Source organism: Pinus tabuliformis, chromosome 2_2 (genome assembly GCF_031772625.1).
Source record: "Pinus tabuliformis cultivar Carrire ecotype Pingquan chromosome 2_2, CPIR1, whole genome shotgun sequence".
Classification (NCBI taxonomy): domain Eukaryota; kingdom Viridiplantae; phylum Streptophyta; class Pinopsida; order Pinales; family Pinaceae; genus Pinus; species Pinus tabuliformis.
This window is the reverse complement of record NC_142300.1, coordinates 1,237,815,200-1,237,887,288: the sequence shown is the minus strand read 5'-3', so window position 1 is coordinate 1,237,887,288 and position 72,089 is coordinate 1,237,815,200. Positions and strand designations below refer to the sequence as shown.

The window sequence follows — 72,089 nt, the reverse complement described above, 5'->3', positions numbered from 1 at the left end:
ATGTTGTAGTCTGTAAATATGAGGATTTGGGTATGACTGAACTCTGGAATGGTTGTTATGTTTAAATCATATTTTACAGATCTGTACACAGGTTCACTTTAGAAAAGGAGTGTATACATGCTAGTTATGCGTATCAAAACAACGTATAAATCGTAAATTTGATTTGCAAATATGTACATTGGTTCGCTTTGAGGAAAGCTTGTATGCACACAGGTTCGACACATGGAAGTAGCGTATACCTTATAAAATTTGTTTTAGTTGCTTCTATTTGCTATTACAGTGTTCTGGGTTATTGCTTGGGTTATGGTTACTGAATTCTGGTGACATCATTCTGAATGATCAGAATGATGGAGTGATTGATTCGGTTGTGGTTGTTTCAAAAGGAGATTGGTTGATGCAGATATATTTGATGATTGAATGATGTTGTTGATGGATCCAGTCTAAAAATTTATGAAACGTGGTCCTTAGAAGAAAAGAGAAGGTTGTAGCCTTCTGTAGGCTGGCGCCTATATACTAGTAAACATATCAGCTAGTACAAGAGCTAGGGGGTTGTAGCTCCCTTCCAGTAGAGGCTGGAGAACGAAAAAATGTTGTAGCCTTCTACAGGTAGAAGCTTGCGTACTGGTATAAGACTGTACCAGTACAAAATTGTAAATAGAATATTCTTATTATTAAAAGAAGATAGAGACGATTGCAACAAGTGGTTTCACCCACATTGGGTTTCCACCTTTTATCTTGGTGTTCATGTGTGTTTCTTATGTGTGATGATCTGTTCTATTTTTACTGCACCTTGTTACTCTTTATATGGTTAATGAGGTTCTAATGCACTGATTAAAAGATCCACATATGATGAATTAACTAAATCATAAGTTTGTTGGATATACACTAGTTTCATTAAACACAGTAGCATGTACATGTGAGTTCCCTTAAGTAAAGTAGCGTATATGAATCTGATTATGGAAATGAAAATTTATTGATTTGCTAATATTGATTCACTAACCCCACCCCCCCCCCCCCCCCCCCCCCCAAAGTATTATTTCCAACAGAATGTTCCTTCATTTTGACTTGGTTTTGCTTACATATGGAGCATCTCGATTTACCATCTCTCACACTTTTAGATCAGCTACCTAAAATGTGTGAGATTTAATTGCTTTTATAGATTAAAGTTCATTTTCTTTCTTAGTATTAGTTTTAGAATGACTATGTAATATTTGTTTTTATAAAAACATTTCAATAGGAAAGATTTATGTATTTTCCAATTGGATTAAGTTTTAGGCAATAGCTCATAGTTATTTAGTTTCCTTTCATGTTCTGTTATTTACTTTCTTAGATTAAACTATCAATTCATTGTATAATTGAATAAAGGATCAGGCCAAGGAGATGACTTCAAATTGGGTGATTGAATGTTCAACCTATGCAATCATTGAGCTTTACGTTTTCGTGCTTTTATATTTGTTTTTAAGATCTTCATTTAATTGCATTAACTAATATTCCTAAAGATCATTCTAAGAAATTTAATTAATCATATTTCAAGATTGAATGGTTGAATATTTAATACATGTAATTACTGAGTTATTTTCTGCACACTTTACTTTCTTTTCTAGGACATTAGAAGTTAAAGTGTAAATAGTTTCTTACACATCATCTCAAGAAGGAAACACTTCATAATTAAATGTTGGAGTAACTAAGTATACATTAGTTGTTTTTGATTTCACAGGTTAGTTGAATTTCATTTTCATTACTTGATTTCATAGATTAGATGAATTGATTTTCATTATTTTGTAGTTAGATTGATCTAAACTAAAAGACAATTTCTAGCACATACAATGCACACATGCTTCACAAGTTTACGAAACCCTCGGGTTGACAAATTAAATGACAGGCAATAACTTTGCCCCAACATTTTGGCGTCGTTGCCGGGGAAGTATGCATAGGAACTAACTTTCAGTTTAAAGTGTATTTTATTTGTTTTTGTTTTTACTAACCATTTATGGACAAAAGATTTAGAATGTAGCCCAAAGACTACATTGAGGAATGGTATCAAGAAACGGTTACGCCACAATATTTATCAATTCTTCAAGAGATCCTTGCAGCAAATCGAAAGGTCAAGTCGATTTCGTATATCCTTACAAACAATCAGGTACATTTTTCAAGTTGGGATATGAGCATTTCAAAAATTCTAATCCATAAATGGCTTCATTGGAAGCATGAATATACTTAAAAAAATTGAAAATTTAGATAGATAGGAAAAATAAAAATAATTTTTTATAGTTTTTAGGATAAATTTGATGTTTTGTGGTGCAGTAAGAACCATCCATCTACTAACTCTTGGTAGGAAAAATTTACAATAAAACAAATGGTTGAGAACAAGGAGTGCAAGCGAAGATCACGAACAATACTTTAAGGTATGAGATCAAGCCTTTTTCATTTTATTTTTGCAAAATTTATAGAGAAATCGATTGGTAAAATCTTGACTATGCTAACAAAATAAATCTCTCAAGTATGCTCTCCTTTTGCACTTCGTGTGATCTGGAGGATCAATTTTTTTTTGTGTTAGTATATCATAAAAACTATTTAGCTATTGCAAGACTTGCAAATCCATGTGTAAAAATCCTTACCTTTGTAATGCAAGAGTTTTCTATGGGATTACAAAAATGATGCAGTTAGATTTTTTCAAAATGATGTCCCATATTTTATCTCATTCTAGACTTCGAGTCCCCCAGAATTGTCTATAGGATGATTGATATAGTTAGATCTTCCCTTTTCCTTTGCTGAAAGACATCCACACAGCCACAAGCCCAACCTTTAAAACCTACAAATCAAAAAATCACTAGAACATTTCTAAAAAATGCAACAGCATAAACACACGATTTTAAAACGCAAATTTTGAGCAAACTTAGACAAAACTGAGACATGGGTTTTCTCTAGAAGGGGGCCAACTAGGTAACACGTGAGCGATTTTCCGGATTTTGCAACTGTTTAGGAGAAATATGAAATTGATTTTTGCAGAAAACGTAATTGCGAGAAAGCGTAACTATCTTGACACCCGATTTTAAAACAATTTTTCTGAGCAAACCAGGGTGAATCGGAAAAAGATGGGACATGGGTTTTTTCGGGAACAGGATGAATTTAAAAACTAGAAACCGTCTCCTCAGATTCCTAACCATTCGAGAGAAAATTTCGATTCTTCAGGACTATGTTTTGTGACTGCGTGAGGAAAACGAATTATTTTTTATGCGCGAGGTTTTGCTGGCAATAACACATTTAATTCACTAAGACTTCTAGTCAAACAATGACTCTTTCTCCTCCTCAAAATTTCAACAGATTTACCCTCCTCACATCCTTGAACACTTGAAAGAAATTGCTAACTTAATGTTGCACCTATGTGTATACTCGTTTCGTCAAGTGATTCTATTTTGAACGCTATGAAGCATGAATACACAATCAGTGAATTCAGATTTGTGGTTGATACATTAATACGACTTGTGCCAGACATGAAGATAGTGGTTGATGTGATATGTGTATTTCCAGGAAAAACAAAGGAAGATAATTTCGAGACCACTATTAATCTGATCAAAGAATACAAGTTTCTACATGTTCACATTTCACAGTTTTATCCAAGGCCAGGAACGCCAGCTACTAGAATGAGAAAGGTCCCTACTTCTGAAGTAATGAAACGAACAACAATAATTTTCAAAAATTGAATGAAAGAAATCATTTTATTTGTGAAAAAAATAAAATAAAATTGTGATGATTAATACATATGCGATCAATTTATTGAAGCAATTTATAAAGTGAAAAATACTTGCAAAATTTGATTGAAATAATTTTTTTTGTACAAGTACTTTTTCATATTTTTTCTGCTTCAAATATTTTTGACAGAATGTTATTTTTGTAGCACAAATGACAATTCAATAATGTCTTGCAAAACAATTGGAAAATTATTTAGATGATTTATGAACATTTGGCATTAATATTGTTGCTGTGTATTTTTCTATAAAGTTTTAACTTGCAGAGCACAAAAAATCTTTGTGATGCCAATTGTTTTAATGAGCATAGTGCATGAAGTCATCCAACAATAGGGAGTTAATTTAATTTTCATGGTTATTTCTTAAAAATGGATTGTTATCGATATCGTGAATTGGACTAAATATAACACTTTTTTATTTTCCTTAGTCTTTTTCATTTGACATTTTGTCTAAGAATCAAAAAAGACTTGATCATTTCTTTTTTAACACACTTATTTTATTTATGTCAAGTTCTTATGCAGGTTTGAGATGATGGAATGACCGTTGAAGAAAACTAATTGTGCGCACAATTGGTCTTCAAAGGACCGATTCCATGAGAAACATAAGAACAAGTCCATGTCCATATCCATCAAAACCATTACCTTTCCTCACTTTTGAATTATAAATCCAACCAAGCAATTCAAAGCAAGCCACAGTCATTTTTTCCAGCAAGAGTCAGTTGTTTATTTTCCTTTATTAACATACACTTTCCACTTGACCCACAAATAAAAGCAAGAAGCTCACTTACATGCTTATTGCCCATTGTCATTATTATTTTCCATTTTCATCTTCCAGTTTCATTTTTCCTTTCCTATTTTTTTTCATTTAGCAAATAAACCCTACTTCAATGCAAATTATTGAGTCCATAGTCCTTTGAGTCTAAAATCCTTGCAAAAACACCTTGAGGCTTGCATGCCTTAATGGCAAGTCCTCATGCCAATGAACAATGAGAATACATCAATGTCCCTTATTCATCGGATCTTCTAGGTACTCGACAACAACAAAATTATTGGTACTTAGAAAGATGTGTTTGGGCATCTTGACTCTCATTGTCATCAATGATGAGAGTTCTCGTGTTGACTTGTGGCATCCATTAATGTCTACTAAGTCAACAATTTCCTGTTATGTTCGACATCAGAATGTTTATTCACATAGCAGGAATTGTGCCAATGAGTTTTGAAGAATGAAGGCTATCATTTTTAGCATTATGGAGCAAATGTAGAAGATAGGCAACTACATAACCAGATGGTAGTTGTGGAATCAGAAAGCAACTGCAGAATCAAATAACACCTACGGAATCAAATGGTAGCAGCAGAATCAACACTATTCCACAGCAGATTCAACAAGTTTTAATAAAAGAAAATAAAAGGTCATCTTGACTCTTTTCTCCATGAATTTTCCAGCCACTTGAAGAAGATTATGATCAAAATTTTACGGCCACCACACATGGAGCTTATCCATTTCTAAAGGGTAAGTTAAGGTATGTAATTTTATAACTTTTTACCATAAAATTCCCTGAAAAGATAGAATGATAATTTTTGGAAAAAAACATTTCTCTTCCTCATCTCATAAAATTACCAATATCCTCAGTTGGGCGGGATACTTTCATATTCATAATTTTCCATATTCATATCACATTCAAAAGCCCACATACTTTGAAAAGATGTTAACTATTACATTATTGTTATGAGCATACAAAGGCTTGTCAAAAGTACTAAAAAGATAATCAGATACAAACACAATCATGGTTGTCACACAAAAACTAACTATGATGCAATCCAATAAAGATATACTTTGCAATAATAATCAAATTATCATTATGAAAAGTTCAAAGATAAAAAATGAATGCAACAACAAAATATGGTTGTAACAAAAGAACCAACCATGTTGCGATTCAACTAAAATATTTTTCAAAAGTATGAATTTATCAAATGATATCATTCAAAGTTAATCCAAAGCTCAAGGATAAAAAAAAAACTAATGTAATAGATTGCATGAGGACATGCAATAGCTTCAGTTGGGGGGTATGTTGGGCCTTGAAATTGTCATTCACTTCCATGACATTTTCATTTATATTTCCATATTGTCACCTTCACTCCACCTCTATTTCATTACATTTATCTTACCATTATCATTATTGGGTCACATTTATGCTTTTCTAAACTTTATTAATTCTTAGCATTTTTAAGTGAATTTATGGTTAAAAATTAGAAGATAATGTGCATATGTTTATACCTAACAAGTGGGATGAGATTGCTGACATGTGTTGGTCAAAAGAAAGCTTCTAAAAGACCCTTATGCAGTCTCCCAAAACAAAATTCGAATTTGAGTGGAGAAGATCATGGGATCATGAGGATACGTGTTTCATTTCCTATTTGTATTGAAACTCTAAGAAGACATGTGTCTTATCATTTCCTATTTTGATTGTGACTCTAAAGATATGGGGAGAGATTCATGGACTCTCATTAATGAGATAGCTTCTCATCTTTTTGTATAAATAAGGGAAGTTTTCTCTTATCATTTTCATGTGTAAAATTGGAGTTATGCTCAAGCTTTGAATACAGAATTAGATTGTGGCACCTTACTCATGAATGTTCCTTCATTTTGACTTGGTTTTGCTTACATATGGAGCATCTCAATTTACCATCTCTCACACTTTTAGATCAGCTACCTAAAATGTATGAGATTTAATTGCTTTTATAGATTAAAGTTCATTTTCTTTCTTAGTATTAGTTTTAGAATGACTTTGTAATCTTTGCTTTTCTAAAAAAATTTCAATAGGAAAGATTTATGTATTTTCCAATTAGATTAAGTTTGAGGCAAGAGCTCATAGTTATTTAGTTTCCTTTCATGTTCTGTTATTTACTTTCTTAGATCAAATTATCAATTCATTGTATAATTGAATAAAAGATCAAGCCAAGAAGGTGACTTTAAATTGGTTGATTGAATGTTCAACCTATGCAATCATTTAGCTTTACTTTTTTGTGCTTTTATATTTCCTTTTAAGATCCTCATTTAATTGCATTAACTGATATTCCTAACGATCATTATAAGAAATTGATTTAATCATATTTCAAGATTGAATGGTTGAATATTTAATACATGCAATTACTGAGTTATTTTATTCACACTTTACTTGCTTTTCTAGGACATTAGAAGTTAAAGTATAAATAGTTGTTTACACATCATCTCAAGAAGGTAACACTTCATAATTGAATGTTGGAGTAACTAAGTATACATAAATTTTTTTTTATTCATAGGTTAGTTGAATTTCATTTTCATTATTTGATTTCATAGATTAGATGAAATGTTTTCGTTATTTTGTAATTAGATTGATCTAAACTGAAAGACAATTTCTGGCACATACAATGCACGCATGCTTCACAAGTTTACGAAACCCCCTGGTTGACAAATTAAATGACAGACAATCACTTTGCCCCAACACCTGCCTGTAGGCTTACAGTCAAACCTATCTAATCTCACTCTAACTAACTAACTGACTCTCTACCTCTCTACCATGCCTTTTATGCTTACATTTATACAAAAGGTTTTGTTTAATCAATTCTGCTTTAGATCCTTAATCTGCTAAACTAAATCCTGAATATCCTCTAAGTCCACTTTTAACTCCAGTTATCCCTAAGAATCCTCTCTAGTTCTATGAATCATGACACCACTTTCTAGTCTAAGACTTATAATTGATTTCCAACTCTCTTTTCATCACTCATCATCATTCATGTTCTCCTATATTCGAGAGAATTTACAAATATCCTTACAATATCTAATTAATTCCTATTCTAATCACTCAAAACATTAATAATTACATACATAGGAATCCAACTTCCTTGAAAACACAAGACTCCCTAAGTTAACTAGAACATAATGAAATTTTTGAGTTGTATTCTCCTACATCATTCGGCCTTCTAAGCCTTCCCAAGAGCTAACACAGCTACCAAGATCCATTGAATGGGAGGGAGAAACTACCAAATTGGGAATTCCTATGGTGTGATTTGGTACATGAGGAATCAGGCAGAATACCAGATATAAGCATCGTCCAAGGGCGAGGATGAGGAGAATTGTGTCTTGGTTAGAAAGGAAAAGAAAGGGAAAAGGAAGAAATCCTAATCCAAAGCGGAAACTTGTCAAGGGGGCAAGAAGAAAGACTTGTACAGAATCAAGTGCTTTCACTATCATGAATTCGGGAACTATGCCACGAAGTGTCTACGTAAGAAGACAAGCAATAAGACCTCAGGAGTAGCGGCAGGTGAAGCTTTCACTTCATAGTTCGAGCTTGATTTTACTCTCAATACTTGAATGACCATCACCGTGATGGGAAGTGTGTGGTACCTGGACAACGGTGCCTCATTCCATATGATGGGGAAAAAATATTTTTTCAATGATTTGGAGGAGAAGGATCTCCATATACACCTTGAGATGCGACATGGTGGAAGATACAATGCAACCAAGATTGGTACAATCACCTATTAGAGGGAGTCAAACTCTACTCTTAGACTTAATGATGTGATGTTTGTTCCAAGCCTAAAGAAGAATATTGTCCCTTTTGTAGTTTTGGAAGATTGTGGTTACGATGTTATCTGCATCAAAGGAAAGGCATTCCTCACACACATAGCCATGAGACAGGTCAAGCATATGGGGGTCTGTGTGAAGAACCTCTAAAATCTAGATGTGGGGGATTGTGTTTCATTGATCACAATGGTGGAGAAGATGTAGAGTCGCGATGTTGGTGAAATTTGGCATAGAATATTTGGCTATTTGCATCATGGCACTTAGAAGATGATGCATCATATTACCGCAGGCCTCCCCAAGGGAGCACTAGAGTAGCATGATACATGCAAAGGGTGTATCTTGGGGAAGTACACAGAAACCACTTTTCATGATCGGGATAGCATAACACATGTAGTCCTTGAAAGAATCCACTCTGATGTCTGTGGACCTTTCTCGACAACCTCCACTCCTAGCCACAAATATTTTTTCATCTTTGTTGATGACTTCTTGCAGAAGTGTTGTATCTTCTTCATGCAGAAGAAGGATGATACTTTCTCCAAGTTCTTAGAGTTCAAGGCACTCATGGAGAAAGAAACCTGCAATAAAGTGAAGGCTCTCAAGAGCGATAATGGAGGTGAGTACATTTCAAATGAGCTTAAAAATTTATGTGCAAAAGAAGACATTCAATAAGAGTTGACAACACCCCAAAACCCACAATAGAATGGGGTTGCTAAGAGGAAGAACAATAGAATTGTTGGAGCAACACGAGCGATGTTGCATGACCAAATCCTACCTCTACACTTTTGGGTTGAAGCATGCAACACAACAGTCTATTTGTAGAACAGGAGTCCTTATCAGATTCTTGGCATGATCACACCGGAGGAGGATTTCTCAGCGAGGAAACGGGATGCTTCACACTTGAAGATTTTTTCCACCTTTGTTTACTGCCATGTCTCCAAACAATCAAGGAAGAAGTTAGAGCTGACAATAGAGTTTGGGGTATTTGTGGGTTACATAAAAAATCCCCACAACTACCATGTGTATTTTCTATGCCTTGGAATGATAGTTGTATGAAGGGATGTCAAATTTGATGAAGACAGAGCCATGTGATTCTCTCTTGAGAAGGAGCTTCAGATCCCATTAGAGGAGGATATTTTAACTCCAAAGTGTTGGGTCCCTATAATACTAGTGATTACCCCATTACTATTGTAGTTGCATCTCTTATTAATATTGTTGTGCCCCTATTATCCCCATATTGTTATTATTGTGCCCCATAGAATCCCTCTATTGTTATTTTTGTGGCTTTATATTATTATTGTTAGGTCGGCTGGGTTATATTGTGACTCCTTAGACTCCTATATATAGAAAGGAAGTTTTGTCATTTGAATCATCCAAGAATTGTTCATTTATGTAATGTAAAGGAGGTTTCCCCCTCGAAAAGGCTGAATTCTAAGGCATTTATCTATATTTTCTATCTTTTCTTGAGTTGGTTCCATAACATCTGGTATCAGAGCTTTGGATTCTAGGGTTTCGCTACTCCAAATAGGTCATCATGGAATTTTCGCTATAACGTTTTTTTTGCAACGTTTCAGAAGCTAAAAATAACCCATTTGAGAAGACATCACGCTGAACCTTGGGCTCAGATTTCAGAGCTTTGCGCACTATATTTGCAGAGATATGATCTGAGGAAGTTGGTCTTTTTGCAGACTCCTGAATTACATTCCAAACAGGTGACCTGGGGAAAATTGTCATAACTTTCTTTCTGAGAATTGGATTGAAATTTCGTAAGAAGTTACAAAAATAGGACGTACTGTAGTTTCTTGAAGATATTTTTCAGAGCCAAAGGTTGAAACAGTGACTCGTGGCACATCGTACAAGTTCGCTCTATTGAACTAGTCTATAATCAAGTCATTGTGGGAGATTTCGCATAACTCTTCCTTGGAGAATCCAATTTGGGTCAGACTGGTGGCATTGGAAAGAGGACGCAGAGGGATACTGCATATTGAAATTTCAAAACTGGATGATCAGAAAGTACAGAGATACAACAGAGGCAATATCGAGCTCCTACAAAGTGAAAAAAGGTGTGTAGATTTTTTTAAATTTTTACTTAAGCTTGGTTTGAAAATTTATTTTGAAGGAATTCAAAGGGCATAGTAGAGCATTATTATCGGTAACTGATGCCCCGAGGAAAGAAAATGCAAACACCTAGTAAGCAACCTGAAATCTCTAGCATGACTCATGAAGAAGAGGAAGAAATGCTACATGATATATCAAAATTACAAGAACAAGTGCAACAAATGTCACTCCCACAAAAGCTAATAGAAGCTAAGATAAATGGCGTGGAATCTAAGATAAAGGGCATGGAAGCTAAGATGGATGATTTGAAGATATATTTGAAGACAGATTTGAAGATAGACATGGAAGATTTGAAGACAGATTTGACAAATTTTCTACAAGATATACTTACTAATGGTGAAAAGGTAGTAAAGGAAACTCATGATGCAAACAAAAGAAATGTTAATCCCGATTTCTTAGACTCTAATGTGGGATCAAAGACCCACCATATTCCAAAAATCGATATGAGGAAGTTTGATGGCAAGGATCCCGCAACATGGTGTTGGAAATAATACTGAGAGGGGGGTGAATCAGTATTATCTAGCAATTTAATAAATCTTCCTTATTTGATCTTTGAATTCTTTTAACATGTCAGTACCATAAAATAATGAGCATGAAAAACAGACAGTCACACCAAAGAACACAAGATGTAAGGTGGAAACCCAATGTGGGTGAAAACCACCTGCTGCAATATGTCTCTATCTTCTTTCAATTTAGAAACTTCTTTTACAATGATTTTGTACTGGTGCAGTCCTTTACCAGTACGCAGGCTGCAACCTGCAGAGAGCTACAACTCTCTCTCTCTCTCTCGTTTTCCAGTCTACTCCTGGAAGGGAGCTACAACCCCCTACTTCCTTTCATAAGCATCAGATAATCAACAAGTACATAACAGATATAGATCACTACAGATATCAGATCAGCAACAACAGAACTAACCCAGAACACCTTATCAATAGAGAAATTCAATCAACAGAACATCTTAAAACAGAGACGCAGTTTTTCTTTCTGTGGTCTGCGACCAGACGCCGTTAACCTTCTGCTACTCTGCGTCCACACGCAGATATTCTTCTGCTCCGCTGCGTGCCCACGCACTGTTCCTTTGACTGCTCTGCGTTCTGTTGCTTCAGGGACGCACCCAAAGATACTATCGCGCCGCGTCTTTCGCTACAGAGACGCACCTGAAAACACTATCACGCCGCGTCCTTCTGCTTCAAAGACGCAACTGAACCTTGATCGCCCTGCGTCCCCACGCAGGTCTCTCTCTACTGTGCTGCGTCTCGGCGCACTTGCCCTTTACAGTACCTGCGTCCCGGCGCACTTTTCTTCCACTGAACCTGCGTCCCTTCAGATATAAATGATATGAAGACTTCAAGACTAACCCAAACAGTCAGATCTACAGATCTGATCATGCGCCATAGAGATCACAGTCCATTAGAAGATTCGCCCTCTTAGATCTGGACTAGATCTTACCAAATAAGATATTCAACCAAAGACAATGCTCAATCCAAATGAACTCCTTTGCTTTATATAGGCAAGCTCCTCCCCAAAACATGGAACAATACCACGAGCCGACACCATAGAAACACAAAACCGTCGGCTAGATACCACACAAGAAACCCCCACATGCTTTTTCTCTGCCTTGAAATGTGTGCACTGGGTGGACACACCCCCTGAACGGCTGGCCAGCGTCGCTGGACGCGGACCCTGCATGGTGTACCTGCGGGTACGCACCTCCTGAACTGGTTTCCTGTGTCCTTCTTAATTTTCAACAAACTGAGAGCCTTGCCACTGGAGTTGCCATCAAGTACAACATCTGTAATATACAGTCATACCAGAAAACATAATGCCAACAATCTCCCCCTTTGGACTTGATGGCAACCTTACAAACTTCAGCTTCATTCTCCCCCTTTGACATCAAGGGCAAAGGGTATGCTCCCCCTAAGCTCATGCTCCTCCAGATCTGCAACAAATAACCAGAGATCCACCATGAAAGAGATAGAGACATATTGCAGCTATTTCCAAGATCTCCTTTTCCATAATGCCAACAATGCATTATGTGCTCCCCCTGAGCCTGTACCACCAATAAGAAGATGTTCAACAATAAGATGATGCATCAACAACCCCCAGCTTTTGCCTGAGGTATTCATACGTGTCCCTGGGCAATGGTTTGGTGAGAATATCAGCAACTTGTTCCTTGGAAGGAACATACTCCAACTTGACTTTCTGTTCAAGCACTTGTTCCCGGAGAAAATGGTACTTGATTGGTATGTGCTTGGTTTTTGAATGCATAACAGGGTTCTTTGAGATGCTGATTGCACTTGTATTATCACATAAGATGGGGATTGGTGGTGTACAAGTGATTTGAAAATCCTGCAAAGTCTGCATCATCCAAAGAAGTTGGGTGCAACAAGATGCAGCAGCAACATATTCCGCTTCAGCTGTAGACAAGGCGATCGAACTCTGTTTCTTGCTGAACCAAGATACCAGTCTGGAACCCATAAAGAACGCACCACCACTTGTGCTTTTCCTGTCATCCACGCTTCCGGCCCAATCTGCATCTGTATAAGCATGAAGAGAAAGATCTGTATCTCTAGGATACCATAAGCCATAATTTTGAGTCCCTTGAAGATATTTGAAGATTCTTTTTACTGCCTGAAGATGAGTCTCCTTCGGATTTGCCTGAAATCTTCCAACTATTCCAACTGCATGCATGATGTCCGGTCGGGTACCTGTCAAATATAGTAAACTTCCAATCATAGATCTGTAGGTTGGTTGATGTACTGCTGCAGATTCATCATTTGCACTGAGACTACATCCTGTGACCATGGGTGTACATACTGGTTTTGCATCTTCCATGCCATATTTCTTCAAAATCTGTTTGAGATACTTGGTTTGAGATAAAAAGATTCCTCCTTCCTTTTGTTGGATTTGCAAACCAAGGAAATATGTCAGTTCTCCTAGCAAGGACATTTCAAATTCTTTCTGCATGACCGAGGCAAAACTTTGACTCATAGCTTCTTCATTGCTGCCAAAAATAATGTCATCTACATACACAACAAGTATTAGCAATTTGTCATTTTCAACTTTTATATACAGATTGCTATCTGCTGAACCTTTTGAAAAACCTTGTTGATGAAGATATTTGTCCAACCGGTAGTACCAAGCCCTTGGAGCTTGTTTGAGACCATAGAGAGCCTTTTTCAATCGGCATACAAGATTTGGATCATTTCCAAGAATGAACCCATCTGGCTGTTCAACGTACACTTCTTCTTCCAAGTCTCCATTCAGAAAGGCTGATTTCACGTCCATTTGAAATACTTTGAAGTTTTGAAAACTTGAGAGAGCAAGGAACATTCGGATGGCCTCAAGTCTTGCAACAGGAGCAAAAGTTTCTTCAAAGTCTATTCCTTCTTGCTGCGCATACCCTTTACAAACAAGTCTGGCTTTGTTTCTAATTACTTCTCCACTTTCATTCAATTTATTTTTGAAGACCCATTTTGTTCCGATAACATTCTTATCCTTTGGTCTAGGAACCAGCTCCCAAGTGTTGTTCTTTTCGATTTGCTCAAGTTCTTCATCCATTGCTTTTACCCAACATTCATCTTTGCATGCTTCTTTCACATTTTGTGGTTCAGTAGAGGATAGTAATGCCAAATAGCTTGAGGCTTCTGCAACTGTTCTTCTTGTTTGTACACCTGCTTCTTTCTGTCCCACAATCTGAGATTCTGGATGATTCTTCTGAACATATCTGGATGGAGTTTTCTCTTCTATTCTTGTCTGCTCCTCTGGTTCTTCTTGAGGTTCTTCTTCTTCATCATTCTGTCTTTGAGGATAGCCTTCATCTTCTTCGATATCTTCCCGATGTACTTGCCTAGGAATGTATCCCTTCTCATCAACCACCACATCAATGTTGTCAACAATTCTGCCAAGTCTTTTATTGTAGCACTTGTATGCTTTGCTATGTGGAGAGTAACCAAGAAGAATGCCTTCATCTGCTCTAGGTTCAAGTTTGCCAAGCTGCTCATCAGTATTCTTGATATAGCATTTGCTCCCAAAGATTTTGAAGTGCTTTACCGAAGGAGTTTTACCACTCCAGAGCTCATGAGGAGTTTGAGTGCTGTTTACCCGGACATTTGTCTTGTTGAGAATAATAACCGCAGCATGTGCAGCTTCACCCCAGAAAGTTGCGGGAGTTCCTGATTCATCAAGCATAGCACGAGCCATTTGTTGGATTGTTCTGTTCATTCTTTCAACAACTCCATTTTGCTGAGGAGTTCTAGCTGTAGAGAATTCTCTCCTTATGCCATGTTCATCACAGAAATCGAAAAATTCATTTGAAGTAAATTCCCCACCTCTGTCGGATCTGAGGCACTTAATTTTGTGACCTGATTCATTTTCAACCAAGGCTTTGAAGGATTTGAATTTTTCGAAAGCTTCATCTTTGTGCTTCATAAGTCCTAACCAGACAAACCTGGAGAAATCGTCAATAAATAATATCAAGTATTCCTCTCCTCTAGGTGTTCTTTTCCTGAATGGACCACATGTATCTGTATGTACTAGCTCAAGAGGCATGCTAGCTGATCCTTCCTTCTCTGGAAATTTAGTCCTGGTTTGTTTTCCAAACTGACATGATCTGCATATGGTGTTGTCAGGAATTTTGATATCTGGAAGATCGCGAACTGCCTGATATTTGCATGCTTTCCTTATTTGTGAGAAGCTTAGATGTCCCAACCTTCGATGCCATAACCAGTGCTCTTCATCCTTGCTCAGATAGCATTGTTGTTGTCCTTCTTCAAATATGTACAGATTATTTGGAGTTCTTTTGCCTTTGAGTACTGTTTTACCTGTATCAAGATCACGAACAAGACATCCATTCGATCTGAAAATAACCTCGGTCCTTTGATCACACATCTGGCTGACACTTAGAAGATTATGCTTCAATCCATCAACATACAAAACATTTCCAGCCTTGACCTTTCCTTTTAACTGAGCAATGCCTTTTCCTTTTATAATTGCAGGAGTATCGTTTCCAAAAGAGACTTTCTTTCCTTTTTCTAGAACAGAATAAGATTCAAGTTTTTCTTTATCACCTGTCATATGCTTCGAACATCCACTGTCAATGTACCATAGATTTTCCTGTCCCTCTGCATAAAATGCTATTCCACATCTTTCTGTTTGAAGTTCCTTTATTCTCCATGTTTTGGTGCTTGAGGCTTGCTCCTTTTTCTGCTGAAACCTGCTCCTGCACTCAGATTCTTCATGACCAAAGTTATTGCAAATAGAACATTCGACTTCATTTTCAAGAACCGAAAAGTTGTTATAGGTCCTTTTTGTTATCCCTGTCATACTTCTTTGTTTTTGAGCTTCCCTAGTCATGATTGTTTTATATGCAACACATTGAGCTGCTTTGTGACCAAAATTATGGCAAGAAAAGCATTGTCCATTGAAGAAGCTTCTGCGGTTATTGAATCTACCTGCCAACTGATTGTAATTTCTATTTTCATTTATTCTTGAACCAAACTGAGAAGATTTTACCTGTGGCTGGTTGTAGCTTTTGTTCACCCTTAAGATGGATTGCCCCTGATAGTTTCTGTTTGTATTTTGTCCCTGCTTTACCTGATTATCTTCATTGTTCTTCTGCTCATTTCTTCTTGCCGCATCAAGATAACTTTTTGAGGTGGATGCTTGAGAGGTTTCTCCATTGTAACCCAAACCTGTCTTGTTTAGAGGAGACCGCTGCACATTGATAATCTCATCCAAAGTTTCAGATCCTTTGACAAACTTAAGATTAATAGCTTTTGTTTTCTCAATTTCTTTTCTGAGACCAACAATTTCACCTTCTAGTTTTTCAAGATGTTTTTCTTTTTCATCAATTTGAAATTGTAGAGTATCAATGATCACATTCTTTTCTTCTATACATCTCTTGAGTCTAGTAATTTCATCATAGAGGTTATTCACATCTACAGCATCCTCATAATCATCATCTTCAAATGCCATTAACAGTTTATATTTATTACCTTGTTCATCTTCATCACTGTTTGATAAACCATCACTATCTTCATGGGTGTAGTAGCTTTTCTTATTTGCACTTTGTTTCTTGTTCCATCTAGCAGGTTCCTTTCCTTTATCCTTATAAGGACATTTTGCAGCATAATGACCTACTCTTCCACAAGCAAAGCATTTGAAAGGTAGCTTACCTCTGAACCTTCCAGAACCCCTTTGAAGATTTCTGACAAAATTTGATTCTTCTTCCTCTTCTTCTGGAACATGGCTTGCTTCATAGTAATCTTCTTTGCCTGATGCCTTAAAAGCAGCTTCCCTTCTATCTGATGGACCTCCCTTTCTCATTTCATAAGCAGTTAGAATTCCATGTAGCTGAGACATAGTGAGAACACGGAGATTTTCCTTTTCTTCTATTGCAGATACTTTAGATTCAAACTTGGGGGATAATGATCTTAGAATCTTTTGAACTACTATAGCCTCTTTTATTTCTTCACCCAAATTTTTCATACAATTAACAATCTCATCTACCCGAAGAAAATAATTAGCAACACTTTCATCATTATACATCTTGAGAGTCTCATATTGAATCCTGAGAGTTTGAAGTTTAGCTTGTTTTACCTGTTCATCTCCTTCATAGCTCGTGACCATTTTGTCCCATATCTCTTTTGCTGATTTGAAGTGCATTACCTTCATGAATTCTGTTTGGGATATACTTCCTAATAGAGTACTGACTGCTTTTGCATTTGTTTCATACTTCTTTTTCTCAGCTGGATCTGTAGGAGTAGCTGAAGGAAAAGCATAGCCTGTTTCTACAATGTCCCAAACTTCTGTACCAAGAGATTGAAGATATGCAGTAACTCTTACCTTCCAATAATTGAAGTTTGTCCCATCAAAAATCGGTGGCCTGATTGATGCTTCTCTCTCGTAGTTGCTCATGATGAACGATCTACCTTCAAGCGATCAAGCTTCTCTGAAGGACCTGCTCTGATACCAATTGTTGGAAATAATACTGAGAGGGGGGGTGAATCAGTATTATCTAGCAATTTAATAAATCTTCCTTATTTGATCTTTGAATTCTTTTAGCATGTCAGTACCATAAAATAATGAGCATGAAAAACAGACAGTCACACCAAAGAACACAAGATGTAAGGTGGAAACCCAATGTGGGTGAAAACCACCTGCTGCAATATGTCTCTATCTTCTTTCAATTTAGAAACTTCTTTTACAATGATTTTGTACTGGTGCAGTCCTTTACCAGTACGCAGGATGCAACCTGCAGAGAGCTACAACTCTCTCTCTCTCTCTCGTTTTCCAGTCTACTCCTGGAAGGGAGCTACAACCCCCTACTTCCTTTCATAAGCATCAGATAATCAACAAGTACATAACAGATATAGATCACTACAGATATCAAATCAGCAACAACAGAACTAACCCAGAACACCTTATCAATAGAGAAATTCAATCAACAGAACATCTTAAAACAGAGACGCAGTTTTTCTTTCTGTGGTCTGCGACCAGACGTCGTTAACCTTCTGCTACTCTGCGTCCACACGCAGATATCCTTCTGCTCCGCTGCGTGCCCACGCACTGTTCCTTTGACTGCTCTGCGTTCTATTGCTTCAGGGACGCACCCAAAGATACTATCGCGCCGCGTCTTTCGCTACAGAGACGCACCTGAAAACACTATCACGCCGCGTCCTTCTGCTTCAGAGACGCAACTGAACCTTGATCGCCCTGCGTCCCCACGCAGGTCTCTCTCTACTGTGCTGCGTCTCGGCGCACTTGCCCTTTACAGTACCTGTGTCCCGGCGCACTTTTCTTCCACTGAACCTGCGTCCCTTCAGATATAAATGATATGAAGACTTCAAGACTAACCCAAACAGTCAGATCTACAGATCTGATCATGCGCCATAGAGATCACATTCCATTAGAAGATTCGCCCTCTTAGATCTGGACTAGATCTTACCAAATAAGATATTCAACCAAAGACAATGCTCAATCCAAATGAACTCCTTTGCTTTATATAGGCAAGCTCCTCCCCAAAACATGGAACAATACCACGAGCCGACACCATAGAAACACAAAACCGTCGGCTAGATACCACACAAGAAACCCCCACATGCTTTTTCTCTGCCTTGAAATGTGTGCACTGGGTGGACGCACCCCCTGAACGGCTGGCCAGCGTCGCTGGACGCGGACCCTGCATGGTGTACCTGCGGGTACGCACCTCCTGAACTGGTTTCCTGCGTCCTTCTTAATTTTCAACAAACTGAGAGCCTTGCCACTGGAGTTGCCATCAAGTACAACATCTGTAATATACAGTCATACCAGAAAACATAATGCCAACACATGGATATTACAGATGGATAAATTTTTCGATCTCAATAATGTGCAAAGCACACAAAAGGTACGTATTGCAACTTTATATTTGGAACCAAATCAGTTTGTATGGTATCAATGGCTTTTCTCTCGTAAACAAATTATCACTTGGGCAATTTTTACGGAAGATTTGACAGCACATTATGAGGATACAAAAAGAAACACCTTTTTTAGCCAACTGATAAATCTCAAACAAAAGGGTTCAATAATGGAGCACATTGAGGAGTTCCAAAAATTGAACATAAGGGTAAAAAATATTCTAGAGGAGCATAGGATTGATGTGTTCATAGGGTCTTTAAAGGATAATATCCAACATGATGTTCGCCTTTGGGAACCTGATTCATTAGAGAAGGCATTCAGGTTAGCAAGAAAAATGGAAAGAAAAATTATGGCAACCAGGAAGCATACCACTCACAACTATAAAGATGGAAGTGTTGTTGCCCCTAGTCTTCCACAACCTATAGGGTTGACACCACAACAATTGGAAGAAAAAAGAGCAAAAGGTCTTTGTTACAGTTGTGATAGAAAATACACTAAAGGTCATAAGTGTGCTCAGAAGAAATTATTCTACATAGATTGCGAAGAGGAAGAAGAAAAGGAGCAAGAAAGGTCAAAAGAAGAGGATATACTCCAGGAACAAAGCCTAGATAAAGAAGAAATGAATCCTACCATATCTTGTAATGCATTGGCAGGAATTAGCACTCCTCAAACCATCAAGATAGAAGGACAAATCAAGAAGAAAAAGGTAATAGTGTTGATTGATTCAGGAAGTACCCACAATTTTATTCATTGTAAGGTAGCAAAAGAATTGAATTGCTTCTTATATCCAATACCAGAGTGTCAAGTGATGGTTGCAAATGGAGGAACAATAAATTTCTCTGGAAAGTGCCATAATATCAAGCTATTGATGGGAGAATATGTATTGACTAGCCCAATGCTTTGCATTCCAATGGGAGGTGCTGATGTTGTACTAGGAGTCCAATGGCTACAATCCTTGGGTACAATAGCTTTTAATTTTCAAGAACTTTTCATGAAATTTTCTATGGAAGGAAAGGAAGTTGAATTAAGGGGTCTTGAAGGGAAACCGAGAAAGATAATCAGCTCTAACAGTATGACAAAGCTTCTAAAAAAGGAACAAAGGGGTGTAATTGCCAATTATGTTCGCTAGATGTTTCCACATTGCAATCATATATTTCTCTAGATCTCCAAAAAGTCTTGGACAATCATTCCAAGGTATTTGAGACTCCCAAAGGTCTCCCACCTATTCGTGATCATGATCATGCTATTCATCTGATTCCAGGAACTATTCCTCCAAACATCCGGCCGTACAGATATCCCTGTGCCCAAAGGAGTGAAATTGAATATATGGGTGCAGAAATGCTAGAGGTTGGTATAATTCAACCAAGTCAAAGTTCTTTCTCTGCTCTAGTAGTATTAGTGCACAAGAAGGATGGATCATGGCACATGTGTCCTGATTATAGGGAGCTCAACAAGCTCACTGTTAAAGATAAGTTTCCCATTCGAGTCATTGATGAATTACTAGATGAATTGCTTGGATCAATTTACTTCACCAAGTTGGATCTTCGTTCAGGATATCATCAAATCAGAATGAAGACTGAAGACATTCCGAAAACAGCATTTAGAAATCATGAGGGTCATTATGAATTTTTGGTCATGCCTTTTGGCCTTACCAATGCACCTTCAACATTTCAAGGTTTGATGAATTCCATTTTCAAACCATTCCTTAGAAAAGTTGTGTTATTATTTTTTGATGATATACTAATCTACAGCAAGTCTTGGAAGGATCATGTTGAACATGTTGACAGGGTGCTACAACTATTGGAGGAGAAACAATTATATGCAAAAAGATCCAAATGTTTCTTTGGAGTACAAGACGTGGAATCTCTGGGTCATATTGTATCTCATGAAGGAGTTAAGGTAGACCCTAGCAAAATTAAAGCCATTAAGGAATGGAAAATCCCCACATCCATAAAGCATCTGCGAGGATTTCTCGGGTTGATAGGATATTATCACAAGTTTGTTAAGAATTATGGGAGAATAGCAGTACCTCTAACAACATTATTGAAGAAAGATGATTTTCATGGACTCCAAAAGCAACAAAGGCCTTCGAACATCTTAAAGAGGAAATGTGCCAAGCACTGGTCTTAGCTACACCGGACTTCACAAAAGAATTTATTGTGGAATGTGATGCTTCAGGAAATGGAATTCGTGTTGTTTTAATGCAAGATGAAAGACCCATTGCTTTTGAAAGTCGTCCAATCAAGGGAAAGTTTTTACACAAAGCTATTTATGAGAAGGAAATGTTGGCAATACTCCATGCACTTAAGAAATGGCGACCCTACCTAATGGGAAGACACTTCAAGGTAAAAACGGATCATGATAGCCTTAAATGCTTTTCAGAACAAAGATTATCCTTTGAAGAGCAACAAAAGTGGGTCACAAAGATGTTGGGTTATGACTTTGAAATCATCTACAAAAAAGGGAAGCAAAATGTGGTGGCAGATGCACTCTCAAGAAAGGATGAGGATGTGGAACCATTGTTGTGCGCCATTTCTATTACCCAACTAGATTGGATAAAGAAAGCAAGGGAGGAATGGAAGAATGACCAAGAAGTGTGGGCACTTATTCAAAAGGTACAACAAGATTCCAATACGTCTGATACATTTAGCTAGAAAAATGATTCTTTATGATACAAACATTGCTTATACCTCTGTAAGAATTCCCAACTAAAACAAAAGATTCTTATGGAATTACACACTTCTCCTTTAGGAGGGCACTCAGGATTTTTAAAAACTTACAACAGGGTTAAGAAGGAATTTTTTTGGGATGGCCTTAAATCGGATATTCAAAAATTTGTGGCGGAATGTTTGGTTTGCCAACAAAATAAAGTTCAAACAATTAAGACACCGGGTCTATTACAACCTTTATCCATTCCAAGCCAACGTTGGGAGGAGGTTTCAATGGATTTCATCATAGGTTTACCCAAGTCTGAGGGAAAGAGTGTCATCATGGTGGTAGTTGACAGACTTACCAAGTATGCACACTTTTGTGCATTATCACATCCATTTAAAGCCAGTACAGTTTCTACTGCATTTATGGAAACAGTTCAAAAGCTACATGGAAACCCAAAGATTATTGTAAGTTACAGAGATCCCATTTTCACTGGAAATTTTTGGACAGAATTATTTTCTTGTCTTGGTACTTAGTTAGCTCATAGCTCATCTTATCATCCTCAATCTAATGGGAAAACTGAGATAGTAAACAAATGTTTGGAAGGATATCTTCGTTGCTTTGTATCTGATAAACAGACACAATGGGTCAAATGGTTGCCTCTGGCTGAATGGTGGTATAACACTTCCTTCCATACAACAACAAAAATGACCCCATTTATGGCACTTTATGGATATCAGCCACGATCCATCACATCATATTTAAGAGAAAATTCTAAGGTTCAAGCAGTGGAACATCACATCGAACATCAACAACAAGTCCTCCAACTCTTAAAGGATAACCTCGTGTTGGCACAAAATAGAATGAAACAACAGGCAGATCAACATCGTAGCAAAAGAAGTTTTGATGTAGGTGATTGGGTATTCCTATGGCTACAACCATATAAGAAAATGTCCCTCAAGCAAGCTAAGAAGGATAATAAATTACCACCAAAGTATTATGGTCCGTACAAGGTGTTGCAAAAGATTGGTACTATGGCATACAAATTGGAGCTTCCCGCAGCTTCTCGATTGCACCCAGTTTTCCATGTTTCATGTTTAAAGAAGGTTATAGGCGACAAGCTCCCAGTTCAAACAATATTGCCAAAACTTGACGAGGAAGGAAAAAATTATATTGGAAACGGAAGCAGTCACAGAAACAAGAACTCGACAGCTACAAAATCAATCAATTTCAGAGTATCTTATCAAGTGGAAGAACTTATCCGCTGAAGATTCCACATGGGAGGATGAGAATTTTATACAGAAGCATCTAGAACTACTCAAGTGTTGAGGACAACACTTTTTTGAAGGAGAGGGGCATGTTGGGTCCCTATAATACTAGTGATTACCCCATTACTATTGTAGTTGCATCCCTTATTAATATTGTTGTGCCCCTATTATCCCCATATTGTTATTATTGTGCCCCATAGAATCCCTCTATTGTTATTTTTGTGGCTTTATATTATTATCGTTAGGTCGGCTGGGTTATATTGTGACTCCTTAAACTCCTATATATAGAAAGGAGGTTTTGTCATTTGAATCATCCAAGAATTGTTCATTTATGTAATGTAAAGGAGGTTTCCCCCTCGAAGAGGTTGAATTCTAAGGCGTTGATCTATCTTTTCTATCTTTTCTTGAGCTGGTTCCATAACACAAAGAAGGAGCCTCAAGATGTTTTGGAGTAGCCACAAGTTGCAAAGAAGAGAGTGGAGACAACCACTCAAGCATAATCATCTAAAGAGAATAGGAATAGAAGCATTGAAGCTACGAGACTTATGTATGATGTGAGGGAGAATGTGGGTGCTCCTTCAAATTAGCATAGGTAGAGAAGGTCACCAAATCGGTACAGTGGCTACATGGCTTTAATGACTGAGCTAGTAGAGATTAAGCCATCCTCTTTCGAGGAAGCAGTAGAAATCCATTGTGAAGAATAGTGTTTGGGAAGTGGTCTCAATACCATTAGACAAATTAGTTATGGGTTCGGGATGGATCTTCAAAGTGAAGCATGTAGCAGATGGAAGCATAGAAAAGTAAAAAGCCTGATTTGTGGCCAATGGGTACTCTAAGGTTGAGGGAATTGACTGCGAGGATACCTTTGCTCCTGTAGCAAGGTACTCATCAATCATACAATCCTTGCTTTGGCTGCAAAGATGGGGTGGAAGATCCACCAGATGGATGTGACAATAACATTCCTCAATGGAGTTATGGAGGAGGAGGTGTATATCGAGCAACTAGAAGGCTTCAATAATTTTGATCAAGATTCTCATATGTGCAGACTCAAGTGACTATTGTATGGTCTCAAGAAGGCACCTCGTGCTTCATACATAAGGATCGATAGCTATCTCACTGATTTGGGCTTCACCAAAAGTGAAGCAGATGCAAATCTATTTCATATTTTGGTAGAAGGTAAATTTTTTATTATTATTTTATATGTTGATGAATTGATCTTGACTAGTGATGAGTAGCTGATCAAATCTTACAAGGAGGACCTTGCAAGAGAGTTTGAGATGAAGGACATGGGAATCACACACTACTTCCTTTGGTTGGAATTATGGCAAGACAATGGGGAATTGTTTGTCTCTTAGGGCAAGTATGCCAGCGAGATACTTTAGGGGTTCCGCATGGATAGGTGCAAACCCATGAAGACTCTGATGTAGGACCATTCAACCCAAGAGAAAATCATTGTATTTTAGTAGACATAGGGGGTCATATGTTTTAAGGAAGTTGAATTCCTAAGTGATGAATTAATTTCATATTTAGGCTTTTGAGTGCGTAGAATAGGAATTAATAAGATAATGTGAGATGTTTTGTAAATTCTCTCGAATAAATGAGAACATGAGTGGTTAATAAAGACAAAAGAGTTAAAAGTTAATTAGGACTCTTAAAGTAGTTTCATGATTCGAGGAATGAGAAAGAGCTCTTAGGAATTAATTGGAGATTAGAAGCGAACATAGAGGATAGAGGACATTTAGGGGTCAGTTCAATAAATCTAGGATTTGAACAAGAATTAGTTCAAAAGAACTTTCTGGTATAAATGTAAGCCCACGGGAAGAGTGAAAATGGGAGGCCAATGATATCGAAGATTAGGCCTATGTGAGACATAGAGTCTCGAATGTAATCATTTTTTATACATACATACATATATATATATATATATATATATATATATATATATATATATATATATATATATATATATATATATATATATATATATATATATATATATAGAGAGAGAGAGAGAGAGAGAGAGAGGTTTATTCCTGATTGTGTCAGTGTGTGAAACAAGTATTTCATGAATGAATTACATGTGAATTCGTAGGTTCTGTAATAGGGTTGCAGGCAGAATTCTAAAGGACACGCACAGGAGCAGAATGATTTAGAGGAATCATAAAGGGATCTTTGAATCTAGTAGAAGATCATAGTGAAACTCTGGAGAAGTTGCAAAGCAAGAATTCGTAGAGGAGTTAAGCTCAGAGGAAGTTGAGTAGTGGAGGCAGAAGGCAGAGTTCTAAAGAACTACTCAGATGAGAGGAATGATTCAGAGGAATCATAATGGATCATTGAATCCACCTGAAGGATAAAGAAATGCTCTGAAGTGACATCGATCAAAGGAGCATGTAAGGTTAAGTCAGGAGGAAGAGTGCGTAGTAAAATAACAGAAGACCCAAAACCTTTTGAAGAACCGAAACCACAAAAAAACATTGAAAATGGTAGAAAAAACATAAGTAAAGAGACGAGCGAGAAGTGAAGTGTGGTTGCACAGTATCTGTTGGATATTTAAGATCAACGACCAAGATTAAGTCACATCGGTGAAATCCTTTTGGAGACATCGGAGCGGGCCTTCGAATCGGAGCGATCGCGATCACGCGATTAAGTGTGGACCATCAGATAGAGATTTAGATAGACGGTCCAGATCTAATCACTAATCACATATCGAAGCATTCAAGGGATAGTGAGATGGTGGAATATGGAACACTGATATGCGATGGCTGAAATACTGAAGAAGAGATGCGTCGATAGCCAATAAGCAGAGATTGGAGGTGTCGACGGCCAGAGATAAAAGGTATCGGCGATCAGAGATCAGAGTAGTGCAACAGAAGGCTTGGAAGGAGCAGACCCAACGATATTTTTGAACGCGGGCTTATAAATTTTGAAATCTAGCCCAAGGGTTCGAGGCGGGTTTTCCTTTGTTTTCTGGTGTTTTCCTATGTATTTCAGAAAGTGATATAATCACATATCAGGGAAGCAAAAGGAGTGTGTAATGTGACTCATGGAGGAGTGTGTAATGTGACCCATGGAGGAGCGATACCCCAATTGCAATAAAGGTAACCTCAGGAAGTGTACAGAGGCTGTACCAAGGCGGAAAAAGGTATGTTTTGCGGGGTTTCCCTTTGTAAATGGTTTATAAAGGAAAAGAGTGTCGATAGAAGGTTTATGCGTTAAATATATGTAACCAAGGTTTAAAGAGGGACAGGTTATATATATTTGGTTAAGGGGTAACGAAGGTTATGAAGGGGTTTTAAAGTCCTGATAAGAAGGATTTGAATGAAAAGTCGGAAATAAAGGTTAATGAGTGTTTAAGCAGGTGATTAATTTCCAATAGAAAGGAAAAGTTGGGTTAATGTTTAGGCTTTGTTAAGTCTATGAATCATTTCGCATGAGTCTAAAAGAGGCCTTAAACATTTATGGTAGAAGATTTGACTCATTTCAGATTTAAATACCTGGGACAAATGTGTGGATGCATTTTACATGCATACTATGGGTATAAGCAGGGGTAACCCTGAGTCATTAGTGGTATCAGAGCCAGGTTGTAATTAGAGTGGGGAAGATTTCCTATGAAAAGGAGGTTGCACAAAGAATAAAGTAATGTGCATTAGTTAATGGATGAATGATAGAGACTACAACAGAAAACTGTAAGGGGAACTTTTGAAGTGCCTGGGAGATTGTAGCAGTTCCAGCAAAGGTTTGGAGTAGACAGGAATAGAGGATTCCTTGAAGGAAAGTGAGAGAAAGATTGCTTAGTGCAAGTTCTAAAGGAAAGAGGACTTGGAGACAAAACAGAGGACGATCCATTCAAAGTGCAGAAGAATGGGAGAACAAGATCATACATAGATCTTGGAGGTAAGATAGTATGTCTTGTTTCAAATTGAAATTGAAGATTGTGGTTGCAGATGAAGTATCTCAGCAAAGGACAGCAAGAGAAGCTGTGAGAGGAGAACTAGATGTGTTCTTAAAGGCAGAGTAAGGAAAACACTCTGAAGGAGAAGTGGCAGTGAACCTGAAGAATCCAACAATAGATTGGACAGAGAGGAGAGCGGAAGTGTTCTCAAGAGAAAGTGAGAGATTGCAGAAGCCTAGAAGGAGAAAAAGTGTTGCTCAAGAGGAGGTTCCAAACAAAGGACCTGTGCTTACCAAAACACTAAGTGAGGAGAGCTTAGTGAGGTAAGATTGCAGCGAGGAGGACTAGCTATTGCAGAAGGTTGTTGCATATGAGTGAGGAGCTCATGAAGAAAGAGGAGAAGAAGATGACTACTGATAGTCATAGCATAGGTTCAGAGAGAAACCACAACAAAATATATAAGAAGAATGCGAAAGCAAATGGAAAGAGGATGAGTCAAGACGAAATTGATAAAGAGATTGCAGAGTTAAAGAACAACTTGATGTATTAAGGAGAATACTTGATGAAAGCCAGAGACTAGGTTGGGTCTTGAGGAAGAAGCTAGTGGAGTGGCATGAGATGCATAGAAGGTTACAACAAAAGCAAGCAAAGTGGCTAATGTAAGAACTCAAAGAAGTTGAGTTGGAAATGGAAGAGTCCATTTATGAACCAGAACAGGGAGAAATTCTAGGAGAAAGTGAAGACTACACTGAAGCTAAAGAATGGACATCAAGTGAAGATCTCATGGATTATTGGGATAGTTCAAAACAACATGAGCAGATGCTGACTGAAGATGAAGTTCTAAATGAAGATGAAGACTTGAAGCCTGAAACTTCAAGTGAGGCCAAAGGGTCACATGGTTTTAAATCTGACAATTTGTGTATGTTTGCAAGTGAAACATGTAATAAAGGACAATCTGCTGATGTTGTCATAAAGGAGGAAGAAGACAAGCAGAATCTAAATTATGTTCTAGAAGAATATGAGATAGATAGGTCTCACATACAGTTGGGGAAAGATATCAAGCAACCAAGTGAAGGGCTTGAGGAGATTAAAGAGGAGACCATTGAAGGATTTCTGAGTAATAAAGAGAACTTGGAAGAGCAAGGAGATATGATGGCTGGAACATCAAGTGAGACCATAGGGTCTTATGTTTTTAAGACTGATAGTTTGTCTGTGGATGCAGAACAAATGTAGGAGAATGTTAATGCAGATGGTGAGACAAGGATAACTCTTGGAGAAGGTAAACAACAAGAGAATAAAGGCAAACTTGAAGAAGAAACTGTGTTAGCTAGAAACATAGTAAAGGATCATCAATTCACCATGATGATAGACACAGTGGAAATAGCCAAGGAATCTATTGAGATAGAAGGGCATCTACTGAAAGATGTTAAGAAGGAAGAAACCTATGCAAAGGATTTAACCTTGGGAGAAAGAACACTAACAAAAGAGTGTTTTGTAGAGGATGAGCAATCTTTAGAAGCTTTCAGAAGTATGGAAAGATATATTTTAGAAGATGACTACTCTGGAGTAAAAGACAAGGGAGAATGTCTCTTAAATAAGAGAGGCAGTGATTTATTACAGCAGAAATAACTCAGTAATGAAACTATTACAACACAGGGACAATTTCGCGTGAAAGAAGGAGATGAAATTCAGTCTAAAGAGCTAATATGTGAAGCAACAGTTGAGACTATTGAACCTTGTGATTTTAAAACTAATAATTTTTGTATAAATGCAGGAATTGTGAGTGATGATGAAATACTTGCAAAGTGTCACAGAGAAATTGCATTGATGGAATATTTGCTAGAAAATTCAAAGTATGACATTGTGATTGTAGAAAAAGGAGCTCACTACAGAGGACAAGAGCAAGAAGACATCATTAGAGCAGATGATGTGGAAGAGAGACTAGTTGATAGTCTCATGAGTTCTTTTGAGAATTCAAAACAGCAGACTAATGTGAAGACAGAGGAGAAAGAAATATAGCAACAAACTAAATTGTTTCCAAAGGAAGATAAGGCACAAAAGCCTTATGATTTTGATTTTAACAAGTGTTTTGTGAGTGCAAGTTTAGTTGCAGATGCTGGAGGAAATTTGGCACAGATGAATAGCCAAATAAATATGAAAGAAGAAGATTATATGGAATAATTTAATCCATGGAACATAGATACTCAATTGCTGGAGAAAATGCTGAAAATTCATGATTTAATGCAAAAAGAGATAATCATGAAAGAGGGTAAGGATGAAAGGGAGGCAATTAGAATAGGCAAAGAACAGCAGATTGGAGAGTTGTTGGAAAACAACAACAACAACCTGAAACAAAGAGAAAGAGGTAGAAGTAAGTCACAAAGTATAGACTAGTCCAAGGATGTACTGAAGATAGAGATTGAAGAATTGTGGTAGTTAATTATGAAATAGGCTATAGGGAGGAAAATGATAGCAGCAGGAAGGATGATCAATCAGAACTTGGACCTGATTGAAAAGGAGAGGAGGATGAAACAAAATACAATAGACATACAGCAGTAGCAAAGGTACAAGGCATTTGGGCAATTACAAAACAAAGTATGGGTTCCAGGAAGACAAAGATTAGAAGACACATGATCAGGAGATCATGAATATTTTCTACTTTGGGAGTCTGATGCAAGAGCATTAAACCCAAGAGAAAATCATTTTATTTTAGTAGACATAGGGGGTCATATGTTTTAAGAAAGTTCAATTCCTAAGTGATGAATTAATGTAATATTTAGGCTTTTGAGTGCATAGAATAGGAATTGATAAGATAATGTGAGATGTTTTGTAAATTCTCTTGAATAAATGAGAACATGAGTGGTTAATAAAGACAAAAGAGTTAAAGGTCAATCAGGAATCTTAAAGATGTTTCATGATTCGAGGAATGAGAGAGAGCTCTTAGGAATTAAATGGAGATTAGAAGTGGACATAAAGGATAGAGGACATTTAGGGGTCAGTTCAGTAAATCTAGGGTTTGATCTAGAATTAGTTCAAAAGACATTTCTGGTATAAATGTAGGCCCATGGGCAGAGTGAAAAGGGGAGGCCATTGATATCGAAGATCAGGCTTGTGCGAGACATAGAGTCTCGAATGTAATCATTTGTTATATATATATATATATATATATATATATATATCTATAGATATATGTATGTATGTATGTATACATACATACATACATACATACATACATACATACATACATACATATATATATATATATATATATATATATATATATATATATATATATATATCTAGGTTTATTCCTTACTGTGTCAGGGTGTGAAACAAGTATTTCATGAATGAATTGCTTGTGAATTCATAGGTTCCGTAACAGGGTTGCAGACAGAATTCTAAAGGACACGGAGAGAAGTAGAATGATTCAGAGGAATCATAAAGGGATCTTTGAATCTAGTAGAAGATTAGAGTGAAACTATGGAGAAATTGCGAAGTGAGAATTCGCAGAGGAGTTAAGCTCAGAGGAAGTTGAGAAGCAGAGGTAGAAGGCAAAGTTCTGAAGAACTGCATAGAGGAGAGGAACGATTCAGAGGAATTGTAATGGATTATTGAATCCCCTTGAAGGATCAAGAAATGCTCTAAAGTGTCAGCGGTCAAAAGACCATGCAAGGTTAATTCAGGAGGAAGAGTCCGCAGCGAAATAACAGAAGACCTAGAACCTTTTGAAGAACTGAAACCACATAAAAACATTGAAAATGGTGGAAAAAACATAAGTAAAGAGATGGGAGAGAAGTGAAGTGTGGTTGCATAGCAGCCATTGGATCTTTAAGATAAACGGCCAGGATTAAGTCGCATCGGCGAAATCATTTTGGAGACATCAGAATAGCCCTTCGAATCAGAGTGATTGTGATCATGTGATTAAGTGTGGACCATCGGATCGAGATTCAAATCGACAGTCCAGATCTAATCACTAATTGCATATCAGAGTAGTCAATGGATATCGCGATGGCGGATTATGGAATGTCGATATGCAATGGCTGAAATACAGATGAAGGGATGCCTCGATAGCCGATAAGTAGAGATCAGAGGTGTCGGCGATCAGAGATAAAAGGTATCGGCGATCAGAGAAGGTGGAGATCGTAGATCAGAGTAGCACAGCAGAAGGCTCGGAACGAGAGGGCCCGACAATATTTGTGAACGCGGGCTTATAAATTTTGAAGTCTGGCCCAAGGGTTTGAGGCGGGTTTTCCTTTGTTTTCAGGTGTTTTCCTATGTATTCTGAAAAGTGATATAATTGCATATTAGGGAAGCATAAGGAGTGTGTAATGTGACCCGTGGAGGAGCGATACCCCGATTGCGATAAAGGTAACCTCGTGAAGTGTGTAGAGGCCGTACCAACGTAGAAAAAGGTATGTTTTGTAGGGTTTCCCTTTGTAAATGGTTTATAAAGGAAAAGAACACCGATAGAAGGTCGATGCATTAAATATATGTAACCAAGGTTTAAAGAGGGAAAGGTTATATATATGTGGTTAAGGGTTAATGAAGATTATGAAGGGGTTTTAAGTCCCGATAAGAAGGATTTGAATGAAAAGTGGGAAATAAAGGTTAATGAGGGTTTAAGTGGGGTGATTAATTTCCAATAGAAAGGAAAAGTTGGGTTAATGTTTAGACTTTATTAAGTCTACAAATCATTCTGCATGAGACTAAAAGAGGCCTTAACCATTTATTGTAGAAGATTTGACTCCTTTGAGAGTTAAATACGTGAGACAAATGTGTGGATGCATTTTACATGCATACTGTGGGTATAAGTGGGGGTAACCCTGTGTCAGACTCCTCTAGCGACAAAACAGAATAAAGAGGACGCCACTTCATGTGAGGAAGTGGATGTGATTGTTTACCAATAATTGGTGGGTTGACTCATGTATCTTGTGAAAACATGACCAGGCATGTGCTTTGCACTCAACCAGTTGAGCCAAGCTATGGTTAGGTCAACCAAATTGTTTTGGAGAGAAGCTAATCATGTTCTACGATACCTCAGACACACTACCTAGTTTGGACTATGGTACAGACGGACATAGCAAGTGAAGTTGTGTGGATTCACATATGCATATTAAGCGGGAAGTCCATCAGACCAGAAGAGTACATCAGGTGGAATTTTAAGTGTTGGATTCGTAGCAGTCTATTGGTACACCAGGAAGCAGAGATCAGTGGAACTCAGCTCAATAGAAGCAGAATACATGGCTGCAAGTCAAGCATCATGTGAGGTGGTCTAGATGAGAAAGATACTTGTTGGGTTTTTTTGGTCAGATGATGGAACCTACTGTGATTTACTGTGATAATCAGAGTTGTATCAAACTCTTTGAAAATCTTATTTTTCATGATGGATCCACATATATTGATATCTGGTATCACCATCTACAGGTTTGTGTGCAGAGGTGGATTATGTTGTTGTAGTACATTCCAACAAAGGAACAAGATGTTGATATTTTGACAAATCCCTTTTCAAGAGGGAAGTTCAAGTTCCACAGGTGTAGGATAGGGGTGGTTGTTAGTCCATTTCTTGCTGAGAGGGAGTGTTGAAAATGCAACAAGAAAATCTATGTTTGACTTTGCCTTGGTCAAACTAGAGAAATTTGAATTTCTATTTCAACAAAAATCTTGGAGGTAGTTAACTAAGGTGACGTGGCACTTGTCACTCAATTAACTTAGTTAATTAGAGTTGGGGAAGCTTTATTTTAATTTAGTATGTTTGATTTCTAATTTGTAGCAATCTGTTTTAGTTAATTTGTGTTATTTTAATTTTAACTAGTTCTAACTATTAAAAGAACTAGCAGAGGTCAAGTTTTGGAAGTGCAACTTCAACCACACTTAGTGATCAATTGCTTAACTGATCAATCTACCCAAAATAGTTATTGCATGTAGAGAATTCAATTTACCCATTTGAGATGGAGATTCCAAGGTAGTGTACTCTCATTTGTAGCATATTCCAATGTGTACAGGTGGTGCATGTGGTCAGAGTAAGGACCCTAGGGAATTGCGTAATTCAACAGTGGAAAATTCCTAAATAATAGGGGCCAATTTCCCAATGAAACAACACAAGGAAATAGGACCTTGGAGGGCTTGAAAATTGGCTCAGTGTTGGCTAGAGTTAGTGAGTCAAGCAGAAGGATAAACTATAAACTTGCATGGTGTTCTCAAGCTTGAGCAAGCATATGAATTTTATCTCTATTATCTGATTAATGCAATATAGATAGTAAGGGGTTTTGAGTAGTTGATTTTCCCTAGATAAATTTGTGTGCATGTGTGATGGTTACTTTTGTATGTCTATGATTTGTGGTCTAGATGGTGATTTAACTTTTGTATATCTGTAGAGTAACTTCAAGTCTTGTGATTTAGTAAATTTCATGAGCAGTATTGAATCTACACATTAATTTCTACAACTTGCCCCTATTAAAGAACTTCTCCATCTTTGAAAATAAACAAAAGTGAAGAATTTATACATCCTCCTCATATTGAAATGTAAATAGTGTTTGGCTTCATCATGACAATATTATATATGTGTGTGTGTGTGTGTATCAATTGGGGTTATCTAGGATGGTTGGGCGTAATCGATCTTCCCCACCGAGATTCAAATCCCCTAATGACATGATGAGTTATATTTCCTTGATAATTATTGTTGTAATGGCTTCGAGCCTATGAATATTGTTGTATTAGATTTGATCCTTGTGAGATTTTAAGTGAGTATATATGTACCCATATTCAAATCCCCCTAGTGACATGATGAGCTATAATGGATTGATAATGAATATTGTTATATTAGTTTTTATCCTTGTGAACACATGAGTATATATGTGGGGTTTCATGCTACCAAAAACCCCACTATATTGTTGCATTGACTTTGAACCTTATGAACTAGCACATGTGTGGGTTGGGGTGGTACCAAAAACCTCACTCTCTTGTGTTGGCTTTGAACCTTGTGAACCCAATACTTCCCATTCCAATTAAATTGTATATTGTTAATATAAACAATTTTAATTTTTGGTAACGACATTTAACAATACAATATTTTATTTGTTGTTTTATTTTTGCCATGAAATTTTAATGTCTTTATTTTTTTGTTTTTGTAAATGAGTGCAATATTTTATATTAATAATAACAAAGTTTTATGTATGTAAATCTTTGTCCTTATGTATTTTTATTTTTTTTGTAAGCTGCTGCAGGATCTTATCTATTATATACAACCAAAAAAGAATATGTACAGTCATTGGTGACCTCGACCCACCCCGAGGGGAAACCGGGTCTGAAGGTCACCATAAGTCTGAGAGTGTCAACTTATAGCATATGCAAATACATAACCAGGTTTAAACCTTAAACTTAACCCTACCAACATACTATTGCTATATTCCTATCAGCTATTACAGTTCCATAACATGTCCACAAAACTGATTCTCATAGACCTAACAGAAAGTTCATTTGAAAACATAGCAAAACACATCAATCTACCATGAAATCCGGCTTGATCTCCTCCTTGCACTGCACGGTAGTTGTCTTTTTCAGCAGAATTTGAATTTCCTCTAGCCTGTTGTCCTGCATCAGGAGCGTGAGTTGGAGGTTTTTCATCTCCCTTTTTAAGTTCGGGATTCCTTGAGCTATTTCCGTCATCTCCTCGGTGACCTGTTCCATGGCTTTTGCTAAAAGACACTTCACAACCCAATAGATATGCAGAGCCTATTTATACAGAGATAGACGCCCCCTTGTGTTCCCTGGGTCCGGAAGAAGAATGCCCCATTCCTCCATTTCTGGATCCGATGCCTCCTGCAGAACATTATTCTCCATCTCTTCGATAATTCTTCTTATCTCCGCATTGGTCCCTTCATTGTACGCTCTTTCTGCTTCCTGAGCTATCTGCTTCGTAGTGCGTCGACCTCTGTTTTGACGATTTGGGGGTGGCGTCTCAGCTTCATAGCAGTCTGCTTGCCAAATTCTCCCACGACCCCCGCGCCTTCTGCCCTTACCTCTTCTGGAGGGTCTTCCCCTGATGTTACCCCGACTACCTTGACCAACCTCGAAAGTCCCCTTCACCATGCACTCTTCCTTGCCGTTCTCCATTTCTCCTTCCCCGCGAATTCCTTCTTCTTCCGTCTGCTCCTTCTCCGTCCTGTTATGCCTTACCTCTCTTTCTTTGGATATCTGGTGTTTTTTGGTCTCCTGCAGGCTTTCTTTCTCCTCTGCCCTTTGCTTAACATTCTTTCTTACGTTCCGGGCTTCCTGCTGATCCTTTTCCTGGCCCATCATCTGCCTTCCTCTTCAGTGTTTTCTCCTGCCTTCTTTCCTCTCTCCGCCATTGCCCCTTGCCCTCTTCGGAGATGGTTACTAGGGTTTCTTTGCCAGATAGCCTCTACCTTCACCACCTTTCTAATCCTCAGTTTATCTACTGTAATACCTTCCCCTGCTCCTGGTAATTTATCGCCACCTATCCTGCACTCCACTGACTGAACGTCGTTGTCCTTCTCCCCTGCCTTCTCCATTATTCTTTCACTTCCTTGTCTCGGGTTTCGGCCGCACCTGCATACCATCTCTGCATTCCTTGATATGATTGTCTTAAGATGTGGCTTGTACTGCCACGCCCTGACCCCCATCATTTCTTCATACAAGTCCCTTTTCTCCACCCCGATCGGGGTGTCCTTATGTATTTATTATTTAGTTTAATTAAACTATATTTAAGCTAAACTGTGAGTACTAACTACTATGTAACCCTTGTTTATAATTAACATTAAAATATGAATCTATTTATCAATATTTTCTTAAATATAACATGTCAACTCCATATGAAATACATAAAATTATATATAAAAATGTCCATCACTCTTATATTTAATATAAAAAACACTTAATATCTAATTGAGGAGTAATTTTTTTCTTCACTTTCTATTATTACATATAAAGTAAATATTAAAATATTTATTTCTTTTAATTAATATTGAATTTTTATTGATTATTTTAAATATTATATATCAAATCTACGTGAAAATAAAAGGAGTGGTATATATTCTTTATAGTAGGATATAAAAAGTGTTTAAACCTAATAATTTATTTTTTGAATTTTTATTTTAAATTTTATTTTTTAAATTAAATCATATAGTTTATTTATTTAATTGTTATTAAGGACATTTTTATATACAATTATTGATTTGTAACAAGTGACACAAACTTGTAGGTTATTTGTTAATTTTTTTTGGAGGGATTTTTTTGGAGATTTTGATAGTGTTTAGGCTTTTTTTTGAGGTTAAATCTTTATTTTTGTTTAAATTAGGTTTTGACTATATATTCGAATCCAATATAGTGAAAAACTCTCGGGCATTTAAATTGTGGAGACTTCCCAACTCAAACATGTGATTTTAGAAAATCTTTGTTAGATTGCCCAAAATAACTCATAATATTCATGGACATAGAATCACAAATTTGAATTATGAACTTTCCACAATTGGGATTCCCCGGATTTTTTCAAATATTAAATTTATATATAAAATCAAAAACTTAACTTAAACAACAGGAATAAAAATTTAACCACAAAAATTCCACCAAATTTCAATCAAATTCTCCTTAAAACAAAATCTAGTTGAAAAAAACCTTTTTTTTATTTTAAAAAAAAATAAATAAATATCATATGCTCCTTAATTGTCCAACTTTAATATTCAATCCTATTCTCTTTCAACTTTGACTTCGTTCCGTTTTTATTTTTAGATCTACCTCTCTGCTTTTGGATGGTATTATAAAGCTAAATGAAGATATATCTGTAAGCTATCTGGACAGTCTTATTTTTTGTGGATTCCCGATTAATTTGCAGTATTAGACCTATCTGTTTTTGTTCCAGGATGGGATGGCCATGTTATGTATCAGAACTTCATATTCTCTTAATATAATCCATGATGATTTTCTATCTGTTTTTGTTCCAGCATGAGATAGCCATGTTATGTATCAGAACTTTATATTCTCTTAATATAATCCATGATGATTTTCTCTCTGAAAAAATAGTTATATAAATAAACCCCTAAAAACTTAGACTTCAATTTTTTTTACATGATTATAAGAATAAAGAATTCCAAATTAAATAACAATATATTTTAATTTTATAAAATTATTATAACATATATGAACAAATTTACAATTCGACTGTGGTAAAGATAAGACTGAAAACAATGATAAGTCATAGGAACTTGACCTCCGTAATCATATTGGCGTTGATATTAGAGAGATACCAGATGTCTTTTTATTAAAGAAATTTATTTGTGAATATTTTATATGAAATTTAACATGATATATTTTAGTTTAGATAAATATTGAGCACTATTTTTATGTCTTTCTTATTGCATTTTCATTTTTATTTATTGGGTAGGAATGATGTAGTATTTAACGGAAAAAATAAACCGACAATCAATTATATTATTAATTTAGTTTAATATATGATATTTTATATTTGTTATTTCATTTAGATTTAAACTATATGAGATGGATGTATATTATTGTAGAATTTTAGAATATGTTAGAAATCTAACTGTTATGAAAAGTGAAATAATTGATATTTTCTTAATCTTAATTTGCAATCTACATAAGTTCATCCTATAACATAATAAACAAAATAACCAGCTTTTAGAAATAATTACCTTGGCCACAGAATTTGACCTTCAATAAATAGGCAGAGGAATAGAGTAACAGAACTGACAGTATTGCATATCTATTGGTTTTAATCCATTCTCCAATTTCACCAAAATTTTGAAATCGAAGATAAATAATAGTGAGGTTGTGTACAAATGGGACGAAAGTCAAAATTGTTACTGTGCCCATAGTGGCAGTCAAGAAAGTTTCTTCGGATCTACAACACCAACCGACTATTAATAAAAAAATCACAGTAGACCAAAAGGACCGACAGTCACTTCCTAAAAAGTTCAAAAAGCCAACAGTCGTTTCCTACATAACGTGTAATCTCGACTTTCGTACAGTGGAGGTTTGTGCATAATCTATTCAGAATTTTTCCCAAAGAACTTGGCCCGGTAATTTGGGGTTTTTAACTATTTTAAATTCTAGAGAGAATTTTTAATTATTCGATGTGGTGAAACCATTTTTAATTATATATATATTATTTAAATGCAAGACCATTATTTATGGCCAATTACCATCAACATCAGTTCAGTGCTCATCCGGTTGGAGAAGTGAATGAGTTGGTAATATGACTGGCATTATGAGTTGTACATTGACTTCTACGAATGTGTATCCACCCAGGATGTTTTTTTTAATAAATATTATTTATAAAATTATTTTGTGGAATTTGGTTGGTAGTAAAAATTAAATTACATTAATATATATATATAAATAATGATTTTTTTTGTTCAAAAATAAAAAATTGTTTTCATTAATATAAAAAAATATATATTTGTTGGTTCCTACACAGACATAGTTTAAAACATTTACAAAACGTACTTTAGTAGTTCACGAGAGTATACAATATAAAATATTTAACACTATATACATAATGTCTAAATAGGTATACATATACATTTTTGGATAAACATCAAAAACCAACAATCCAAAAAAATACTTAAAAACACTTATTGCAACAAATATAGAGCAACATACATCACAAAAATCTAAAGGAATCCACAATGTTTAATCGTGTCAAAACTGAAGAGATTGAGGTCGTTGACCCGTAGGGAGTTGAATTCTCCACCTTCTCACTAGTGAGCCATTTTGATTTTTAAAGGAAAATGTATCCTTCCTCTACCCGCAAGTTGTTCTTTGAGAGGGTGTTTGCCTTACACTTCATTTTCCTATGTATATGCAGAATAGATAACAGTTGAAAGTGCTCCCTTAATACTTGGATTTTGTCCAACCAACACTGAGGGAGAAGTACCTGCAAGTTTCTCTTTCTATTCAACCAATCTACAACACACCCTAGATTTGCCCAAAATCTACAGGGAAGTTATGTCCATAGATACAACGACATATATAAGAGTCCAAGATGCAATGATCTTTGCTTTTGTGTTGGAACCACTTCCCGCATTCAACCAAAGAAGAAAAATGATATCAACAAGAGGGATGATATGAACAACACATGCACAAATGCCCCACTATTATGCCTTATCAAAGAAACCAACATAATCCATCGTAGGAGCCATCAGAAAAGGGATATAGTGAACCTTTCTGGATGGCAAGGTCAAAGATAGTCATAAAAAAAACCTAGTATTTGAGGAAGAATCGAGGAGATGTCGAAATGTGGGCCTTCAAAGATCTTGTTGCGGACTTTCCATATGCTCCATGCAATATAGATTGGCACATATTTATAGTGCCCCAAATTACAAACCTGTCATCCAATCAAAGATTCCAAAAAGATTGGACCACATTCCCGAAGATTAAGTGTGAACAATGATTCATACCACAAGGCTCTAGAGAAATTAGAGTTAAAGAAAAGGTGATCCACATATTCTAATCCCTACATACAAAGGATACAAATGTTTGTACCTTTGAATCCATGTTGAATCAAGTTATCGTAGGTCAAAATCCTGTTGTCCAATGCCAATGAGTTAAAACACTTAAGTTTTGGAGGGATTGACCATTTCCAAATGATATGCTTCCACCAATTTACACAAGACGAGTCAAATTTTTTAGTGATGACATCATAAGCGAATCTGGCCATGACCTATCCAGTGAATGTGTTCCCAAGCCAAAGAGTGGTATCCTCCCTGTTGTTGAGTAACAACCCACTACATGACAAATTAGATATTAAGTCATCCCACTCGAAGGTTGGAGATCCCTGAAGGCCGAGATCATGAAAGTTAATCCATCTACCATTTTGTTGTTCCTATGCACTAGGCATGTAGGCATGACCAAGCTTATAGATCCCACGGAAATTTAGTATAGTAATAAGATGTGGAGATAGATTGTAAAAGGTCAAACCCCCAGTAAAAGGGTCTGTTTCTAGACAAATTTTGTCTCCATGCCCAACATTCCATGCCATCCACATTATGATCCATGAGATTGCATCGAGCATATTCCTTCATATTTTTTAACTCCCAACATAATTCAAATTATTGTTAGGCCAAAGCTAATCAATGACAGGTAGATTCTTCAAATATTTCTCTACAAAGATATTGCTCCAAATGTCACAACCAGTTTTCACCCTTTAAAAATATTTCATAGCCAATGTTGAACAAAACCAGTGGAGGTTATTAAAGTCCCAACCCCCACTGTCTTTTGGATGTGAGAGAGTCTCCCATTTGACTATATGAAAGCCACAACTTTGATTTTATCCATCCCATAAAAACTTAGACATAATATATCTGATCCTCCCCAGAATTGTTTTAGCAATCTTTGAAAGCAAAATCCATAATGCGAGTATGCTTTCAAAGACCTATTTCAGCAATATCATCCTCTCACCAATGGATAACCATCTGTTACACCAAATACTAATACGATGGTCAATGCGCCTCTCTAGACACATCCAGTCCTCCACTAGATAGCAATTTGGCTTAAGGTGAAAGCCAATATAGGTAATACCATGCTCCAATTGTGTCATCTTGTAAGGAAGGAAGGCAATAATGGATCACAAATTTCAGCAGGGATATTGTGTTGGAAAATGAGGATATAACCAAGATGACCAATGTTCCACTTGCAACACAAAAGGAATAGAAAATAACATTATATACTTTCCATTTCGAGACAATCCCATCAACAAAAATCAAAACATTGTCAAAAAAATAAATTGCATTCTTTGATAACTTAACACCTATAATGTTACCATCATCTTTGACCTATTTGACCATTAAGCTTAAACCCTTAATAACCATCATAAATAATATAGGGGACATAGAACATCTATGATGCCAACCACAAGAAGATGGAAATAAATCTAATGGGATGCCATTTATGAGCACTACAAAATTTGCAAGGGTGATGCAATCCATTATCCATTTCATCGCCTACCAATCCATCCAAGGTTCACAAGTGTGCTTCAATGTTTTAGTTTAGAAATTTGATGAGAAATTATCCATGTCAATGGCAAGGGCTTCATTGTTAATCATATTGGCATGTATTGTTTTACAATTTTTAATAAAACAAAATGGTTTCATTCTTTTTCAAATCATTTGTATGTGTAAAGCTTTTGATTGCATGTTGGTAGCTTCACACCTTCTCTCTCCCATATCTCTCTTTTTGTAATTACATTAAAAAAAAAAATCATACATAAAAATATATTTAGTACTAATAAAATCAAGCATTTTTAAAAATTATCTAATAATATGGTAATTTATTTAATTTTATTTTTCACCTGCTAAATTAATTGATAAGCATAAAAACATCCTAATCATAAAGATTTCCATAACTATTACTAAATAGTAAAATTAAAATGAAAATTTGAGTTTGTGTAATAACTCATGAGTTCAATTAGAGAAATCATTAATATTGTCTTTAAGTGAGTGTCTCAAATTATTGTCTTAAGAAATTGTTTTTATAAAGACAATATATAATATATGTATTATTGTCTCTTAAGGGACAATTCATTTTTTTTTTTCTCTGAAGAGACAATAGCTAAGATTAAAGACATATTGTCTCTATAGAGACAATATGTCTTTAATCCCAGTTATTGTCTCTCTAGAGACAATAAAAAATTGTCTTTAGAAGAAAAAATATAAAATATGAATCTCTTTGCTTCTTTAATGACTAATTCATGTTGGGGCATGATGAAATTGAACGACCAACCTCCTACTTGCAAGGCAAGTGATCTTCCATTGAGCTAGCACCCTTTAAAGAAATATGTCATCTCGATAAGAAAAGATAAAATCAAACAAAAAGAATGTCATAATGTCTTATCTCGGTAATGTAGCTCAAATAGAAAAGTACCTCCAGTAAATATGGCAATGAAATCCAAGTATTTGCTTTTCCTCTCTCCAAATCCATGAGCTTTCAAAGCACCAATCTTCAATGCACCCCAGAGCTTGTTGACAACAACAGTAACTAAGCTTCTTGTTCAATGTCCTCCACAATGATCAAAATGGGATACCTCCCACAGATGGCATCTTCTAATATTGTGATCATGTGTCTTGCATTTGTGATCTTCTTATCAACCAAAAAAGGTTTCAATTTACAATAAATAAAGATTCAATTCGAGTCCTTGATAAGTAGAATGAAAAAGAAAGCACAAACAAATAGATATTTAGCAACCCTATGCTTAGCAATGCTCATCTTTCTTTTTTATCATTAAATCAACACTCCCAATTTAATAAAAAAAAAATACCTTGAGGCACAAAATATACAATTTCATACAAACCAATAAAATGCAAAATCAACCTCGAGGGTGTAAGATATGCATACTAGTAAGATGGAAGTGACTAGGAAATCATTTCACAATTTTATTGAGAGCAAGGGTTAAGAACCAGATAGAATTTCTTGGAACCTTGATATAACCAGGTTTCTACCTAGCTGGAACCTTGCAAAACATCAAAGTTCCACCTATATTTATGCCAAGTGTGTATAGCGAGGAAATATTGAGCGTTTTATTTAAAAAGGAGTGTGATTTTCAATTATTTTCTCTCAGATTAGAAGGAAAACAAATGAATAACAACAGAAAATAGAAACAAGAAGAAACTTATTTTTCATCAATTACCTTGCAATTATCATACTCCATGAACATCTTCTCACTATCTGTCACAAAGTGTGGATAAATATAACCACGATCAAATTGCATTCCCTCCACAACATACATATTATTTTATGCATGTTTTCCCTCTTCAAGTGTCACAACAACTTTCCTTCCAACTTTATTCATAGCCCCTGTTATCATTATTCCTATTTCATAGTTATTCATAGCACTCACAGAAGAAACATCTACTAATTCATTGTCTTCAACCTGGAAAATAATACAGATTTCAAATATTTAACATGTGCAACCATTTACACATAACAAAATTTCCAAAAGTACAAATGTGTCACAAGAAACTCTTCAACATGCTACCCTGGAGTAAGGATTAAATGATAATGCTACATAAAATATTTCCATAATAAAAGTTCACCTTAACCATAAGATTAAACCCTAATGACCATCATAAATAATAGAGGGGACATAGAACATCTATGACGCCAACCATGAGAAGATGGAAATAAATCTAATGGGATGCCATTTATGAGCACTACAAAATTTGCAAAGGTGATGCAACCCATTATCCATTTCATCACCTACCAATCCATCCAAGGTTCACAAGTGTGCTTCAATGTTTTAGTTTAGCAATTTGATGAGAAATTGTCCATATCAATGGCAAGGGCTTCATTGTTATTCATATCAGCATGTATTGTTTTACAATTATTAATAAAACAAAATGGTTGCATTCTTTTTCAAAACATTTGTATGTGTCAAGCTTTTGATTGCATGATGGTAGCTTCACACATTCTTTCTCCCATATCTATCTTTTTTTAATTACAAAAAAAAAAAATCATACATAAAAATATATTTAGTACTAAAAAAATCAAGCATTTTTAAAAACTATCTAATAATATGGCAATTTATTTAATTTGATTTTTTACCTACTAAATTAATTGATATGCATAAAAACATCCTAATCATAAATATTTCCATAAATATTACTAAATATTAAAATTAAAATGAAAATTTGAGTTTTTGTAATAACTCATGAGTTCAATTAGAGAAATCATTAATAAATGCTCTTGCATCATGGACATTATTTTTGTTTTGGTCTGTACACAATTAAAAAAGTGGAAGTTTTATGACAATATTTAAGACATTTTTTGAGTAAATTGTATTTTTTTTCCTGGAAAGAAAAATCGTAATTTTCATTATCAAGAAAATAACATGTTGTAAATGCCTTTGGCATATGCAGTAAAGTGACCATGGTCATCTGTGAAATGTTTGCAGAAACTAAAATAAACTTACAAAAATCCCTTATTCGGGTATACTGATTGAATTTCATATACATAAATATTTACATATCCATAAAAATTGTTCATAAATATTAACAAAAAAGTGATGTAACTAGGGCCAGTCTGCCCTCTACAAAACTTGGTCTATATATGGTCTGTGGTAGTACTGATAGACCTGTGCTTGGGTGTGCTCTCTGATCAACCATTCTCCTCAAGAATGATTCGTTGCCTCTTTCGATAACAAGTCCATGGCTACATTACGTTCCCTGTAAATATGAGTGCAAGGAACAAAATCAAATCGTGATTTTATAAATAAAACATCATCCAATATTGTTCTGAGCGAAAATGCATGGCATGTAGTAGTGAAATCGAACTAGTTTATGACCATCTTAGAGTCCAAAACTATTTGTAGCTGTTTGCAGTTTTTGGAAGTAGCAAAATGTAACAGATGGCGGAGGGTCATGAGTTCCGCAAAATTGTTAGTGCCATTTCCCAGGCCCAGAATGATATGGAAGTAATGTGATTCGAATGTGTGAAGGATGATGCCTCCACCACAACCCTATTCCTTGGCTGCATTATCCAAATAGGCCTAGGTTTTCCCTATATCAATGACTTCGGGAGTAATGTGCCTTATCCAGGTGGCCTGTGTAACCTCTGGGATTTTGAGGAAGCTCGTACATATCTTTGGAATAATCTGAGCCCACATAATTTGTTTCCCCTGAAAAATAATGTTGTTCCTGCAGATCCAAATGTGTCAAGACAGTAATAGAGGCAAGTTTCGAGTTTTCTGGGGCATTGCAATGTTCCACCAGTTGTTCGAGACCATATTTGTATCATCCCCAGACAATGTATGTGTTATCTTAAGGAACTATAGGACTTGTGCCTATACATGCTGAGTTGTTGGACAAGTAAGGAAGAGCTGATTAGTAGTTTCATCCTCGTTTTTGTACAGAACACACCATGTAGGTCCCGTGAATTCCCATTTCCTTAGATTGGTTCCAGTTGGAATTTTGTCCTCAATGATGTTCCACATTAGTAATCAGGAACGTGGAAGACCCTGCAGCTTCCAGATATTCCGCCACCAACTTTTTAGTACTTCAGGTTTATGTCTAGCATGAATTTTTATGTAATAATCCCTCCTTTGGGGAATAGGTCTCATTCTATGCTAGTCCTTAGAGTAGCTCATCAGGCTCATCCCTTAATCTAACATGAGATTATGATAAGGCTCTCAAATAGGTTCCCCACTCCAAGTGCCATCTATCAGGGATGTCTAGAGTTTTCCCTGTTAACCAAGCTTGCTGATATATAGAATTGTTTTGGGGGTCCCCTATATGAGTTATAAAGTAGATATCCTTTTGATTCAGATTAACAATAAGGTCTGGTGGTAGTAGATGTGAGTTCCCACATCCAATCCATGGATCTATTCCAATACGAGCAAACTCTATGTTGCCTATCCTCCATGTAAGTCCCTTTGTAATAGTAGGGAGGGTATTCAACACTACCCTCCAGATGACCGAAATGCCATTTCTGTTCCAAGCTGGTATTCTTAGCCAATCCTGCAGTGGTGTCGGCCAAATGTATTTATAGAAGATCACTTATGTCCAAAGGCTCCTTTTCTTCAAGAGTAACTAGACCAGCTTTGCTGCAAGATCCTGGGCGAATGCAGATAAGTTTTTCAAGATCCTCCCAGCCCAGTTTTTGGGGATAGCAATGCTACTCCATTTGACACAAGCATATAGTTTCCCCTCTTTATTCCGTTTCCATAAGAAATTGCAGCATATTCTCTGTATCCTTTGTATAATTCCTTGTGGGATCCAGGCCAGTGACATCCAGTAAACTGAAGTGGCTTAGAGGATAGACTTAATAAGTACCAATCTTCCAGCCCTGAATAGTAGTTTGTGGCTCCATAGATTTAATCCTCTTTCTATCTTTGTGATCAACCAAGTCCAATCTGCTATTTTGTACCCATCTGATTTTATCCTAAATCCCATGTACTTCAAACCATCCTTCAGGGTCTTTACTTGAAAAGGGAAATTTTGAAGATCAAGATTGTATTCCTGTTGTGTACATCTTGACAGGGAGATGGTGGATTTAACCTTGTTAATCTCTTACATATTGTCTTAAATATTGTCTTTAAGTGAGTGTCTCAAATTATTGTATTAAGAAATTTTCTTTATAAAGACAATATAGAATATATGTATTATTGTCTCTTAAGAGACAATTCTTTTTTTTCTCTGAAGAGACAATGGCTACGATTAAAGACATATTGTCTCTATTGAGACAGTATGACTTTAATCCCATATAGAGACAATATGTCTTTAATCCCAGTTATTGTCTCTCTAGAGACAATAAAAAATTGTCTTTAGAAAAAAAATATAAAATGTGAATCTCTTTTCTTCTTTAATGACTAATTCATGTTAGGGCATGATGAAATTGAACTACCAACATCCTAATTGCAAGGAAAGTGCTCTTCCATTGAGCTAGCACCCTTTAAAGAAATATGTTATCTCGATAAGAAAAGATAAAAATCAAACAAAAGGAATGTCATAATGTCTTATCTCGGTAATGTAGCTCAAATAGAAAAGTACCTCTGGTCAATATGGCAATGAAATCCAAGTATTGGCTTTTCCTCTCTCCAAATCCATGAGCTTTCAAAGCACCAACCTTCAATGCACCCGAGAGCTTGTTGACAACAACAATAACTAAGCTTCTTGTTCAATGTCCTCCACAATGATCAAAATGGGATAGCTCCCATGGATGGCATCTTCTAATATTGTGATGATGTCTCTTGCATTTGTGATCTTCTTATCAACCAAAAATAGTTGCAATTTACAATAGATAAAGATTCAATTCTAGTCCTTGATAAGTAGAATGAAAAAGAAAACACAAACAAATAGATATTTAGCAACCCTATGGTTAGCAATGCTCATCTTTCTTTTTTATCATTAAATTAACACTCCCAATTTAATAAACAAACAAAAAAATACCTTGAAGCACAAAATATACAATTTCATACAAACCAATAAAACCCAAAATCAACCTTGAGGGTGTATGATATGCATACTAGTAAGATGGAAGTGACTAGGAAATCATTTCACAATTTCATTAAGAGCAAGGGTTCAGAACCAGATAGAATTTCTTGGAACCTTGATATAACTGGGTTTCTACCTAGTTGGAAGCTTGCAAAACATCAAAGTTCCACCTATATTTATGCCAAGTGTGTGGCAATGAAATATTGAGGGTTTTATTTTCAAAAGAGTGTGATTTTCAATTATTTTGTCTCACATTAGAAGGAAAACAAATGAATAACAACACAAAAAAGAAACAAGAAGAAACTTATTTTGCATCAATTACCTTTCAATTATCATACTCCACGAACATCTTCTCACTATCTGTCACAAAGTGTGGATAAATATAACCATGATCAAAGTGCATTCCCTCCACAACATACATATTATTTTATGCACGTTTTCCCTCTTCAAGTGTCACAACACCTTTCCTTCCAACTTTATTCATAGCCCCTGTTATTATTTTTCCTATTTCATAGTTATTCATAGCACTCACTAAAGGAACATCTACTAATTAATTGTCTTCAACCTGGAAAATAATACAGATTTCAAAGAGTTAAGATGTGCAACCATTTACAAATAAAAAAATTTCCAAAAATACAAATGTTTCACAAGAAAATCTTCAACATGCTACAACGGAGTAAGGATTGAATGATAATGCTACATAAAATATTTCCATAATAAAAGTTCACCTCAACCATAAGATTGAACAACTACAACTATTAAATGTCTAACAAGAGCACACAACCAAATGTATTCCTCAAGACAAATATTGTATGAAAAATGAAAAAAAATTGAAACCAAAAATACCTTAGGTAACTAATTCATTCAATTAGATGCAACACCAAACCATCAAAAAAATAGAAAACCGACCTACTCAAAATATGAGGATTTCCCTCCTTTAACAAACATTTGTGTTTTGAAAGAATGTCCTTTTTTTTTCATGTCAATGCGGCTAGTAATTTGAATGAGTTTTTCACGTGCTGCAACAAATTAAACGAAAAGGTTTCATTTCAAATTATGATTTAGAAATTTAGTAAACAATCTTTGTATGTTGGGTCCTTCCTAGCAAGCTCATAACAGTTGACAAAAGGGTTAAAAATTTCAAATACCCGATGACAATTTTTTCATTCAAATACCATCTTAAACTCATTAAATCCCAAACCAAAACTAAAAAAATAAACACCATAAAACCCTAAAAAAATGAATAGATGGTAAACCAATACAAGTGGAAAAGAATTACCTTTATATCTTCAATTATTAAACCATGTGCAAGCACAACAGATGTGGTGGTTCCATTCCCAACTACCTAAAAAAATATTCAATTATGCAATACCCTAGAGATCTATTGAAAAGCATTCTCAGTTTATATTCCATATAATTATTCATGGATATTTGTCTTATAACTTAGTCAAGCTTTTATAAAATATGTTTCATAAGAAATAAAAAATATATTTGTTCAGTATTCTGAGGTGTGGAGTGCAAAGAAAGGAACAAAAGCTTTCTTCTGCAATGTTCCAATGCTCTAGATCATTTTTTTGTCTAAAAAATTCTTCTGCACGTTTACATTTGTGATCTTACAATTGTAATGCTCTAGATGTAGAGATGTAGAAGTGCGAAGAAAGCACAATTAAAACATGTAACATATTCATATTCCATATAAATTTAAACAATTGAAACATATAACAATTTTTCAAACTTTCTAGTAAATAGAACAACAAAATTTTTAGTTACATGTATATCGAGTGCACACATTGTTGGGTGCCCACATATGCCAAGTGCGGAAGTGCAAATAAACTAAAAAAGCATAATGAAAATTTTTTTCCGCACTCTGCATAACTTTAAACAATTATAACACATAACATAAAATGCATTATTCCAATTACAACTCCATAAATATGGATGGAATTATTGTTTATTGTACGATTTGAGAGGAAAACTACCATCATACATGAAAATGATAGGACTAGAATTTATTGTGTTCTTAAAAGCATGGAACTAGAAAAAATATTACTTGATTTGAGAAAACTTTCCTATCAACAAATCACGCAGAAAAATAAACTATTATTGATTTGTTGTCGAGTTTTGAGATATGGCACATTTACGATAAACCACCAAAAGGAAAATTGTTATCATGCATGAAAATGACGAGATTACAATATATTTTGTTTTAAGAGGTATGGAAATGAAGAAAGTATTACATGATGTGTGAAAAACAACCATTAAAATGGGAAAAGGAAGAAAAGTAACCATAAAAATGGGTAGGAAGATTTCATTGCACCAATGTGATGCACAATGTGGATAAGCTTTCATTGTGTTGAAGAAGCTCAATAAACCCTTCATTGTATTGACAACACATATGTGAAGGTGGCTTTTATTGTGAAAATGAAATTTTTATTATGCATAGTACAAAGTTTTCATTGTGAGGAATGAAGAGATGTGGAAGAAACTGATATCAACCTGCACACTCCGCACAAAGAAGATTGTGCAGATAAATATTTCATCATGCGCATGAAATTTTCCGGTCTTAGTATTCCTTAGTATATGCTCAATGTGAATTTCCAAGCTCTGGGATATTATTGATTTGCCATCTAGTTCAAAGATCCATGGCATGTTTATAATCAATAGTAAACCATTAAAATGGGCAAAAGTCAACCTTGGAATATTCATTTTCCTATTAACTAATATTTAATTATGCAAGATTCTTGGATATGTAAAAAAATGTTGATAGAGATACAAACTATACCAATACAGATAAAGTCTCAATGCAAAGGAGGGTTTCACTATGCAGAATGTGGAGAAGTGAAAGAAATTGATATATAATGTTGCTCAATGTTTGTTTAATATGAACCTCGAGACTTCGCATAAGGAAGATTGTCCAAAGAAATATTCCATTATGCGCACAATTTTTTTTTTACAGTATTCCATAGTATATGCGCAATATGAATTTCAGGGCTTCGATCAATATATGAACCCACACCTCGATGCACATTCTCCTCTAAACAAGTAGACTGATATATAATATTACTAAGTATTTTCTCTATATGAGTTTCCCATATCCATACAATGTATGAATCTGCAGCTTGACATTTCACATAATTTATCAAAAAATCTAAATATTTCGTTATGATCATAAGAGACATTGTTGGGTGGCTGCGTGTGTGGGGTGTGGAAGTGTGGAGATACTAAAGAAACATAATGAAATATTTTCCCTGCACTCTGCATAACTTTAAATGATTAGAACATATAACATAAAATGCACTAGCCCAATTACAACTCCATAAATATTTATGAAACTGTCATTTACCATACAATTGCCAACAGATAACCAAACTATTTCCAAATAGTGACAAAATGTATATCTCACATTTTGTGCATAGTATGTAGGTGCAAATAATGACAAAATGAGTACCCCACATTTCCTTAAGCAATTATTTAGTGGTAGAGGTAGGGACTATCATGTGTTGCAACTATTGATCTAGTTAACAAGAATGCTCCCATCACCTTGTTTCTTCTTTTAGTTGATAGCAATGACCACTAGGTATTGGAGCTTCACCAAAATAAATAACAAAGGATTTCTCCACAAAACCATGAGGGTAGCGCTAGAACCCTACCCTGGAACCATGCTAAATGAGATCTGGTGTCTAGTAAGGTGAGCTTGGTTTATGGGAGCTTTGTGAGACATAGCAAAGAAATGCTTGTCAAGCAATGAAGGCCAATACAAAACCTTGTATTGGAACCCTAATATCGTTGGATGTAGATAAGAAAGAAAAAACTTGACAATGATATCTCTGTCAGTTGGGCATGTTGATTGATAGAATTAGTCCAAGACTTGGAAAATCAATATTTTTACTTTCTTTGACCTTTTGATAAAATATCAACACATTGAGATGCTTTAATTATAGAATATTGTTTCTAATAAGCTTGAAGCTAAAGATTATAACTTCTACCTAAAACTTTGACTCGTCAGAAATCTTTTAAGAAGTGAGATGATCCAAACGTTTAACAATATAAAAGCAATCCATTACATATACACTATTTGGTTGAGCAACTAAGAAATACAAAGGAAAAATGATCAACTTTACACTGTTTAGTTGAGCAACTAGGAAATACAAAAGAAAAACTATGAACTTTATATATTTGATTATGCTTGGTGGCCTTCTTACACTTATTTCTTTAATCTCTTCGCACATTCTCTCTCATCTCTTTTCTTTTAACTAAAATAAAGATACTTAAAGATTTTGCACCTCTCGTACTAACAACTTCAATCATTTTCCTAAATTATCTAATAATGTCGTAATTTATTTAATTTTTTCTCAGCAAACTAATTAGGCCGATAGGCCTTCCTGTGCATTAACAATCATCAACACTTTTACCCTATTCCGTTGGATCAGGCGAAACACTTTCAACCGTTGATTTGAAGTGTGACTGCTTTTTCCAAATATCGGTTGAGTTGCCTGACTGCAATTTCCCATTCTTTTATGTCACTCTTGAAAATACTTTTCCTGCTTTTTCCCTGCCAGTTGTTGTTTCTGTTCTTCTCCCCTGGCTTTTGGCAAGCACTGTTCTTCTTACCTAGCTTTTGGCCAGCACTCTTAGCAAAAGCTAGGTATGATAAGGTTGTCTTTAAAGTAGAGGATCTGGTGAGTAAAGCTGTCGATACAAGGCTGTTATATTACTTTTTAAATTGATTATATCTTTCAAAATTTGAATCGTGTGTTACTTGAATGACTGGAATTAAATAACGTGAAATCTTATTTGGTTGATTTTCACTAGGATGATTATGCAGCAGATGATGAGTTGTATGAAGAAAAATTAAATAAGGAAAAATTAGCATTTTTTATGCTAGCAACATAAGATACAAACATTCTTTGACCAGCAAAATTTATCCAGTTGTTTATGTCCAAATGTTTAAGCATGTTGGGAAGCCTTTGCATATTTTTCATTGGGACAACATATCCTAGCATATTCGTTAAGATAATTTTCAAAGTCGTTTCGCACTGCATGTTGTTTTTCTAAACAATAATTTGGTAAATTATATTAATATAAAAACTACAACATTGCCATTATTCCACTGTGAGCTGGAGAAAACCATAAACATGGACATAAGCATGCACATTGCAAGCCTAATGCATGCAAAGGAGGGACTCATGTCCCTTTACATAACTGCTTGGACACTTGGTGAAGTTACATGGGTTGTAAGCCATGTGACGGATTAAGTGCAGGGTTGTGAGCCATGTGACGGATTAATTGCTCCAAACCTTTCTAGTACTCTCCATTAATTAGGGAGTGACGGATTAAGTGCAGGGTTGTGAGCCATGGCTCCAAACCTTTCTAGTACTCTCCATTAATTAGGGAGTGATGGATTAAGTGCAGGGTTGTGAGCCATGTGACAGATTAATAGCTCCAAACCTTTTTAGTACTCTCCATTAATTAGGGAATGGTCTGTTGTACTTTCTAGTACTCCCTAAGCAAAATAGGTTTCTGTTGTACCTCTGGGGTCCATGATGACCTTCCAACATCTGCCACCCCAGTGCATGTAGTTAACAGTCCTGTGTAGTTGCTGTTGTCACATTTGACAGAGTTTGAATGAGTATGTTTCTAAAGTTACTTGAAAAGTTTCTTTATGAAGTCCGCTTCAACATATTTAGTCCAAACGTTGTTGGGTTTATTTAATCTTTATCAACAGTGTGTGCAAAATGCCCCGTATTAGGTGGTAGACGTTTGTAACTATGTCTTACGGTCCAACATTTTCTAAGCACTGAAGTACTTGTGCAGGTATGGAGATGGAGAGCCCACTGATAATGCAGCAAGGTTCTACAAGTGGTTCACTGAGGGGGTAAATTGTTAAACCTTTAACATTTGTTTAGATTACTGGTTCCTTTGGCTATTACGTTGGACTCTTTTAACGGGCTTATTGCCCCTTTTGTATGTTTGACCAGGAAAAAGAGAGAGGGCCTTGGCTTTCCAACCTTACTTATGGGGTATTCGGTTTAGGCAACAGACAATATGAGCATTTCAATAAGGTTTGCCTTTTATCTCTATTGCAAATTCCCATTTGAAATTTTCTTAAACATTAAACATAGAAAAAGATGATTATATCAAATGAAACTGTTGGCATTTTCAATCTTTGGACATTAGTTGGTCTGTATTGTTACATTATGTATGAAATTGGTTTAGGGTTTGCCTGTCATTTGTTGTCATTTTCATTTTTAGATTGATATGAAGATGTTAAAAGAATGGTTGTGTCAAATAAAACATGAATATTGGTCTTCTATTAACATTTCATCTTTTCTTATTATCATATTATTGCATAAACATTATTTTGCAGTTGCTTTCTTCTTCACGGTATGTATGGTTATTTCATGTTTTAACTTTTGACATAAAGTTTCTTTGGATACTGTAGGTTGCTTGCACAGTAGATGAAGCATTAAGTGAACAAGGTATCAATCTTCAACCAAACTTGAAAAAAAAAATGTCATATTTAAAATCACAAGGCTGTGCAGCCTTGTTTGACGTTTTAGAGATCAAATCATCATGCTAATTTCTCATTTTTGTTTATGCTAATTTAATAATCCTACTGGCTTTTCGAAATTTGACTTCCATTCTCTGATTTGCCTCGAGAGGTTGGGCTTGCAGAGGAGGCAATTGAGGCAATGTTGCGGCGTTATCCTTCCATCAGAGGCATCAACTACGACCTCCCTCATGTCGTGGCCACCGCTCCCCATCTCCTAGGTTACTAACAACACCTTTGCTTCATCAATGGTATATATGCATAACAATCTTATACATATAAATGTATGTAAATAGGTGTGGAGCACATGGGCGGAGACATGTTTGAAACCATGCCCTCTCGGGACGCCATATTCATGAAGGTAAGTCTTGAACTTGCTGAGTTGTCATGTAATTAAATTAGAATGAGTTGAGAGCACGTTTTGACTATACAATTTTTTTGTGCGATGTCATCAGTGGATCATGCATGACTGGGGCAACGAGGATTGTTTCAAGATGCTGAAGAGCTGCATGAAGGCGATCCCGGAGACGGGGAAGCTCATTATTGTTGACATAGTGGCGCTGGACTCTAATCACAGAGGCAGTGATAATAATAATGGTGGCCAGAAAGAGAAGCCGGTTCTGGATCCTAATTTAGTTCTAGTATTTGATCTGGTAATGGTGGCGCATTGCTCTAGTGGGAAGGAAATAACAGAGAAAGAATGGAAGAAGATTTTACTAGAAGGTGGATTCGATCGTTATAAAATAATCACCATTCCTTATTTCCAGTCTGTGATTGAAGTGTTTCCTTCTTGATTATATGCTCTTTATGGGCTCATTTTTAGTATTTACAGTGTTAAAATGCAATCAAATTATTGTATTTACAAAATAAACGAAGATTTATCAAGGCCTTATGGAGACATGAAACATCCGTAGCTAGTGATTTTCTTTAGTCTTACCTCACACTCTTGAGAAGACAATGCATTAATGGGTCACGGGACGCTCCTCATATCCTTCAGAGACATGGAGGATCCGTAGACAGTGCTATCCTTTCGTCTTACCTCTCTCTGTCAGGGATTTTGTTTTTTGTGGTTCTGTTATGGCTCATGAATGGATGTGTTTATGGATTGAAATTTAAGGAAAATATGGGTTCACTGTAGCATATGAATGGGATGCATCCAAACATTGAAATTTCAGAAGTTGGGTTTATTGTGCATATGAATGACATGTGTTCATGATTTGAAATTTTACTCAAAGAAAAGAAAAGATGGAATTGGTATTGCATATGAATGAGATGTATTCTTCGTATATGCTTGGCCATCTATAGAGGTTTCTTGATTTTGGGTAATTAACTTAACCTCTTGATTTTGGGTAATTAACTTACTCTAAAATGAAATAAGACATTCAATGTGTTCCTTGTAATATAGATATAAACAAAACATCTAAAGAAAAGTAATTGCACAACGATGGAGTCCAAGAAAACAAGGTTTTCCACAAACCAATTAACTCTTCTAGAAAAATTCAACAATTCCAATTTAATAATACTATCGGCCTTTCTTTGTACCTTTTGGGACAATTGCTAGTTAATATACATCAAACCTTCATTAGATAAAAAAATTTCAAAATTATTACTAAATAAAAATTTGAAAAACCCCACTTCCTCACATGCGTGCAATTAGAAAAAATCATTAGCAAAATGTTCGTGCATCACGGAACATTATTTCTGCTTTGGTTTGCCGCAGGCGGTGCCTCTTATTTTATGAGCTTAAAAAAAAAATAATCATTTACCTCAACATGATTCACTGGGACTTTTCGTCACTCCACCCACCCACTTGAGCTCCATGACCGTCACAATAATTGTATTCTTTAATTTTTCTCGAAAGTGCCACTTTATGTTCTTCATTTTTTGAACGATTCCGTTAGTGTCAGATTCAGTGGTGGGCGGCTACCTAATTTTCGGTTTCCAGCAAAGCCGTCCAACGAGTTTTCCACATCCAAGCTTGACCGCCCATCACCAGAAAGTTACTTCCACTTACTGCTGCCGTAATCAGGGAAAAACACTAGAATTTTATATCCTACTTTGCAAATTCCATGTTACCACTGTCTAGGGCAAAATATAATATGTAGCGCTAGCCAATGAATTTTCAGTAATTTGCTTCTAGTTGGCGAAGGTGGAAGATGGCTGGTCTTACGGATAAAACATAAACTATAATGTCAAAATGTGAAATGAAGATTATTGTGGTATAGATGTGTAGAGTAGAGTTTGTATCAAAATTGACTACATGCTCCGACTGTGATAAATCCTTGCTGAGTCAAGCCGACATGGAAGCTTAGTTATTTTTATATTCAAAATTGTACATTTCATAAAGACTAGTCCACCGAATGATCGTGTATATATAGAGAGCTGAATGGGCAATACTATCAAGCGTTGCACTGCACTCGGGCAGCTCTTCTCGCTAGTTGAGCCCTACCCCTCCCACCTGTCATTAGTCTTGCAGCGTTGATTCATTGATCCCATATCGTCTTCTACATCACTTTAGTGTATTAGATTGGCAATGGCAATCAAGAATCATAATACAGCTGTGCACTTGGGTTTTATATGGCTTGTGGTGTCTAGTGCTATGTTGTTGCAATCTAGTGATGCACACAACTATATGAAGCGTCCACTTCCAAAGCCATGTAGGAATCTGGTGTTGTATTTCCACGATGTAATCTACAATGGCCTCAACGCCATGAACGCTACTTCTACGCTTGTGGGTGCTCCCCAGGGAGCTAACCTCACACTTCTCACTGGAAAAGACAACCACTTTGGAGATCTGGCGGTGTTCGATGATCCCATCACTTTGGACAACAATTTCCACTCCCCTCCGGTGGGCAGAGCTCAGGGATTCTACTTTTATGACATGAAGAACACCTTCAGCTCCTGGCTTGGATTCACTTTTGTGCTTAACTCCACAGATTACAAAGGCACTATCACATTCTCTGGGGCCGATCCAATCCTTAAAAAATACAGAGATATATCTGTGGTGGGAGGCACCGGGGATTTCTTAATGGCAAGAGGAATCGCCACATCCAATAAGAATTCTACGCCGCTCGAATCGTTTTCTTTCAAATTATTGAAGTATTGGTTAAATTTTGCTTTTAATGAGCCAGTCAATCTCATTTTCTACTTTGTTCCGCAAGATCAAGTTCTTTCTCAGCGAGGATCACTTCTAGGACCTAGGTATCTGTCTCTCTCTTGGTTGATTCCCTTTAAAATTGTGCTTAGTCTTTTCACTTTTAACGATATGATATATATTTATGATTCGAAAAAGAAAAATTCAAAGGTCTTTTTTAAGAATTGTATTTGTTATACAAATTAGTACAAATGTTGATATTTGCTGAGAGGCATATATCAACCAAATGGATTTATATTGTGGGCACATACACAAATAAAAATTAATTTATATTAATACACTCAAATATACAATGGATATAAATATTATTTCCCGTCAATATTGTGCACACTGGCATAAATATTATTTCGAATCAATATTGTGAACTATATTGACTAAACAGACGCATCAATCAAACAAACAAAATTAGTGTGTGTTTCAGATATATTGAACAAACTCAATATAATAAATAAGCGTTATATTGAGAGTCATAAAATTCTAGGTCAAAACGTACTTGTGCTAGTGCCTAGCCTCACCAAGAGTAGATTGAGAATAAGAGCATATTCGATTTAAAAATATATGAACCTTCTTTCGGACATTAATTTGCACTGGAACTTCAAATCTATATGTGGGTTATTTCAGGTTTTAGGGGTTTTGTCAAATTTATAAGTGGATTAGTGCATTATTGCAAGTGATCAGATTTAGTTTATGAGCTTTTAAATTGTAGTAATATAATTTTGAGCAGTATACACAAAAAAAATGTTGGAGAATCTAATTCTAACTACTTGCTAAGTGTTATTGTTGTTCTTTTAAATGTCCTAGTTCAGTTTTAGATAGTTCAGTTAAGTTGAGTTTCATTGTAGTCATATATCTAATGTTATCTTAATTTATTACTAATGTAATCCTATTTAACTGATTCATAATATTAATAAGAGTAATCCTTTGCTCCAAGTTTTCTCTTCATTCTTTGTCATGGTATCATACCTAGGTCGCATAAGACTCCAAAACCTACGTTGCATAAGACTCCAAAAAGAGCACCGGAGACCAAAAAATCTAAGAAGAGGAAAGCTCTTAGTTGTTTGAAGAAACTAGTTGTGTGAAGTGGTTCTGAGAAGAAGGCAAGTCAGAATTTTAAAAGGAATTGTCTTTAGTGCAACTTTTTGGAATTTCTTGTGCTAGAATCTCTCACAAAATTTTGAGGTGAAATCTTGATTTGTGTTATTTAAACTGGTTTTTTTATTGTACATATGGATTCAGCGCCCTCAAAAACCCCTAGGGCACTTAGATTGTGCAGAGATTACCCATAATTTCCTGCTAAATTTTAGAAAAATTAGACAGAAAAACCCACCAAAAAAAATTCTAAAAAATCACACTAAAAATATCTAAATTTTAAAAAGCCAAAAAACCTAAGCAAATTGTTTCCTCAACTGAAAAAGTAGGCAGAATTTCAAAAAAATAAAAAATAAAAAAATTGAATGACCAACACACCCATGCTGAGAAAGCAAGTGAAAATATCCGGAAGTGCGCTGACAGCAAGCTTCCGTTGGTTGATTTTAATTAGAGCACGCGACACTGAAAGTCAAAAGGCAATTAAGCCACGTTCTTTTAACACACAGAATGTCAGCCGATTTGGAGCATTTCACACTTATAGCGAAAAGGCAACTAAGCCCCTAGTCAAGTATTTTTGCTAGTGAGCCACCCGGGCTTTATTCTAAAAAGGGGAAGTTCCTTTTAAAACATAAGACAAGTTGGAACCCCGAATGTCAATCAGGTCAACAGTTCGAACCACGGCGATTATGACAAAATCCCTCGACGGAGAAAAGTCAAAGCTTCGTTTGGTATGTAATAACGTATATTTTTTTTTAAGAAATGCTCATGGAATAATTAAAAAAGGGCATGTGCATAGGTCGAAATTTTAAAAGGGGCTTTCTAAGATTTAATTTTTTATTTAAAAATTAAAAAATGATTTTATTTATGGATTTTATATCAAAAAGATTTATTTGAATTTTATAATTAAAAAATCATGTTCTTTGGAGTGTTGTTTCAAGTTATATAATAGAGAAATCACACCATAAATGTTGAATGGCTTACAGAGGGGTCATTTTTTTTAAGGTAGTCGCTATGTCTATATGTTGATTTTCTTGTTGAGTCATAGTCAGACATTTCTCAACAAATGGGAACAACTACTAGGCAAAGAGGCCAAGACAACCAAGGAGGCCTAAGATGCCCTTGAAAGGAGTTTTGGTGTAAAAGGGAGCAATCCAGCTAAAGATAAAGAGTTTGGTGAATCCCACTGTGCTCAAACACAAGTGGATAAAGATTTGGTGAATCCAACAACAAACCTCGCTGATGACAGTGAAGCAGTCAATGATACGCTGAATCCAACAATTCAATTTGTTGAATTCAAGTTTGATGAAGACTTGTTGCCTAATGATGAATGGTTGCAAATGTTGTAACAAAAAAATAATACCGAAATGATGTTATTCTATGAGAGAAGCCCACTTGAATCTGAAAACCAAGTGGAAGACAACTTGTCTGCAGCAACACAATTTAGTAAAGAAGTGGAAGTGATAGAGACAAAGACAGAGATACAGGTAGAGACAAAGAAGGAATCCCACAAAGAGAAAATAGAGACATAGGAAGAGGCAGAGAAGGAAGCGCAACAAGAGAAAGCTCTTATTGCAAAGCAGGAGGAACATAACTAGATAGAAACAGAGGCAAAGAAGGAAGTCCACAGAGAGAAAATAGAGACAAAGGAAGAGGCAAAGAAGGAAGAACAATAGGAGAAAGATCCCATTTCATCATAGAAGGAACAAAACCAACACAGTTTTGCAGATTTTTTGCACTTACCATTGATTTCCAATGTGCAGGTAAACAGAACAATTATGAATAAGAGTTAAATTTGTTGAATTGAGTTAAATTTCCTTGAAGCATGGATTGCAACACCACACCTTGATAAGGTCTACATAGAAGCTGCAGAAATGAATATTGAAGACACCATACATGATGAACACATCAATTAAATTCTCAAGTATTGAAGTTTTGAAGAGATAAATTTTTATTCTCATCTTATGTTGCAGCAAATTGATGATGAAAAACACACTACAAAAGATGATATGTGGCAGCAGTCCACATACAAACATATTTTTGAAGAGGTAGATGACATGCATACACAGTGTGGAACAAACGAAGACTTCCGCCAACAAATGAAGAAACTGAGGTTTGAAGGATACAACAAAAATAAAAAGTTGAAACGATTTAGAGGCTATAGGATTTGGAAGGAAGAAAAATAAAAGCAAACCGAGATGATATCAAATTTTTAACTTGTAAGATTAGCTGAGAAATAGACCAACATGCATCTTTCTTTAATTACTTTTTTGGTTGAAATTACATTAAAATATATATATAATTGATACTTAGTTTTTTCTCAAAAAAAAAAAATTGTGTTTTCATTAAATATAAAAAGAGTATATATATGTTGGTGCCCACACAGACATAGTTTAAAACATTCACAAAATGTATTTTTGTAGTTCACAAGAGTATAACAATATAAAATATTTAACACTATATACATAATGTCTAAATAGGTATACATATACATTTGTGGATAAACATCAAAAGTCAAAAATCCAAAAAAAATATCTAAAAAAACTTATTGCAACAAATATAGAGGAACAATCATCACAAAAATCCAAAGGAATGGACAATGTTTGATCATGTCAAAACTGAAGAGATTGAGGTCGTTGACCCGTAGGGAGCTGAATTCTCCACCTTCTCACTAGTGAGCCATTTTGATATTTTCAAGGAAAATGTATCCTTCCTCTACCCACAAGTCGTTCTTTGAGAGGGTGTCTACCTTACAGTTCATTTTCCTATGTATATGCAGAATAGATAACAGTTGAAAGTGTTCCTTTAATAATTGGATTTTGTCCAACCAACACTAAAGGAGAAGTGCCTGCAAGTTGCTCTTTCTATTCAACCAATCTACAACACACCTGAGAGTTGCCTAAAATCTACAAGGAAGTTATCTCCACAAATGCAGCGACATATATAAGATTCCAAGATGCAATGATCTTTTCTTTTGTGTTGGAACCACTTCCCGCATTCAACCAGAGAAGAACAGTGATATCAAAAAGAAGGATGCTATCAACACCACATGCACAAATGCCCAACTACTATGCCTTATCAAAGAAACCAACATAATCCATCATAGGAGCCATCAGAAAACAGATATAGCGAACCTTTCGGGACGACAAGGTCAAAGATAGTCATAAAAAAACATAGGATCTGAGGAAGAATCCAGGAGATGTCGAAATGTGGGCCTTCAAAGATCTTCTTGTTGTGGACTTTCCATATGCTCCATGCAATTTAGATTGGCACATATTTATAGTGCCCCAAATTACAAACCCGTCATCCAATCAAAGATTCCAGAAAATTGATTGGACCACATTCTCAAAGATTAAGTGTGAACAATGATTCATACCACGAGGCTCTAGAGAAATTAGAGTTAAAGAAAAGGTGATCCACATATTCTGATCCCTACATACAAAGGATAAAAATGCTTGTACCTTTGAAGCCATGTTGAATCAAGTCATCGCAGGTCAAAATCATGTTATCCAATGCCAACAAGATAAAACACTTAAGTTTTAGAGGGATTGACCATTTCCAAATGATCTGCTTCCACCAATTTACACAAGACAAATCAAAATTTTTAGTGATGGCATCATAAGCAAATATGGCCATGACCTATCCAACGAATGTGTTCCCAAGCCAAAAAGTGGTATCCTCCCTGTTGTTGAGTAACAACCCACTACATGAAAAAATAGATACTAAGTCATCCCACTCGAAGGTTGGAGAGCCCCGAACGCCCAGATCGTGAGAGTTAATCCATCTACCATTTTGTTGTTCCTATGCACTAGGTATGTAGGCATGACCAAGCTTATAGATCCCACGGAAATTTAGTATAGTAATAAGATGTGGAGATAGAGTGTAAAAGGTCAACCCCCCAGTAAAAGGGTTTGTTTCTAGACAAATTTTGTCTCCATGCCCAACATTCCACGCCATCCACCTTATGATCCACGAGATTGCATCCAGCAGACTCCTTCATATGTTTTAACCCCCAACATAATTCAAATTATTGTTAGGCCAAAGTTAATCAATGGCAAGTAGATTCTTCAAATATTTCTTTACAAAGATATTCCTCCAAATGTTAGAACTAGTTATCACCCTTTAAAAAAATTTCATAGCAAGTGTTAAACCAAACCAGTGGAGGTTATTAAAACCCCAACCCCCACTATCTTTTGGATGTGAGAGAGTCTCCCATTTGACTAGATGAAAGCCACAACTTTTCTTTTATCCTGCCCATAAAAACTTAGACATAATATATTTGATCCTCCCAAGAATTGTTTTAGCAACCTTTGAAAGCAAAATCCATAAGGCAAGTATGCTTTCAAAGGCCTATTTCACCAATATCATCCTCTCACCAATGGATAACCATTTGTTACACCAAATACTAATATGATGGTCAATGTGCCTCTCTAGACACATCCAGTCCTCCACTAGATAGCATTTTGGCTTAAGTTGAAAGCCAATATAGGTAATACCATGCTCCAATTGTGTCATATTGTAAGGAAGGAAGGCGATAATGGATCACAAATTTCAGCAGGGATATTGTGTTGGAAAATGAGGATATAACCAAGATGACCAACATTCCAGTTGCAACACAAAAGGAATAGAAAATAACTTTATATACTTTCCATTCCGAGACAATCTCATCAACAAAAATCAAAACATTGTCAAAAAAGTAAAATGCATGATAAATATGTTCTTTGATAACTTAACACCTCTAATGTTACCATCATCTTTGACCTATTTGATCATTAAGCTTAAACCCTTAATGACCATCATAAATAATAGAGGGGCATAGAACATCTATGATGCGAACCAAGAGAAGATGGAAATAAATCTAATGGGATACCATTTATGAGCACTACAAATTTTGCAAAGGTGATGCAACCCATTATCCATTTCATCACCTACCAATCCATCCAAGATTCACAAGTGTGCTTCAATGTTTTAGTTTAGCAATTTGATGAGAAATTATCCATGTTAATGGAAGGGCTTCATTGCTAATCATATTGGCATGTATTGTTTTACAATTATTAATAAAACAAAATGGTTGCATTCTTTTTCAAATCATTTGTATGTACCAAGCTTTTGATTTCATGTAGGTAGCTTCACACATTCTCTCTCCCATATCTCTCTTTTTTTAATTACATAAAAAAAAATTCATACATAAAAATATATTTAGTACTAAAAAAATCAAGCATTTTTAAAAATGATCTAATAATATGGTAATTTATTTAATTTGATTTTTTACCTACTAAACTAATTGATATGCATAAAAACATCCTAATCATAAAGATTTCCATAACTATTACTAAATATTAAAATTAAAATGAAAATTTGAGTTTGTGTAATAACTCATGAGTTCAATTAGAGAAATCATTAATAAATGCTCCTGCATCATGGACATTATTTCTGCTTTAGCCTATACACAACTAAAAAAGGGTGTGTTTTAAGACAATATTTAAGACATTTTTTTAGTAGATTGTATTAACTTGAGACAAAAAAGACTTGTAAATTGTCTTAAATAATGTCTTTAAGTGAATGTCTCAAATTATTGTCTTAAGAAATTGTCGTTATAGAGGCAATATAGAATATATGTATTATTGTCTCTTAAGAGACAATTCATTTTTTTCTCTCAAGACACAATAGCTACAATTAAAGACATATTGTCTCTATAGAGACAATATGTCTTTAATCCCATATAGAGACAATATATCTTTAATCCCAATTATTGTCTTTCTAGAGACAATAAAAAATTGTGTTTAGAAAAAAAAATATAAAATGTGAATACATTGCTTCTTTAATGACTAATTCATGTTAGGGCATGATGAAATTGAACCACCAGCCTCCTAATTGCAAGGCAATTGCTCTTCCATTGAGCTAGCACCCTTTAAATAAATATGTTATCTCGATAGGAAAAGATAAAAATCAAACAAAAGGAATGTCATAATGTCTTATCTCGGTAATGTAGCTCAAATAGAAAAGTACCTCCAGTCAATATGGCAATGAAATCCAAGTATTGGCTCTTCCTCTCACCAAATCCATGAGCTTTCAAAGCACCAACCTTCAATGCACCCCAGAGCTTGTTGACAACAACAGTAACTAGGTTTCTTGTTAATGTCCTCCGCAATGATTAGAATGGGATACCTCCCACGGATGTCATCTTCTATTATTGTGATCATGTCTCTTGCATTTGTGATCTTCTTATCAACCAAAAAAAGTTACAATTTACAATAAATAAAGATTCAATTCCAGTCCTTGATAAGTAGAATGAAAAAGAAAACACAAACAAATAGATATTTAGCAACCCAATGCTTAACAATGCTCATCTTTCTTTTTTATCATTAGATCAAACTCCCAATTTAATAAACAAACGAAAAAATACCTTGAGGCACAAAATATACAATTTAATACAAACCAATAAAACCCAAAATAAACCTTGAGGGTGTATGATATGCATACTAGTAAGATGGAAGTGACTAGGAAATCATTTCACAAATTTATTGAGAGCAAGGGTTAAGAACCAGATAGAATTTCTTGGAACCTTGATATAACTAGGTTTCTACCTAGCTAGAACCTTGCAAAACAGCAAACTTCCACCTATATGTATGCCAAGTGTGTACGGTGATGAAATATTGAGGGTATTATTTAAAAAAGAGTGCGATTTTCAATTATTTTGTCTCACATTAGAAGGAAAACAAATGAATAACAACACAAAAAAGAAACAAGAAGACACTTATTTTGCATCAATTACCTTGCAATTATCATACTCAACGAACATCTTCTCACTATCTATCACAAAGTATGGATAAATAAAACAACGATCAAACTGCATTCCCTCCACAACATGCAGATTGTTTTATGCGTGTTTTCCCTCTTCAAGTGTCACAACACATTTCCTTCCAACTTTATTCAAAGCCTCTGTTATCATTTTTCCTATTTCAGAGTTATTCATAGCACTCACTGAAGAAACATCTACTAATTCACTGTCTTCAACCTGGAAAATAATAAAGATTTCAAAGAGTTAACATGTGCAACCATTTACACATAAAAAAAATTCCAAAAATACAAATGTCTCACAAGAAACTCTTCAACATGCTACCCCGAAGTAAGGATTAAATGATAATTCTACATAAAATATTTCCATAATAAAAGTTTGCCTCAACCATAAGATTAAACCCTAATGACACTCATAAATAATAGAGGGGACATAGAACATCTATGACACCAACCACGAGAAGATGGAAATAAATTTAATGGGATTCCATTTGTGAGCACTACAAAATTTGCAAAGGTGATGCAACCCATTATCCATTTCATCACCTACCAATCCATCCAAGGTTCACAAGTGTGCTTCAATGTTTTAGTTTAGAAATTTGATGAGAAATTGTCCACGTCAATGTCAAGGGATTCATTGTTAATCATATTGGCATGTATTGTTTTACAATTATTAATAAAACAAAATGGTCGCATTCTTTTTCAAATCATTTGTATGTGTCAAGCTTTTGATTGCATGTTGGTAGCTTCACACATTCTCTCTCCCATATCTCTTTTTTTTTTAGTTACATAAAAAAAATCATACATAAAAATATATTTAGTACTGATAAAATCAAGCATTTTTAAAAATTATCTAATAATATGGTAATTTATTTAATTTGCTTTTTTACCTACTAAACTAATTGATATGCATAAAAACATCCTAATCATAAAGATTTCCATAACTATTACTAAATATTAAAATTAAAATGAAAATATAAGTTTGTGTAATAATTCATGAGTTCAATCAGAGAAATCATTAATAAATGCTCATGCATCATGGACATGATTTCTGCTTTGGTATATACACAATTAAAAAAGGGGGAGTTTTAAGACGATATTTAAGACATTTTTTGAGTGAATTGTATTAACTTGAGACAAAAAAGGCTTGTAAATTGTCTTAAATATTGTCTTTAAGTGAGTGTCTCAAATTATTGTCTTAAGAAATTGTCTTGTAAAGACAATATAGAATATATGTATTATTGTCTTGTAAGAGACAATTCATTTTTTTCTCTGAAGAGACAATAACTACGATTAAAGACATATTGTCTCTAGAGAGGCAATATGTTTTTAATCCCATATAGAGACAATATGTCTTTAATCCCAGTTATTGTCTCTCTAGAGACAATAAAAAATTGTCTTCAGAAAAAAGAAAAAAAAAAAAAAAAATATATATATATATATATATAAATATATATATATATATATATATATATATATATATATATATATATATATATATATAGATATATATAGATATATATAAAATGTGAATCTCTTTGCTTCTTTAATGACTAATTCATGTTAAGGCGTGATGAAATTGAACCACCAACCTCCTACTTGCAAGGCAAGTGCTCTTCCATTGAGCTAGCACCCTTTAAAGAAATATGTTATCTCGATAAGAAAAGATAAAAATCAAACAAAAGGAATGTCATAATGTCTTATCTCGGTAATGTAGCTCAAATAGAAAAGTACCTCCAATCAATATGGCAATGAAATCCAAGTATTGGCTTTTCCTCTCTTCAAATCCATGAGCTTTCAAAGCACCAACCTTCTATGCACCCCAAAGGTTATTGACAACAACAGTAACTAAGCTTCTTGTTCAATGTCCTCTGCAATGATCAAAATGGGATACCTCCCACGGATGGCATCTTCTAATATTGTGATCATGTCTCTTGCATTTGTGATCTTCTTATCAACCAAAAAAGGTTTCAATTTATAGTAGATAAATATTCAATTCGAGTGCTTGCTAAGTAGAATGAAAAAGAAAACACAAACAAATAGATATTTAGCAACCCTATGCTTAGCAATGCTCATCTTTCTTTTTTATCATTAAATAAATACTCCCAATTTAATAAAGAAACCAAAAAAAAAAACTTGAGGCACAAAATATACAATTTCATACAAACCAATAAAACCCAAAATCAACCTCGAGGGTGTATGATATGCATACTAGTAAGATGGAAGTAACTAGGAAATCATTTCACAATTTTATTGAGAGCAAGGGTTAAGAACCAGATAGAATTTCTTGGAACCTTGATATAACTGGGTTCTACCTAGCTGGAACCTTGAAAAACATCAAGGTTCCACCTATATGTATGCCAAATGTGTATGGCGATGAAATTGAGGGTTTTATTTAAAAAAGAGTGTGATTTTCAATTATTTTGTCTGACATTAGAAGGAAAACAACTAAATAACAACACAAAAAGAAATAAGAAGAAACTTATTTTTCATCAATTACCTTGCAATTATCATACTCCACGAACATCTTCTCACTATCTGTCATAAAGTGTGGATAAATATAACCACGATAAAATTTCATTCCCTCCACTACATACAAATTATTTTATGCACATTTTCTCTCTTCAAGTGTCACAACACCTTTCCTTCCAACTTTATTCATAGCCTCTGTTATCATTTTTCCTATTTCATAGTTATTCATAGCACTCACTGAAGAAACATCTATTATTCATTGTCTTCAACATGGCAAATAATACAGATTTCAAAGAGTTAACATGTGCAACCATTTACACATTTTTTTTTTTCAAAAATACACATGTTTCACAAGAAACTGTTCAACATGATACCCTGGAGTAAGGATTAAATGATAATGCTACATAAAATATTTCCATAATAAAAGTTCACCTCAACCATAAGATTGAACAACTACAACTATTAAATGTCTAACAAGACCACACAACCAAATGTATTCCTCAAGACAAATATTGAATGAAAAATGAAAAAAAAATTGAAACCAAAATACCTTAGGAAACTAATTCATTCAATTAGATGCAACACCAAACCATAAAAAAAATAGAAAACCAACCTGCTCAAAATATGAGGATTTCCCTCCTTTAACAAACATTTGTGTTCTGAAAGAATGTTCTTTGTTGTCATGTCAATACGCCTAGTAATTTGAATGAGTTTTGCATGTGTTGCAACATATTAAACAAAAAGGTTTCATTTCAAATTATGATTCAGAAATTTAGTAAACAATATTTGTATGTTGGGTCCTTCCTAACAAGCTCGTAACAATTTACAAAAGGGTTAAAAAATTCAAATACCTGATGACAATTTTTTCATTCAAATACCGTCTTAGACTCATTAAATCCCAAACCAAAACTAAAAAAATAAACACCATAAGACCCTACAAAAATGAATAGATCGTAAACCAATACTAGTGGAAAGGAATTACCTTTACATGTTCAATTATTAAACCATGTGCAAGCACAAGAGATGTGGTGGTTCCATTCCCAGCCACCTAAAAAAATATGCAATTATGCAATACCCTAGAGATCTATTGAAAAACATTCATAGTTTATATTCTATATCATTATTCATAGATATTTGTCTTATAACTTAGTCGAGCTTTTATAAAATATATTTCAGAAGAATTAAAAAATATATTTCTTCGGTATTCCGAGGTGTGGAGTATGCTTTCATTGTGCATCTTGTGCACTTTGGCATATTCACACTCCATACAATGAAAACTTTTTCCATAGTCTGGAATGAAATCAATCTATTGATTTTATTGCTTCCAATATCCAATGTCTTTGTATACAACATTGTTGTGTGTTTTATTCACATTTATTCTATGTTTAGTTGATAAGGGTTTAGCTTACATTGTGCCAAATGCAAATATGTGGAAAAATATTTCATTGTGCACTTAGTTTCCCTTTAAGTTTGGGGTATGTAATTTTTGATGAAATTTTTGGATCCAGTTAGAGGAAGGGACTTTGGGGATATGTGACACTTCCCAAGTGAGATAATTGTCATATCCTAGATTCCAAAGACGCATGTATTCATAGCTCGCATTGTTAGTTCGTTCCCTAGGGACTACCTACTCGTATGGGAAAATTGAATACCCTAATTTGTGAAGAACAAATTTAAACAAACTTAGCTAGCAACTAGATTAAGCTTTTATGGTCTGCTTACATTTGTATGTGATAGAGTTGCAAAGAAAGCACATTTAACACATATAACATTTGTGTACTCTGCATGTGCGCAATTGCGTGTAATGAATAAATGTTATGTGTGACAATGGTCATGTGAAACAAACAACATAAAGTTTTATTTAGAAAGTTCGTACCTTTGCAGGAAGCTCTAACTGCGAAGGTGTGATTTTGCCTAGGTATGAAAAAAGCATAGTGAAAGCTTTTTTTTGTATCTCTGCACTCCATATACCATATAACATTTTTTGAAATTTATAACAATGTTCTTTCAATGGTCAAATGTGATTTTAGAAAGTGTCTCTGCTTTATAACAGGTCAATAGAATTATGAAAATTTACTCTTTAAATAATCTAGTTTTCGTAAATGCATAAAAATATCTGCCATCACCATGTAGAATGAACCACAATTGTGAATAGCCATGGATGATGTAAATGGCATCGTTCCGTCTCTAGATAATAAGATTTATTTCAAATAAAATTGAATTGTTGAAAAAGCTTGTGGAACTAGTTTACTACTACAAGGCTCATTAATTGTTTCACAGAACAACCATCATTTGGCTTAAACTAGCGTGCAAAGAAAGTAACAAAAGCTTTCTTCTGCAATGTTCCAATGTTCTAAATCATTTTTTTGTCCAAAAAATCTTTTGCACATCTACATTTGTGATCTTACAATTGTAATGCTCTAGATGTAGAGATGTAGAAGTGCGAAGAAAGCACAATTAAAACATGTAACATATTCATATTCCATATTAATTTAAATAATTGAAACATATAACATTTTTCAAACTATCTAGTAAACAAAACAAAACAAAATTAGTTACGCGTATATCGAGTGCAAAATAAGGTTGTACAGAGGAATGTGGAAAACACCTAATAGAGATGTGGAGTTGCAAATACTTGTACCTTTTCCAATGGCTCTGGGTTTAGATATGTGGTTGTGCATAGATACAAAAGAGGAATAATGAAAGATTTTTTTTGCATCTCTATACTTCCTATCAAGAATGTTGTTCAGACAAATCATCTATTATTGATTTATCATTCAATTTAGAGATATATGGCACATTTATAGTAAACCATCAAAATGGTAAAAAGTCAATCTTGGAATATTCATTTTCGTATTAACTAGTATTTAATTATTTAGGCTTCTTGGATGCATAAAACAATGCCAACAAAGATATAGATTGCACCAATGCAAAAAAAGCTTCAGTGTAGACAAGGATTTCACTGTGAGGAATGCGGAGATGCAAAATAAACTGATACATAATATTTCTCGGTATTTACTTGATAGAAATCTCAAGACTCGACACAATGAATATTTTCCAAACAAAGATTTCATTGTGCACATAAAATTTCCTGACCTCAGTGTTCTTTAGTATATTCTCTATATGAATTTCCGAGCTTCGCTTAATATACAAACCTCCACCTTCGCACATATTCCCCTCCACACAAATAAAATGATATGTAATATTGATCAATATTTGTTCAATATGAGTTTCCTGTCTTTGCACAATGTATGGATCCACAACTATGTATTTCGCACAATGTATTAAAAATATGAATATTTCATTATAATCCTAAAAAGCATAGTTGGGTGGCCGCATGTGCAGAGTACAAAAGTGCAAAGAAAATAAAGAAGCATAATTAAACCTTTTTTCCACACTCTGCATAACTTTAAACAATTATAACATACAACATAAAATTGACTACTCCAATTACAACTCCATAAATATGGATGGAATTATTATTTATTGTATGATTTGCATGGAAAATTGCCATCACACATGCAAATGATAGAACTACAATAAATTGTGTTCTAAAAAGCATGGAATTAGAAAAAGTATTACTTGGATTACGACAACTTTCCTATCAACAATATTGTGCACAAAAATCAACTATTATTGATTGGTTGTCTAGTTTCAAGATCCATGACACAGTTACAAGAAACCACCAAAAGGAAAATTGTGATCATGGAACATGCAAATGATGAGATTACAAGATGCCGTGTTTCAAGAGGCATGGAAATGAAGAAAGAATTACCTAGTCCGTGAAAAGTAATCATAAAAATGGGAAAAGCAAGAAAAGTAACCATAAAAATGGGTGGGAAGCTTTCATTGCACCATTGTAATGCACAATGTGGATAAGCTTTCATTGTGTCGAAAAAGGTTAATAAACCCTTCATTGTGTGGACAACACATATGTGAAAGTGGTTTTTATTGCGAAAATAAATTTATACTATGCATAGTACAAAGTTTTCATTGTTTTCATGGTGAGGAATGCAGATATGGGGAAGAAGATGATATCAATTCGTACACTCTACACAAGGACGATTGTGTAGAGAAATATTTCATCATGCACGTGAAATTTCCGTACTTAGTATTCCTAGTATATGCTCAATGTCAATTTCTAGGGTTTGAGATATTATTAATTTGTCATCCAGTTTAGTGATCCATGACACGTTTATAATAAATAATAAACCATCAAAATGTGTAAAAGTCAATCTTGGAATATTCATTTTCCTGTTAACTAATATTTAATTATTCAGGCTTCTTGGATATGTAAAAGAATTTTGAGAGAGATATGGACTGTACCAATGCAGATAATGACAAAATGTGTACCCTACATTTCCTTAATCAAATAATTAGCAATAGAGATAGGAACTATCATGAGTTGCAACTATTAATATAGTTAACAAAAATGATGTGAGCACCTTGTTTTTGTTTCTAGTGTTTCTTTTAGTTGATAGGAATGACCACTAGGTATTGGAGCTTCACCAAAATAAATAACAAAGGATTTCTCCAAAAAAACCATGAGGGCAGCGCTGGAACCTTGCCTTAGAACCATGCTAAATGAGATTTGGTGTTGAGTAAGGTGAACTTGGTTTATGGAACCTTTGTGAGACCTAAACAGAAATGTTTGTCAAACAATGGAGGCTAATATAGAACCCTGTATTGGAACCCTCATATTGTTGGATGTAGACAAGACAGACAAAACTTGACAGCGATATTTTTGTCACTCAGACATGCACGAAGACTTGGAAAATTGAGATTTTACGTTGTTTAGATTTTTGATAGAATGTCAATTACACATTGAGATGCTTTAATTACGGAATATTGTTTACCTAGAACTTTAACTCGTTAGAGCTCTTTCCAGAAGTCAGATAATCAAAACATTTAATAATATAAATTAATCCATTACAAATATGCTATTTTGTAACTTAGTAACCGGAGAACCCACAGTAAAAACCATTTTTTCTCAATATTTCAAATCCCAACACGAATCTTATTTGGTTGACCAACTAAGAAATAATATATGAATACACTATTTGTTCTCATCAAACTAATTAATATATATCAAAACCTTCTAACTATAAAAAAATTTCAAAATAATTACTAAATAAAAATTCAAAAAACTGCACTTCCTCACATGCGTTCAAATAGAAAAAATCATTAGCAAAATGTTCGTGCATCAAGGAACAGTATTTCTGCTTTCGTTTGCAGGAGATGGTGCCTCTTATTGTATGAGCTTAAAAACGAAATAATCAAATACCTGATGGAGAATTTTCGTGACTCCACACACCCACTTGAGCTCCATGACTGTCACAATAGTTGTATTCTTTAATTTTCCTTGGAAGTGCCACTTTATGTTCTTCACCTTTCGAACGATTCCATTCCGATGCATTTCTATCCAATGCCAG

General features: G+C 35.1%; 1 protein-coding gene and 1 pseudogene across 1 annotated transcript; both read left to right on the top strand.

Annotated features, from left to right (window-relative positions):
* Positions 1–53,454: 53,454 nt before the first annotated feature.
* LOC149197967 (xanthohumol 4-O-methyltransferase pseudogene) lies at positions 53,455–53,941 on the top strand (annotated as a pseudogene).
* Positions 53,942–55,564: 1,623 nt separating this feature from the next.
* On the top strand, positions 55,565–56,487 carry LOC149197966 (disease resistance response protein 206-like). Its single transcript, XM_089408885.1, has one exon. The coding sequence runs from the start codon at positions 55,681–55,683 to the stop codon at positions 56,485–56,487; it is 807 nt and encodes a 268-aa protein (XP_089265011.1). The 5' UTR covers positions 55,565–55,680.
* The last annotated feature ends 15,602 nt before the right edge of the window (positions 56,488–72,089 follow it).

What these genes read in the sequence shown, in the direction of transcription:
- LOC149197966 (XM_089408885.1), top strand. Translation starts at nt 55,681, where the DNA reads ATGGCAATCAAGAATCATAATACAGCTGTGCACTTGGGTTTTATATGG.